We start from the raw sequence: 72,089 nt of genomic DNA on the forward strand, positions 1-72,089 counted from the left end.
GAAAAATAAATATCATCGACTCGCACATTTTTGATTGTTAAAAATTATGTAAGGTTAGGAGTTTTGTAATCATAGTTTATTTTTGTGCCGAATTCCTAGATAAGGTCGACAAGAATACTACTTTGGACAACAGTTTCACAATTAACAATATGTCTTTTGACAGCAAACTTAGTTGTCAGATGGACTAACTGGCCCACATTATATAGGCCATGTTTGTGCCTTTCCCAGTTTTCTAGAAGTGTCAAAATATTATATGAAAATAAAAATCTTTTTACCCCATTTTTTGTGGGAATATAAAATTTAGGAAAATATTACTTATATAACAAAAGCCAAAACTCCAAAAAATTCTAAATAATAATTATCAATTCTGCATTTTTCTATAACTTACCATGTCAAATTTAACTTCACAAACTGATTCCCATCTATGATTTGTATGTATGTATTTATAAATAAATATTTTAACATTGAGATGTTATTAAATTTTTTTGCAAGCATGTGAGTGCATTAGGTTATCTTCTTCATTTTGCCATGGCTCCTTCATTATTTGCGGAATGGTACCACGGCACCTTTTTGCAAGGAAATAAATATTCGTCCGCAAGAATATGTTCTTCAATTGTACATTTCATTTCAGTCCGGTATTCGTTTTTTACCATTTCACACGTTTAATATATTTGAATAAAAACCTGGATCAAAATAATTTTGTTTGAAAACCTATTTTCAAAGAAAGTAACGTCTAAAATTGGCATTTTAGCTTTCAAACACAAACAAAAAAAGTCAAAAAACCATATGATTGCCAATTGAATTACACCCTGAATTAAATAAACAAAATTGTGTGCTATTCACCGTGAATGGTCATGGGTTAGCAAATTTCTCAAAATGATTAAAATTTCAGGTAACTTTTAAACCAGTACATTGATCTTTAGGAATAGACCCATGGTAGAAGAATATAGTTAGATGCACCAAAGCTTTAGAACATTGATATGTGATATAGAATTTTAAAATGTTTTTCAAATATAAGTAGATTTTAATATTTTTTATGCGAGGAGGTTATTATAATAAGCTTGTTTCACCAATTTTTAAAAATTTGATTAATTTTTCGTTCAAAAATTTTAAGTCCAAAATTGTTTTGAGAGTTCATTGTCCCTGCGCTGTGTCGATGCGCAACACATCTTCATCCATTGAAACGAACAAGATGTATTTATTAGGCAGTATCACGTTTACATTACACTAGATTTGATAAATACAAGGTGAGATGAAAAAACTGCAACAAAGTCAAACGCCATAATTTTTAATTTTTTTTCTAATTTTATTGAATGAAAACAAAAAATGTCGGTAATAGCCCCAAATTTTAAAATAAGTTTAGATTTGTTCGAATTGGTAACCTTTAGCACGAACTATGACCTTCAAACGGCCAAATGTTGCTCTGCGGTATTTTGCTGACAAAATATCATGCGATTTTATATTTTGATCAACAACAGTTTGATCATCTAACGCAAGGCTTGTTAATCTGTCGGCAAAACCGACTGATACTTTTAACTTGTTTCTAAACATTTTTCAACTAAATATTTTTAAATCCAATATTAAAAGTTCCTAATGACACCAATAAGTAAAAAATCTAAATTCGACCGTCCGAAATGTTTGTACCCTCAACCATTTTGAAAGCAACACTTTTGAAAATACATCTATATATTTCAAAATCTAGAACTCGGGCGAAACATATTTATAATCGAGTGGTATATATTTTTATTAGAAAATTACAATACCAAATTAAAAAAAAAAACAAGTAAAAAAAACATTAAGTTCGGCCGGGCCAGACTCTTAATACCCTCCACCTTAGGGTAAAGGAAACATTAGAGCCCATTATGACCCACATATACCAATTTTTAGACATATTTATGTGAAAATGTGCCAAAAATCATCAAAATACCGAATCTCGGGAGGTACCGTTATATGGGGGCTATACCAAATCGTGGACCTATACATACAATGTTTCGCCACACGAACAAAGACCCATTATGACTTACAAATACCAATTTTCAGACAAATCCGTGGAGAAATGTGACATAAATCATGAAAATACCGAATATCGGGAGGTACCGTTATATGGGGGCTATACCAAATAGTGGACCCATACATGCAATGTTTCGCCACAGGAGCTGGAACCCACTATGACCAACAAATACCAATTTTTAGAAAAATCCGTGAGAAAATGTGGAAAAAATAATCAAAATGCCGAATATCGGGAGGTATCTTTATATGGGGGCTATACCAAAGCGTGGACCTATACATTGAATGTCTCGCCACACGAACTGAGATCGTTATGACCTACAAATACCAATTTTCAGACAAATCCGTGGAAAAATGTGGCATAAATCATGAAAATACCGAATATCGGAGGTACCGTTATATGGGGACTATACCAAAACGTGGACCGATATATCTCAGTTTCAATATAAACCATCCTAGACACAATACAAATTGCTCTGCTAAATTTTGGCGCTCTACGTCAAATAATGTGGGCTGTATCGTGATTTCAACAGGCAGACAGACGGACATCGTTAAATCTACTTAGAATTTTATGCTGATTATGAATATATATACTTTATGGGGTCTACGACGAATATTTAAGGATGTTACAAACCTTTCCAAGGTGGAGGGTATAAAAATTATTGAAAATGTAATAACGTATGCAACAGGATGTTTTATTTATTTGGCACTTTTCTACTAATATTTTTTTAATAGAAAAATTAATGAAACGTTGCTGATTTTCGCAATGTAGAGTTCCTAATGTGACTTCTTTCTTCATACCACAAAAAATTATATTGGGGTATTCTGTAAATTCTGAAATGATCAAAGTACCGGCAATACCAAAACTTTTATCTATATGGACAGTTCCTTGTAATGATGTTTCTTACATACTGCGAACACAAACTTCTTTTTTACAGCAAATTCGGTTAAAAACTCAAATAACCAAGCCAGAATTCAAAAACGGTCAAAAACTTTGCCCCTTTTCAATACCAGGAAGTAAAAAAGAAGCTCAGTGCGGCCGGGCCGAACTTTTAATACCCTCCAGCATTTTGAAGGAGCTTGACATTTTTCAAAAAAACCTAGAAAATTACTTTTGGAATGAAACTCCTTATACGGGGTCTATACGATGATGTGGTCCTTCATAAGTAATTTTTTGTTATAGTCTGTAGAGCTTATTTCGAACTTCAAATACGAAATTTGAAACACTTCCGGTGAATAATGCCGCTAAAATCATAAAAGTACCGAATATTGGGAGGTACCGTTACATGGGGGCTATATGTTGTAATACCCAATACCAACTTCAACTACGAAGTTTGAAACGATTCCGGTAAGAATGTAGTTAAAATCCTCAAAATACTGTATATTTGGAGGTACCGTTAAATGAAAAAATGGGCGGACACGGGCCATTTGCGACCTTAACTTGCCTACTGGCAAAATAAAAAACGGATATTTCGAGTAGTTAAAAACGGCATTATACACTTAATATAACTTGAACAATGGTTGAAGATATGAAAATGGCGAACATGTTATAGGTCCACATAGTTTTACCTATCGATATTGAATATTTCGAGGATTTCAGTCACAATTTTAAACGAAATAAAATGTATTTGGAGATTTCAGGTTCACAAGAAGTTAAAACTACTTTTGCAAAAAGATTTGAGTACAGCTTCACTATTTGGCCTAACGTTTAGCGGTCCCTTTCGATTTCCATTTTTTAAAGGTATGGGATTTTTTCTCCTACCAAATTTTCGGAGGATTCAAAGACCTAGTCGGCACCTTCTGATGCTGAAGTTTTTAGACATAAGAAAATAGTTTGGTCCATTGTCGTTAAAAGAAAATTCAGTCCACGTTTTGACTTAAGCCCAAAAAGGGGGGTCCGGTGGATTTTTGAAGTTTTAGGGATAGTAGTCGCGGAATTGAAAACTTTTTAGGCAGAAAATAAAATGCTTAATGTAGATCCAGTTTTTGACATAGTCCTTACATAATAGTAGCCCATATAAATATATTTTTTTAAGGTTCATTGGGTTGTTCCAAAGAATCAGGACGTTATACCCGTTATTTCGTTAAGACACATTTTTGACTTATTGAACGATATGATGGTATGGCATGTCCAAATGATTTGATTTCGAAAGATGTTGATTTGTCCATTTCAAATCATTAAAAATTGGATCCAGATATTGTTAAACACCAAAAACCCTCTGAATACATATTGTTAGTTATTTACACAAAGTGACAGCTGTTTGTACTTAAAAGTGAATAAGTATGTTTGTATGTATGTAATTTCGTAAAACATTTAAAATTTACTCACATCCAGACGTAAATTTGTACATCCTCCGAAAACATACGCAGACACGTGAATGCATTTTATAACGTAAAAATGTGTATTAACATCATGTATGTTTCACAAAACCACAAATAAACGTATGTGCGTATGTACATACGTACATATGTGCAAACATGTGTGTTACAAAACAGTAACCGAAAAAATGTTTAGATGTATGAGAGAGTTTTTAGTCTGGACCGCAAACAAAAAAAGGCTAAAAACAAAAATTAACTTTTTTGGTTTTAAAAAATATGTATGTACATACATACATACATACGTGTATGTAAGTAAACAAGTGCATGTATGAACGAAATTATAGCCAGCCAGATGTAGGTATACAGTAACTGTATGTATGGATGACTGTATGTATGCATGCATGTCTGTTGGTTTGTGCTTACTTTTGTAAATATGTATCCACTTTGTTTGGGGAGTATGGTGACGACACCAAATGAAATGACTGAGTGGCTACTACACTGCTGCTTGGTATATTTGTCAAAAAAAGACAACCTTGCACTTGGTCATTGTCATCGTAGACAAAATGTTTTTTTTTGTTTAGTCAAGTGTTTTGACATTTAAAAAATTGTAATTGTTTTGAAGAACATGAATTTTGAATGTATTTTGTTTGCCACTTCTCCAAAGGCCTGTTTGTTTTTTGGTATAGCTACCACCCAAATCTAAAATATTTCTAATATAAGTTTATTGACCTTCTCTCCCATTCATTATCTTATTAGCCTGTCTTATATTTCACTGATGACTAAGCTAATGAACGGAACTGGACTTAATTATAATTATTCAAATTTTAGACGAATAAATTGCATTACTCTCCTCTGGGTGGGAAGTGCACAAAGGCAATTATTTAATTAGTGTAATTATTGATATTACTGAAAGTGAGCTTCATATAACAAAGGGACTAAAACCGAAAATGAAACACATATGTTGAATAAACGGAATGGCGAAAAAGTAGGTGAATTTAAAATGACAACGTAAATGCTGTTTAAAGGATCCTGGGAAAAATTTAGTTGATTTTGAAGAGGCATGTTAACGAGAAACACACAGGATAGATAAATTGTGTGCATGAAAATTGGAAAAAGGAATTTCTCATTACTTTCTATATAACCGTCAAGATAAAATCTGCGCAAAAAACATATATATCAATGTCTATGGTGAAAAAATCGATTTAATAAAAAGCTCCCTACTAAAAACTCAAAAAAAAGCTTCCCTGCTATGGGAATGCGTCCTTATAGTGCATTAAGAAAACAAATATTTTTCTCCGCAACTCATTTCTGAGAAATTGTAATGTGACTGCTATATTTCCCTTTTCTATCTAACTAACAACAGCCTTCGGGCCCGCGATCCGTTTGCTCCCTGCGATTCGTTTTCTTCTGCGAGCTATTCGCTTCCTGGGATTTGATCGCTTCCCGCGTCTCGTTCGCTCTTTGCGATTCGTTCGTTTTCGTCAACTAACCCGCTATCCATAGAATTTATTTTCTTTTTTTTACTTAAGGTTTGTGGGTCCTTAAGCCGACCCTGGCAACGACTAAGCGTAACTCAGCCTCTGAAAAAATTCACGCCATAAAATAAGAAGACAAAGCATGCTGGTTTTCACAACGAGGATAGGGAATAACAATATCCTTTTTTGTTTTAAGGACTTTGGTTTTTTGTAAAATACTTAGATTTCAAAATACAGGATGAGATAAAAAAACTGCAACAAAGTCAAACGCCACAATTTGTACAGTTTTTTTTTTTAATTTTATCGAATGAATGCAAAAAATGTCGGAAATAGCATCACATTTTAGAATATGTTGAGATTTGTTCGAATTGGTCAGCTTTGGCACGAATTATGGCCTTCAACAAACGGCCAATGAAACCGTCACACGCTGCCTGAATGTAGCTCTGCCATATTTCGGTTCATTCCCGGCGAACGCTTGCTTGGGGTAATCAACACTTTGGTATTTTTTAGTGCCAACCCTGTTTTCCAAAAGATTGGTATCCAGAAATTTTGGTGGTGCTGGAAATGAAGCGAGGAACCTCATTTTGTAACCATTTTTGGGTGGCGCGTGCTGAGTGCGATGGTGCTGAGTCCTGTTACAATGTTCAAAGTATGCGGCCAAAATGTTTGCGTGCCCAAGGCTTTAATACACCCTCCAGAATGTTTTCGTGATAATATTCGGCATTTATTCTGATGCCACTGTCAATTAATACGAGCGTAGAGCGATCATCGGTTGTTATGGCGGCCCACGCCATCACAATGGCCGGCACTTGAGTTCTGGTGACCAACCGAAGGTGCACATTTTCAGCTGACCTCTTTGGCAAGTAAACACGATAATTTTGTTTGTTTACAAACTGCTGGACAACGAATGTTTTCTCATTGGAGAAAACCAAATTCGGCAGTTCACCACTTTCGGCCAAGCGAAGCAACTCTATAGCTCTTTTGAGACTATTTTCTTTCTGTTGCGGTATAAGTTCTTGCAATTTTTTGAATTTCAATGGCTTTACCCCGAGCTCAATTTTCAATATTGGAATGGAATATTGCGAATGGAATATTGCGATATGTTCAGCTCACGAGCCATTTTTCGGCCACTGCGACGCGGGTTTCGATCAAGTTGTTTCTTTACTTTTCAAAATTTTTCTGCTGATGTTGATGTTTTCTTCCGTCTACTTCCTTGACGTCGGGCTACGCTACCAGTATCACGGTAATGAGCGATGGTACGAGACACAAAAGATTTATTCACATTTAAATGCTGGCCACTTGTGTTTTTCCAGCCAAATATATAGAAATCACCCTATCAGGCTTGATCACGAATAACTTTTTTTCTGGAAAATTCTCACCAAAATGCTTTTGTACGCTTGTAAACAATATATTGAGCTGTCAGTGAAATAATTTTAATAGCTTTCAGACGAGTGGCTTAGAAATGACAGCAGTCTGAATTTGGTTGCAGTTTTTTTCATCTCACCCTGCATATGTTTCATCCGATTTGGTATTTAAATTCCTCACATCCGAAAAATACACTCCACAACAATAATACTTGTGAAGCACCGGCTGTCAAATACACCATGGAAATACCTCTGCCAAATTTTGTCAAGGCCGGTTCAGATTTGGATATAACTCCCAAATATATCTCCATTCGATTTCACTTTAATTTTTTTGTAAAATATCTAATATAAGCGCAAATAGGATGGATAAATTGGGACATATGACCGAATTCAGCTTGGAAGCGAGGAGGTCAAAGCTTTCTCAAAGTAACGAGATGCAAATACAAAAACATGTTCACAACATATTTAATATAAGCTCAAATAGCATGGATTTGACACATATGACCGAATTCAGCCTGGAATCGAGGAGGTCAAAGCTTTTTCAAATTCAGGAGATGCAAAGACTTCCGAAAATTTAGTGGAAATTATGTTAGAGTACGATTCAGAGTAGGATATACCTCCATATATTAGTTCGATTTCAAATTATAACTTTTTTAAAGCATTCCACACATTCCAAAACGATCATAGCTTGTATGACCAACTGCACATAAATTGCCAACACAAACGTGGTCGCATCTTACACTCCCATATTCTACAAATGTTTTTTTTTTTATTTTTTAATTTTGTTTTAAAATTTTATTTGAAATTGGGAATTTATTGGTGTTACCACAAGTAAAACAATTTCAAATGAGTTGAAATCAAAAAATTACAAAAACTTCTCGCAAATAAACGAAAGTTCTCAAAATTTTTACTTTTGTTTACCGAAGCGAAGTTTCGAACTCAACAAGTAATTTATTTGTTTTTTTTTTTTGTTTTTGGCCCACACAGCTGCCAAGTTTTTGAAAATATTTTTTCTATCCCCATCATCCCATTCATATTTTATTCCCCCCTTCTTTCCTCCCCTTTTCCCACCAGCCATGAAAAATAAAAAGAGTGCAATATTTTTTTTTTCAATAATTTTTAATACTTTTATTAATTTTTTTTGGTTTTTTTAATGCAGAATTCTTGTCTCTGGTTGTTGTATTTGTAAATATTATTTGTTTGTTGGTTTGTTTTGTATTTGTATAATTATAATTAATTAATAATAATAATAATGATAAAAATTAATTAAACATTATGCAGTTTGTTTGTTTTGACATGATGTTTTTTTGTTTCTTTATACACTATATAATCAAAAAATAACTATATTTTCATTGTAATAATTTTGTTTTGTAATAATAATTTCTAATAATAAATTGTGGAAAAAATAATGCTTAAGGGTTACATTATTTTGGAAAAAACGAAACGAAAGAAAAATAATGTCTTGAGAGAAGGGTTGAGTGTGGGTGGTGTTTGGAAAATAAACAAAACAAAATTAAAATTCTTTTTATACACAATTTTTTGTTATTGTTGTTAATGTTAGTATAGTTGGTTTGTTTTTTTTATTATACTTAATGTTTGATTATTTTTGTTTTGTTTTTTGTTACGTGTTATGATACAAATGGGGAAGGAGGTTGTTTTTGTTCTTTGTTTAATTTGTTTTTTTTTGGAAAAGTAAAGAAAAGAAAAGAGATTAAGTTTAATTTTTAAATCAAATTTATTTGAAGATTTCTTTTTTTAATATTTTTTTTGTTGTTTTTTTTTTTAATAAGGCAGCAACGTAAATTAACTAAAAAATCAATTATATAAATTTCTTTAGATTTTCTTTTTGTAACAATAAATTTAAGAAAAACAAAAGTGTTCAATTTAAAAGTGAAATTTTAAATTTTGTTTTATTTCAAATGAAAAAAAGCCAAAATATAAACAAAAACAAATTATAAAGCCAAACAGAAAAAAATTTGTTTATGTTGTGTTTAGTTTAAAGCATGTAAGTATGTGTATGTGTAAATGTTATGTACTTGTTGTTTTTGTTTTTTTTTTATTTTTTTTTTCATTTTAAGTTAATATAATGTAAATTTTATACTACTATTTTGTTGTTAATTCTTAGTTGTTGTGTTGCTATGTCAATCAATATATATTTATGTATATTTGTTTGTTTGTGTCCAAAGTTTGGGTCCCCTTTTGAACCACAATCGAACTTCCAAATTGGCACAGCTTTGTATTAGCCAAAGCTCTCTGTTTGGGGTTTTTGTTTTTTTGATTTCTTTTACCCCGGAGTCCAATTGTTGTTTATAATTGGACCATTAAGATTTGTTTTTTTTTTTTTTTAATTTTTGGGGGTTTTTTGTTATGAGTTTTGTATGCCTTAAAATTATTAACTTAAATTACTATCACAGCCATATTTTGAAAATAAACAATTTCTAAATTCTTAATAAATTACTACAAATGTTCCAAAAATTGTATTTTTTCTCTTTGTTGTTGTTGTCATTGTTTTATGTTTTTTTTTTGTTTTAATTATTGGTTTCCTTTCTTGTTGTTGTTTTTGTGTTGGTTTTCCATTCAAATATATATGTATGTTGATTTTGTTTTCCATTAAATTTGCAACAAAAAATTGTATGTTTGAGGCTTTTAATTGTTACATTTACTTGAATTTTACTCCAAATACTAATTGCACTTTTTTCAAACAAAAAAATGAAATAATTTTAAGGTTTTCTTGTTTATTTTTCTTATTTTGAAATACTGTTTTCTTTTTGTGTTTTTTGAGTAATGGGGGGGGGGGGGGGGGGGGGTTGTTGTCTACGTTTTTTGTTGGTATTTTCTTTGAGAAATTTTTGAAAAATGCATGGCATTGTAGAACCAGTTTTGGTTAGGGTTTGTTCTTTATTGGGGTTTATGTTCCAAATTGGGGGTTTTGAAATCATTTGAGTTGCTTTTTTTTAATATTTTCTGAGGGTTTTCAAATTCACTAGCCCATGACTATGTATGGTCCTAAATTTGACATTTTTCACATCCCCAATTCTTTGCATATATCTGAGGAATTCAAATTACCAGTCCAGTCCTAAATTTGGCAATTTGCATATGATTTTATATCCCAGAAAGGGATAAGATGTCAAATTTGGGGAAGGTAGAAAAAATTTTAAATTTTAAAAAATGACTCTTTATAATTTATGTGATTCTTATCCCAAAATCTTGGAACTTATTAACTGTTTTTTTTTTGTTAAGAAAATACAACTTTGTAAATACTGCAGCCTTTCCATGTCAAGCCAGTGACATTATGCTTAGCTGGGTTGGCAAATGCTTTTGAAGAAAAAGTGAAACCTTTGTCATATGATTTTTTGTTTTAAATATTATTTCTTCTAGTTGTTGAGTGTGTATGTGTGAGTGTTTGAAATTATGAACTATTGTAGATGTTGTTGTTATTGTGTGAATGTAGTTTTTAGAGGTGAGTTAAGGTGACTAGGAAACTGTTTTGTATAGTAGTTGTGTGTGTGATTTCCTTTTGTTTGTAGAAAGCTTTTGTTTTTTTTTTGTTGTTGTTTTTTGGTGGAACTTAAAGAAGAAAATCAGTGTCCTTATTACAGTTTCTTGAGAGTATTTTTTTTGCTTTTGTTGGTTTTACAGCGGGTTTCGGTTTAGAAAATTGTTTAATTTTCACAATTTTTAGTTTTCTGGTTTTTATAGTTTGTTTTCTTGTTGTTGTTGTGTTTTGACTATAAATTCTTTGATTATTAGTAAAAGTATTTTTGTTGTTGTTGTTGTTGTGGTTGTTAGCAAATCTTAATATTTAAAGCATATTCAATTAATATTTTTTTGTTTTTTTTTTTTTAAGTTTAGCTCTGTTTTTTGTTTTTTTTTTTTTTTAACTAAAATTAATAGCTTATACAAGTACGAATGTCTCTGTACATACATACAAAGTATATAATGCAGTATTTTTTTCATTTTTGTTTTTTTTTTTCTTTTTATATATAGAATAAAGTATTGGGTTTGTTTGTTTTTGCTATATATATATATATAAAAATGTCAAGCGTTTAAGTATATAAATTTTTAAGCTGATAATTTTTCACTACAAATCTTATTGGTAATCATCATAATAATATAGCTATATTTTTGTTGTTTAATAATTTTTTTCCCTTAATTAAATTTTAATTTTTAAGTTTTGTGTTGTTTTTTTTTTAATACAAACATAAAGAGAATGTACAATTGATTTTGGTGGTGGTGATGATGTTTTTTTTGGGGTATTAGGAATTTACCCATTTCATGGTTTTTACAACTTAATAACAACAAATAAAAAAAAAATAACTTAGAAATACCAAAATTTTCTTAGTTCTTTAATTTAGGCTAACCTCAATAAATTGGCCATTAAATTAACTACAATGTGGAGAAGGAGGAAGATTTTTCTTCATTAAAAAAGGAAAGGACAAGCTGCAATTTTGGCAAATTGTATTTGCCCTGCAAGCTGCTGGTGCTGCTGGATTGCTCTCTCTCTCTCTCTCTCTTAGCTTCAAATGAGTTAATTTCTTGCTTACTGGAACTTTCATGTCTCCAAGGAGGTAACCACCAAATTATGAAACACATTGGCCGATTCACTCATCATGGCCGCCTGGCCGCAACTGTCACTGCCCACACTGGGCGTGGGACTGGGCGAACCCAGACGCAGGGCATCCATAATATCATAGATATCCTTTTGATTCTGATTCATGTCAAATTCCAAATCCAAATCATTGCTGGTTTTCGGTCGTTTCGGCGAGAGGCTACCCACATTTACCATATCCAAGGGGCAATCATCGATGGCCGATATTAAACGTTGAGGTGGTATATAGAACTGTGTTAGGGCCTCGCGCACCAAACGATCACTTTCATCTTCGCTGCGTTGTCGTTTGCGCGATGACAAAGCCTTTTCCAATTGCTCGGCACCTTGGGTTATTTCGGGATCAATCATGGGCATGGGTGAATTGATGGCACTCAATTCACGATCCAATATTTCGAGATCTTTGTCAATGTTACTGGAGGATAGGCAACGTTTACGTGGCTGTGATTGGTGATGATTTGGATTTGCGGAATTATTGGCAGCGGCGGCTGAAGCATTTTGCGACGGTGTATAATGTGAGTTCAATGGATTGTTTTCCTGGAGATTCCCTATTGTTGTCGTATCAGCGGAATGATGAGAGGACGAGCTGTTCGATGAATGTTGTTGTTGTTGTTGGCTGCTATTGGCTAATGGCGATGTTGATGATGACGACGACGACGATGATGATGAGTTTCCTGATGTGGGTGTCAGCGACAGTGACAAGGCAAATGAGTTTTCATTCTTTTGCATGGAATTGTGTTGAGAGCTGTTTTCATTTTGCTGAATTTTATTGGATGGCTGATCAAGACTGCAACTGTTGTAGGGATTGAAAATGTTATCACGGGCCGATTCGGGTTTGTTTTCAGTTCTGCAAAAAAAAATGAAGAGACAAATGTGGATTAATACTAGGATCCAGTATAAATAAATGAGATATAAATTTGACAACAACAAAAATTCCTCACAAAACGCCATAAACCATGTTTTCAATGTTTAAGAATCATTTTTATGAAAAATGTTCTTAAATTAAGAAAAAATATGAACAAGGTTTTATTTATGAATTATAAAGAGAATAATTTCTTAGAAATAATTTTTTCAGGTTCGAATTTTAAATAAAATCTGTAAATATTTTGAAATCGAAATATTTGTCAGAATTGGTTCATAGAAATTATGAACAAATTCATTAAATTAAGAACATTTATTTTCAAAATGATCTATAAAGTTGGAAAATATTTTTTTAGCGAATAATTTGAAATTTTTATCAAATTAATAAAAATTTTGATTTTGAAATATATTTGAGAACCTGTGCATACAATTTATGAATAAATTCATGAGATTATGAATATAATTCCTAAATTTTTGTTTTATTTATTTTTTTTTTGAGTACTTAGGAATTGAAACTTTCCTGTCAAAATGCCTCAGTTTTTATGAATTATGTTTATGAACAAGTTACTTAAATGTAGAAAAAAAAATCTTAATATAATTATGAAAAAGTTTTTTTTTTAATTTAAAGAATATTTTTTACATCCAAAATGTTGGGAAATAATCATTGCAGTAAATTAATTTGAATTTCAATCAAAATAGTAAATATTTTGAATTCAATGCATTTGTGAATATATGTTCATAAAATTTATGAACAAATTCATACAATTTAGGAACTATTTTCTTAAATTTGGAATTTTTTGAATATTAAGAAATGAAACTATTCCTTTAAAAATTCCTTCAAAAAATTTCTCCCGGATTTGTGAAATAAATTTTATGAAAAATGTTCATTCAATTAAGAAATTTTTTCTTCCTCATATGAATTGGAAATGTAATACTTTGATAGAGCAAAAAAATGTTCTTAAATCCACAATATTTGGTCATAAATTCAATGAAATTTTTTCATTTGTAATACTTGTGAGCTTCTGTTGTTAAAATTTAGGTAAAAGTTCATTAATTGCAGGAACTTTTTATTAAAATTTACAGATCTTCAAGTTTTCTCCTGTAACTATTGCCATTACCTCTATTGTTTAAAGTTAGTTTTGTAAAAATAGGTCAAGTATATTTTCACAAAAAAAAAAAAAATATATATATTTCTCTTATCCATGGAATATTATTTAAAATTTTTTTTGTTATTTGAAATGCCATAAAGAAATGCTTTAAATTTCCAAGTTTTTTCCCCACTTTTCTTTTGCTATGTACTTGAGTGAGGAAAAAAAACGGATAAATGAAGACAGGTTAATAATGTGTAATGAATGAAAGAAAAAACGAAAAAAAGAGAAAAAAAACCTTCCACGCTCAACTGGTGGCAGGCAAAGGAGAAAAAATGGAAAAAACGATTGCAGACATTGAAGTAATCATGTTGTAACTAAAATATTAGCCTTGGTTGGCTGCTAAGAGCAGTAGCAGCAGTAAGAGTGTAATGCCTTTTTGAAAATCTAGGCTATTAGCCGCCAGTGGTCATTCAGGCAGCCCAAGTGTTAAAAAAACAAAACAGAAATAAACGAAATAACTCCTCATGATTACAGCTCTGGATAAATACCACATAATTTACAACAAATGTTAACCTAACTATAACGGTAATGATAATGACCATTCAGCTGTAAGACACTACTCTGGCTACTGGAAAGCCAAAACACTTGTCATTTTCATAAGAATGGAGCAACAAAACAGAGAAACAAGGAAGGTAATGGATGGAAATTTTAGGAGAGGGGGAGAGGGTTGGTTCCGAGGAGGAAGAAAATTGAAGTTCAAGATGGAAGAAAAAAACGTTGGTTGGTGAGAGAGAAGGTAATAAAAAAGAACGTTCGGTTGTTTTGCTAAGATAATTTTTTTAATTTTTGAAAATTTCTAAACTCCAACAATTTTGGGAAAATTGTAAATTTTAACAAAATAAAAAATTTTGTTTTTTAGACATCCAACCCAATGTATATAAGGTCCGTTGTGTGGCTAATTGACTTCCTTTGAAACTCAAATCGCAATTATGTCTTTTGACCGGCTGACCTTATATAGGCCATGATCAAACCATTGAAAATTTCTAATTTCACAAAAAAAAAAAACATTTCTTAGAAATGTCGGGATGGGAAATTGAATTTCCCTTTGTGGAAAATTTTGAATTTCGTTTGTTTTCGACCATATAAGGAAGATATTTTACGCTTTAGCAACCCCTCATCAATGACTAGGCTAGATGTTTATCATCGCTGTGACCCAATTGTGAGACCAATTAAACATCACAGGGCGTTAAACGCACATTCTTTTCTTTTCAAAAAAATAGAGAAATCAAGTAGTGTAAATTAATTTCAAAACACATTCCCATTAATTTTCGGGCGTTTACTCTTCTTTTACATTTATCTTTTGGGATGAGGGGGGGCATCATCAATTCGACGACAACGGCGAAGCTTGCCGGCCATCAGATATTATTAAACCGGAAATAATAACAGAAGAAAAAAACCGAAAGCAAAAACTACAAAAAATTGTCAGAATTTCCAAAACTTGTTGTTGCTTTGTGTTTGGGTGTGCGTGCGTGTGTGCGATGGCTCTTTAGCCTTACATTGGCTATTGGCTCCCAGACGCAAAAAGCAAAAACACAACCATTGCCGTTTATTGTGCCACAACGGCAGCAAACAAGTGCGTAGTGGAGTGGAGCTATACGTCTGCTGCTTGTTGTTTGTTGCTTCTGTTGTCTACTTTTTGTACTGTTGTTGTTATTGTTGTTGGCTGGAGATGAACGGTTGGTTTTTAATTTCTAAAAAAATTTCGTATTTCGCAGTTTTGTTGTTGGCTGGTTGGTTGGTTGAGAAAGCGAAAGTAATTGTTGTTGTATTTTGTTTATATTTTTTTTCTTGAGCACACGCACACTTTTAAATATTATTGGTGTTTTTTTCATAAACGTTATTTGTTTGTTTGGTAATGAAAACAGCAAAAGCAATAATAACAACAACACCAACAACTACCTCATACAGTAATATTTTGGCTTATCACTTGGAAGAAAAAAAAAAAAACAAAAACTCAAAAGACAGCAAAAGCTTTTTTTCCAATGGCAGCAAATTTTCACTTAAAGCCGCTGCCATATTACCTCTCTCTCTCTGTCTTATTAAACGACCGTTAGTCTGACCGTCATATATAACATGTTTTTTTAGTGGCGTTGTATTTCTTTGCCAATATTGAGTAGCCCCACCGATACACAAACACATGCATATGTCTGAATGAGTGCAGCTGTGAGTTGAATATGAAATTAAGCCTAGCATAAGTCTTTCTTTTTTCGTTGTTTTCTTTATAACCCAAAGTGCAAAAGATGTGATGTATTTATTACTGACAGGGAAAAGAAACGGTAGAATGTAGAAATGTTTTCCGAAATAAACAAAATAATTATAAAGAAAATCAGAAAAAAAGGATTTTTTAAAAATTAAAAAAAATATTTTTTTTTAATTTTTGAAAAAAATATATATATTTATTTTTCTAAAAAAAATAAAAATATATATATTAATTTTTCTAAAAAAAATAAAAACAAATTAGAAAATATTTGTTTTTAATTATTTAGACAAATTAATATTCATTCAGAAAAAATATATTTTTTAATTAAAAAAAAAAAAAAATATTCCGCTCCTTGCCTGAAGCCCTAATTGCACTATTTAGCCACTCATCCATTCATCCACCTAGCCAGCTAACCAACCATCCACAGTCCAGACCAGCTCCATCGAATATAATAAACAATCAAAATTCAATGTCGTTTATTGACTTGTATAACCAAATAAGACAATGACAATAGAGCGAGCAAAACAGCGTAAGGTAACAACAACAACAAGAAGCATACAAAACCGCAAACAAAAACAAATATTCAAAATAACAAAGTGATAAAAAAATTAACTTTTAATCATTGTTTAACGTTTTTGGTTGAGATAATTTAATAGGTTTTTGTTTGCGTTGTTTTTGTTGGGTTCGTTTGTACGTTCGTTAGCTTTTGAAGAAGACTTGCCTTATTTGGAGTAAGTAAGCATGTGAGTTGGTATGTGTGTGTCTGTGGTATTTTTCTGGTTGCTATTTTTTTTCCTACAACGCCAAACATCTGGTTATACTTTTTGGCTGATGTTGCTGCTGCTACTCATTCATATGGACAATTAAGTGAGAAGAGAGCGAAAAAATAAAAAAACATGTTGCTTGCTCTCACGGCTAGTTTTCTTTCACAAGTTTTGCTCCCAATTTAAACAAATTATGCTATTGTTGTGGATTTTTATTTAAACAATTTTGTTTTTTTTTTTGTGAATTTACTCCATATTGGGTAAACGCGTGCTAAATAGAACCTTGACTTGTTTAACAAAAAAAACTTGTGTGTTACCTTCTCCCACTTGATAAGGTTGTTGGCATATATTTTCGTTTTTGTTGTGTGTTTTTTGGGAAATAATAGCTAGGTATTTGACGTATGTAAGTATTTGTATCAAAACAACGAAATAAAGCCATAAAAAATTGTCAAGATATTCAGACAATCACACACATCTATACATTATATAACACCCCAGAATAATGGTTAATGAACTTAAAAGTACCTGATGCGTTATTTATAGGGAATCTGGGATGTCAATGAATGACTGCTGCATGTAAACAAACCTTAAAAAAGACGTTGGCCTTTTTTTGGGTTAATGGCCTGATAAGAATCTAGATTTTGGAGATTAAATGTAAAATATTTGAAAAAAAAATCAAGGGAATTAAACCTTATAAACATATCTTATCAAAAAATCTTCATTTAATACCTGGCCTTGCCATCCTACCCCAATTATTTATTATAAATAGGTCACTAATTTATTTTCCTCTCTACTCTACTTTCAGTTGTGAATTGTCAAAAAAAAAAAAAAAGCCCACACATCATCACTGACAGGTAAGACTAAATAAAAGCAACTGAAACTGCTAACAAGTCTATTAGTTGTCATAGTTCTTTGTTTGTTTTTTGTTAACCTCAAAATGACACACACATCGTTGCTGTTGTTTTGTTTCTATCTGAAAATTACAATTTTCATTTTCAATATTTTTTTTATTTGTTTTTCCTCTAATGTCGTTTTGTGTTTGTCTCACTATTATGACACCCAAAGCACACAAATCTAGTCAACCGCAAACTAAATCATCTACTACATACAGCCGCAACAACAACAACAAAAAGCTTTAAACGATTTTTTATTATTTCATGTTTTGCATCCACACTACCAGCCCCATAACAACAACAGCAAGCATCGCAACAACACCGCCACCACCACACCATTGAAAGGCTTACTCATGATGCTGTTGTTGTTTTTGTTTCACTCTCTACAAAAAATAAAACAAAACACAAAAAACTTGTGTGCTTCTTTCTTCAATAAGTCTATCTTTTGTCGCTACACGTTTTCCCCCCACAAAGCTCCCTCCCTTCCTCCCCCTTCTATGGTTTTTCTTTACTCGATGTGTTTTCCACAATTTATGGAAGAGACAACCAGCAACAACAGCGACAATAAGGAAATAGATTTTCAGATTCACTTTACGTTGTCGTAGTCATCACCATTGCCATACCACATTCATTTGTTGGCTGGGTTGTTCATTGCAAGCAAGGTTTTTACAAAGCCAATACTGCTGTGCCATGCCACCACACACACACACACACACACAACCAAGCCACCAGACAACAGGCATTCGAGCAAATTATTCCTTGGCTTACTGACAGCCCATAGACCAGATAAAAGTAAAGGAACGAGGGAAACAACAAAACATGAGGTGAGGACAAACAAAAAATGTAAGGGAATCTTAAACGTTTTTCCTTCGAACCTCGGTAGGATTTTTTATTTATTTATTTATTTCTAATTTTTTGTGGTGAATTTTCGCTTATATTTTTGAAAAAATTTTTAGTACCATATTTTTATTTAAATGTCAAATTAAGATTTATCAAAAAATTACATACCTATATTTTTTTATTATTAAAAATTTAATTACCAACTAATCTCCTGCTATGTTTATATTTTTATAAAACTTTGCTATTATTGTAATAAATCTCTACCCAGAAGTGATGTTTATGCATAAAATACACACACGCGCACGCAAATACACACACACACACAACAATGCCAAAGCATTTAAATATAATTTGAGGTCAATTATTAACATATTTTGTGTAAATGATGCCATCTCACACTCATTAAAAGTTTTTCCTTTTATTAGCTTACAAGATAAACCCCCACGATAACCCTATTTCTTGGAAATCAGAAAATAGGGGAGGGGGGAGAGGTCTACATTATTTCTTATAATTTTTCGCTTTTCTAGCAAATTTTGTGGAAGTCTAATATTAATAAAAAACATATCTTGCGGTAGTCAGTTTTTAGAAAAGGTATTTTAATACCTCGTGTAATATGTTTCCCTCTCTCTCTCTCTCTCTTTTTGGGTGTTTGTGTGTGGGGTGCAAAAATTAAAACAAAAAGAAAACAAATAGCCAAAAGCATTGGAGGCGGCACACACAAACAAGAAATCTCTGAGTATTATTTACAAACAAGTCAAGTGTTTAAATGAGAAGCAGACGAAGAAGAAGATGAAAGTCGTCTGTATGGCCGCCGATTTACAGTGCAACATATGCGAAACAAAACACGAGAGCCCCATTTATAAATCGTGAGTGAGAGAGCAACAAGAGACGGAGAGTATTTAAGATAGAGATTAAGAAATGATTAAATGTGTAGTTAGTTAGCCTCCCCCAGTCATCCCCACATTCTCCATGAATGTATGTTTTCACATTATGTCGTTGCTGTTGTTGTTGCAAGCTGCTCCATGTACTAAATGTGAGTGACTTAATGATGAGTTTTTGTTCATATTATTCATGTGTATGTTTGTATGTATGTAGGCAGTTGTTTGTGTGTGCATTGTTGTTAATATTTTAATAAATATTTGCGTGTATGTGCAAGAATTATTATGCGTTTGCTTATTAAACAAGAGCGTGTTTGTATTAACTTGTGTTTATTTATTTCACTACAAATACTGTTGACATTTTATGTTCTTAATACTTTGTTGTTGTTGCTGTTCTTGCTGCTGTTATTTACGTTTATTATTGGCAAACAAATACATGTGATTGTATTAGTTTCCTGTAAAACTGACCACCTGTGCACAATAATCCGCAATGAATAGGGGTTTTTTATGAAGGAGGGTAAAGAGGGAGGAGGGAGAAGGAAAAATTCCATAAAATTCTCAAATATTAATGAAACAGCTTTATCCTTTAAATTAAATGAATATTTTTCTTAAAAAAATATTTTTCTCTTGCCATTAAATGTCCAAAGAAATATAATATTTATTATGGATATTTATCACTTTTGCAATTACTTTATTAAAGCATACTTTATGGCGTTATATAGTTCACCTTGTGTGGTTGGTGACATTCACACACACACACACAAGTTAAATAGTCATCATCGTTCCTTTTCAAATATGCCGCCAACAAATGGCATTTAGCAGCAGTGGCGTGTGTGTGTTGTCTTACGGAAATGCGAGGGCGATGTGTGTCAGCCAGCCAGCAAGCTTGGGCGCGTGTTCTATGTGTGTGTGTGGGTGAGGAAATACATACGTAAACATTACGTTATTGTAAGTAGGATGTGTGTTTGAGTTTTCTTTTGGATTATATTTGTTGTTTCTTGTTTTTTTTTTTAATACAATATTTTTGTCCTGACCGCAAACGAGAGACAGTCAGACAGATATAAAAATGCCAAAGGGTATTTAAATGGCAAAATGTGGGATTTTTATGGTATTTTATGTAAAATCCCCCTCACGCCCACACGAAAAGAGTCCTGGAAATGACGTACATAACTATTTATGTAAAACGAGTGATAAGGAAATGATTAATTAAAATATCTAAAAATAATAAAATTTAAAGACAGTAATAGAGGAATATTAAATCCTGGCTCTTTGAGCATATCAAAATAATAACGGTATCTCAAAACATATAATTAGAAAAATATCAATAATTCCTTATCTCTTGAAATTATTATCAATATTATGTTGTGTTTATGTGACTTGGCAATTTTTCTTCTTCTTCAAATCCCCAATAGCCCTCGACATTAGAAAATAACTTTGTGTCTTTCAAAGCAAGACAGACAGACAATCATGATTGTCATAGCAACACCATCATTATGTTACCAATCAAGGTTGGTCGGTTGTCTTTGTGAACTTATATATATCGAAAGCATCATGAGCCTCGTTTTGTTATGGAACAAAGCAAAATAGGTTAGACAGAGTGTGAGAGGGAGTACGGGGGGAAGGGGAGTAGAGTAAAAACATAACTACTTTAAATAACAGCAAAACCTACATTCACAAAATCAACAGTCTAACTAACCCATACATTAGTTGGGATTCAACAGTCAAGCCGAATAAAAGCAACAATAAATAACATTGTGAGTACCCATGAGAAAGAGTAGAGCAGGCAGAGAGACCCCCATTGGGGGAATTCACAATAGTTATGTTGGGTTATTCAACAAGAGAGATGGTGAGTGAGAGAGCGCGTGCGAGTGAGTGAGAATGGGGAAACCACAAATAGTAGTAGTAGTAGTAGTCGTAGTAGTAATCACTATTAAAGTTGTCGTGCCAATTGTTGTCGTTTTTGTTGTTGTAGTGGTCGTTTGATGAGCAAAACTTATGCTCATCGTTTGTTTATGCTCGTTCGGCCATTACTCTCCCACAGACTATTTTATTCTGTTGGTATATTTTTCGGGGGTGTGGGGGAGATTGTGTGTGTGGTTTTGTTGTAGAATTTGGGGGCATTTTTTGTTATGTTAATGGTTGTTGTTGCTGTTATTGTTATTGCCTTAATAAAGTTCATTCGTGTTGTGTTTGGAGTGAAACCTGTGTTTTCTGTTTAATGGGGATTGCTTAGGCAAATATTTAAATGATTCTTAGTTTTGGTTTGGTGACAAAAGGGGAAGTACTTTGGAGAAAATCAGAAAAAGAAATAAATACAATAAATAAAAATATAAATAGTAATTAAAATTTAAAAAAATATATATGTATTTAAAGAAATTGAAATTAATCCATGAAGGCCTTAAAAGTAAATCCTTGTTAACACTTCCTGCCTAGTGGCGGGCGGTCAGTCCTTGGCTAAGTGTGCTGGCAGGCGATATTGGCACACAAAGTGTCAATAAATAAACAATACAGCTTAATACACACACTTGACAGCTTAATTGATTGATGGCCCAACTTGTGCCATAGCATTGTACAACAACAAGAAGAAGAAGCCCCCTCCCCCCAACCAAAACAAGAAGGGAGCCGAAGCTCTCCTCAATGACAACAAAGAGACAGAGAAAAAAATTGTAACACAAAGGCAAGCAAGAGTTGGCAAACACAAAATGTAATGTAAAAAACATGATTGGGAGCCAAAGACAGACTAGTGAAGTGAGAGCGAAAGAGAGCACAAAACCCCAAGAGAGAGCAAGAGTGTTAAACAAAGAGAATATGTATATTTTATAACTGACATAGGGGGGGAAGAGACAGAAACCAATAAGAAATTGTATTTTAAAACACCCACACCTTGGTCGGGTGTTTTTTTTTCTTCTTCTTTTGTATAAAGGGAAACTTTTAAGTGTTATAATAAATTTAAATAACATAAATGTTGTCTATTGTTTGTTGACATAATAATTACAATAAAATAGGTCAAGATTGAAAGTTATGGAATTTTAAAATTTTAGGTATTTATACGTGTTACATAAAGGTAAATGGATAATGTTTATTACACATATAAATTTTATGTGACATAAATTAGAGAAGTTTCAGGAATAAAATAGGACATTTCGGAGAAAGTAGAAAAAATAAAAATGTGAATTTGGATACCCTATTATGTAGGACTTTATTCGGGTACTTGATTTTTTTAATTTATTAGGTTTCGTCAAAATTCCTCCCATTTTTTTTTTAAATTTTAGTTTCATTTTTGTTTTTCTATGCATTCATCAACACTTCAAGCTATGTGTATGCGCCAACCAGCCTGAGAATATCTACAAAACTGTTTTCTATATTTAGCTTGCTGCTTGCTTGTTTTTGTCTTTCTTATTGAGTGATAATTTTATACAAAAACCCAACTATTGCTTAAAGCTTTTGATGATGATTGGTTTATTGCCTTTGTTATTTGATATGATTTGTTAGGTTTTTTTCGTGTAAACATGTTGTGCCTGTTGTTGTTGTTGTGGCGGCGGTGGCATTGACTGCTGTTGTTATGGCGGCAAGACTAACAACAGCAGCAGCACCAGCAGCGGAAGGCAGTCAGTTGCCTTCATTTTTTTTGTTGTGTTCACAGTTGTGATGTGCTTGCCATTGTTGCAAGTGGAACGTGATCATTTGAACGTTTGTTTAACTTTTAAGCTTAAGCGTGTGGTGCTATTAGTTTGTAAGCATGTGTGTATGTGTGTTTTTATAATTTAAATATTTTTTTTCTGGAAAAAGATACTGGTCATCTAGTGGAAATGATGACTCAGGATGTTAATTGGAAGAAAATTAGATAGATTTCGAATAGAATTTTTCATAACGGAAAAAAATTTTTGAAATATTTTTTTGGTCCCACGTTGGGCGCCACTTTCAAAATTTAAAAATATTTAAGAAAATAAATCTCGAATGGTAAATATTACTTTATTCATAGGATTTGTTAAATTTACGTTGGGCGCCACTTAAAAAATGGTACACATTTCTTCCGAATGGACGCCAAATTCAAGAAGAATGGGATTAAAGCATCAAAATTAAAAAAAAGAAATTAAGTTCTAATTTTATTTAATCTCCCTTTGTTAAACTTCCCTCGAACTAACTCTTACTTCAATTGGCTTCAACTCCCTTGCCTCCTTTCTCTCCTTAAACCACACACAAAGGGTTTTTATATACTTGATTCGAAAAAATTACCGTTGTTCTTCTTGTTCGTGTTCGGGTGAAAAAAGTACCCATGTCGAGGAGAAAAGCACCTCTTCTCTTAAGCCTTTCTGGTTGTTGTTGTGAGTTCATAAGTTTTACAAAACGGACCAACAACATAGAATGTGCAGAAATAGCTGGCTGTGTGTGTTTGTTCACCACCATTGTTTTGTTTTAAATGGCCTGTTGGCAGCGGCGAAGGCTTGGAGGTCTGTTTTGCGTGCCTTTGACCGTTTTTCTTCTTCATTCTTTTTTTTTGCCAAATGTGTCCGTTTTTCCTTCTGTTCGTTTGTCTGTCCGTCTGTGTTTTTTTTTTTTTTTTGGATATTATTGGCTGGCTGTGCTTTGTTGCTGAGGGACAACATGTGTGTGATATTGTTGTAACATTCATGGGACCATTCACTGCTCTCTTCCACCATCCATCCATCCACACACTTGTATGATAGTATTGTTATGGCTTGGCTGTTCGGTGGCTGTTGAATGAACTAACTGGTTGTGTGTTGAACACATCCAACAAAACACACAAGTTGGATTATGACTGAATGTTTGAGGGGGATGGCTTGTGTGTTCCAGCAGAAGGAAAGGGGGTATGGGGGCTCTTTTTATTTAAACTGTTGGCAAACATATTCATATGTCGACGACGATGATGATGATGATAATAATAATCATGTTTATATGTATGTACATATGCATGAATATCTGTGTGTGTGTGCAATTTTGGCATGAGCTTGGCCTGAATTTATAATCTTTTTACCCATCGTCATTATCATGCCCAAATTTCTCCTACACAATTGGAAGAACATAAAAATTTAATTGTGGAGATCTAGGATGTTGGGTTTGAAGGAATGTAGTGGAGGATGTTTCCGCATTAAATTTACTTAAAACCTGTGTAGTGAAAGACCTTGACACGGGGACCCCACGTTGGGCGCCATCAATAAAAAAATAGGTGTACTTGAATTTTAAATTAATTATAATTAATTAATCTTAATTTAAATACATTTTTTAATTTTGAATTTAGTTCTGAAAATTTTCACCTTTTTATAATTTTTCGAATGTCGAATTTTCTCTCCTCTCCTGTTATTGGTTCCTGATACCCATTCTGTTTGGAATAAAAAGCTTACGATTTAATTCGAATTGGTTTTCTCTTCTTGGAATGCCTGGCATTATCATTATACCCTACAACACTTTGTGTTGGGGGTATTATAAGTTTGATTGGGCCAAAAATTATGTAACACCACGAAATATTGATTTCCCACATAGGAAAGTATATATGGATCTTCCTAGCTCGCCGAGCTGAGTCGATCTAGCTATGTATGTCCGTCCGTCCGTCTGTCCGTCTGTCCGTCTGTCCATGTTAATTTGTAATCACTCTACAGGTCGCAATTATGACCCGATCGTCACGAAATTTAGAATGGAGGTGGGGATAAGGTCAGAATAGAACCCTATTACTTTTGGAGATGATCGCACAATATTTAGGGGTCGAAATGGACCAGAAACTGAAATATTTCTTGATTTTGCAGTTGCTCTACAGGTCGCAATTATGGACCAATCGACGCGGAAATTAGCATGGGGCTAAAGCTTTGGGCTGGGCAGAAGCCTTCCGATTTTGATGGTCATCGGGTAATATTTAGTGGGTGAAAAAGACTATAACATTTGTGTTAAATAAAAGTCAAATTTCCATTATACCGCGAATATTTTTAGTCCCGGCGAAGTCATAAATAGTTGAACAGGTCAATTCTGACCGTTACGTAGATGCCGATAGTAAATATATAGGATATATATAGCGAAATATATACAATGTGTATATACAAAGGAGAGGAATGTTAGATGGAATGCTTATATTTCAAGAATGGCTTGCCCGATTTTGACAAATTTTGTAAATTCAGAACGCCCTCTTGACATAAAAGTATAAAATCTAAAAAAATCGCATAAAAATAAGTCAAAAAATGATCTTAATACAGATTTTTTGTATTTTGTGACATTTTTTTATTTTTCATATTTTTTATCGCATGCGATTTTTTCAGTTTGACTTATAATATTAAGGTGTACATTTTGTAATATTTTTCCACCTTACAACACAGGTTTGGGATATTATATACATATTGCAATTATCGTCCGATCCTCATGAAAAGGGTAGGGTTAGGCTCAGAAGAACTTGGCATATTGTTTTTAAAGATGTCCGCAATATATTTAGGGGTTGAAATGGACTAACAACTAAAAATTTTCCTGATTTTGCAGCCGTTATAAAGGTCATAAGTAGAAACCAAAGGACACGAAATCTCGCATGAAGTTAGAATTTGGAACAGCAAGTAGAATGGACCACTACTTTTGTCTGAAAAATACCAACATTACGTACAGGCGATAGCCGAAATACACAAAATGTGAACTTCTGCCTTTTTTGCTGATTTCGTTGACGAATATAGCTAAATATCGTAGACAAGAAGATCGTATAGAAGAGTCTAAATTTGGAGATACAGAGGAGTCTCTTGCCTCTGGAGACGATCGCAAAATACGACGGATTGCGTAAATATTGGGCAAATGTCCCTGGTCAAAATGCTAAGGGTAATATCTGGGCAGTGCTCCGTCACATAATTTCAAAAGCGAAATCTTCCAAAATGGATTTGGACATAAGGGGGCTTCTAATCTATTGTAGTGTTGTAGGGTATCACATGGTCGGCCCCGCACGACTATAGCCTTTGCTTACTTGTTTTTCTGCTGCTATTATTGTTTGTTTGCATAGCAGAGCTTGTTAGCTTGCTGCCGACAGCCAGCCAGCTAGTCAACTAGGCAAGCAAGACAAATTTAAAATGAATTGAAGAAAAAAATTAACAATAATTAAATTATTCTTAATAATTCATGGCGCATATCGTTCATGTGTGCGTAAGTGTGTGTGTCTCCCTCTCTCTCTCTCGGGCGATAAACAAAGTAAAATAGCATGGATTTTTTAAATTGTGCTAATATTTGTATCGGTGTGTAGACGTCATTTTATGGCATTTAAAATAAATTATAGTGAAAAGTAGATGGGAGAAAAATTAACGCAAATTAATTAAAGTAATGGGTATATCACGTTTTTTTTTTCTAAGGGGTTTGTTTGGTTGTAAGGAACGCTGTTGGTAACAATAAGAAAAGGGGATAAAAGGAAATTGATGTTTTCAATATTTTTTTTTTCGAATTAAAAGAGAGTGGAGAGAGTCTTGCCAACTCTTTCATACTTAGCTTTGGGTTCTTCAAATATTACCATCATTTAAAAATTTTCATTTTTTCTGTTAACATTCTTTATTTTCATTGAAAATAATAAAAAAAATTAGAGTGTTTTTCAACTAAAAAGTTTAAGTTACATTTCTTTTTTTATGAAAATTCATTATTTTATAATTAATTTTCCTAATTGCTATGACTATATTTACAATTTCACATTCGGTTTGAAACTTTGAGGAAATTGAGAAAAATGAAAAACATTTTTAAAATATTTTTGGAAATGGAAAAGAGAAAAAATTTACAATTTTTGGAAAAATTACAGCCTAAACACTATTACTATAATTACAATTTCACATTTGAGACTTAAACATTTGCGAAAAATGAAAAAAAAAAACATTTTGAAAAAATATATTTTTTAAATGGAAAAAGATGTAAATATTAAAATTATTTTAAAACTGTAGTTATAATACTGTGCTACAGAAAACATTTTTAAAAAATTCCCCAGACTATTATTTTTTTTTTAATTTTTAAAATCTTATTTTTTATTTATTTTTTAACAATGTTCGGGAATTTTTTAATAAAGAATTATTTAAAATATAAAATGCTACGATTTTTAATTTTTTTTTGATTTCTTAAGGATTTTACTTTTTTTTAACTCCACGTTGGGCGCCACTATCAAATATGAAAATAGTTTAAGAAATAAATTAAGAATTACCAATTTTATTTCATTCTTATGATTTATGAGGAGAGTTTTTATATGATTTTAAGAATTTTACTTTTTTGAACTCCACGTTGGGCGCCACTATCAAAATATGAAAATATTTTAAGAAATAAATTAAAAATTAATACTGGCAATTTTTAATTTATTTCTTATCATTCATAAATCATTCATATGATTTATGAAGGACATTTTTAAATTTAAAATTTACAATTTTTTTTCAGATTTTCATATTTAATAAAAAAATGTATGTGGAATATTTCAAATTATTAAAATTTTCCGAAATGTGCAATTTCGTCATCAATTTTTTTATTTTATTTTTTTTTTTATATATTTCCGTAAAAATTCTTTTAAAAACCTTGAAAAATGTTGTTAGGGCCATAACCTCATTTTTTGTGAGGTTGCATAACATGTTTGAAAACTGAAGTTGTTATACGACACACATTTCAGACTTCTAGAACAATTTGAAGAAAAATTGATGCAGCGTCGCTCAAATTACCTCAATGGGCTCTCTGGGAATGGCTGTCGGATTTATAACCTCACTTTTTTATGACACATTTGAAAAGTTAATTATCTTTTTCAATATGGATACACATTCTTAATACACTTTTTTCAGCCTTAACCTCACTGTTTTAATCACTTTTTATTTTATTTGAATTTTCGGTAGCACAGTGTTATATTTTTTTAATTTAAATTTTTCAATAATATTGATTTTCAATTTTTTTAATTAAATTGATTTTTCATACAAAATCCTTAAATTTAAATATTTTTTTAATTTTTAACAATTTTTGTTATTCCGTATTTCTAATTTTTGAAAAATTATTTATTTTTTGGTTAACTGATTTGCAATTAATTAATTCCCTCACTTGAAGAAAACTTAAAAAAATCACAATGCTTGGTTGGCATAATTCATTCATTCATTTAATGTTGTTGTTGCTGTGGTCTTCCTCAACCAACCTTCAGTCAAATACAACACTGCTACAACAACAACAACGAAAATGATGAAATATCCAAAATGAAAAACGCCAACACTGGCTTTCAATTTATTTTATATTATTAGATAGGTAACTACAATTTTTTTCTCTGAGTGATTATGGCTTTGTTTGTGTTGTCTCGTCTTTGTCATTACCTAACCTCAAAAAAAAAAAAATTAAAAGCTATAAAATTTTGAACAACAAATACATTGAATTGCTTCTTCCTTGTTTTATTTGCTGTGTTTGTCTTCTTCTTCTTCTACTTATTTTTCATAATGTTGGTTTTGTTATCGCTTAAGCTATATATTTTTCACTATAGTAGCTAGGCTGGCCTGGTTGGTTTGCCTGCTGGCTTGAGGAAACCCAGTCTAGCAGTCGGTTTGTCTGTCTGTTTGTCAGCCAGCGAAAAATAAATCCACACAATTACACAAAACGCACAAAATTTTGTTGTAATGTATGCATGGTTGTATTTTTTGTTGTTGTTGCTCTTTCTGCTTCTTTAATCATTATGGCATTGGCAATCGTTTACACTTTATGCGGACGGACAGACAGACGGCTTGGCTGGCTGGCACAGCGACATATTGATATGTATGGCGTTTTGTGGATTGAGGAAAACTTGCAACCAGTTTTCCCATTTGCTTGCTTTGCTTTTTTGTTTAACTAAAATATCACGGTTTTGTTGTTGTTTTGTGTTTTTTTTTTCATTTTTTTGCACTTACCTTGGTAAGTTGGCCAAATAACGGGATTGCTTTTCACGTCTCAATTCATCGGTTAGACGACAATAGGTGTTATTAATGCACACACTGCGTCTCAGATTGGTTTCCGAATCCTTGATGCGTTCCAATTTGTGGGCGCATAGCTGGAGTATGCGTTTACGCTCCTCACGCTGACGCAATTTTGGCGATATCATAGGCACACGCGATCGATGATGATGATAGCCAATTGGTGGCGAGGTACGTGGTGGTCCAAACATATCGGAATCATCATCGCATTGATTGTTGGGCGTTATGCTGGGCAAGGTCATTTTGTTGGTGTTGTAGCTGCTGCTGCTACTGTTCTGCGGCGTTGTTTTGTGAGGTAAGTTGGGTTTTCTTTTAAGTTTCTCTTTTCCCCAATTCAAAACAACTCTTCCTCACCACTTGAGCGAGCAATGAGTGGCTTAACCAGTGAACAACAAATTGTAAGAAAAATCCGTTAGTTTGTTTTGTTTAACTGAATTAATTTTACTCTTGTTTGGGGTCGTTTGCTTATCACACACAGCAAAAAAAACACACCAAACACTGTCACACACACACACGTATGCCCCTTCTGCCTTTCCTCTGGCTCTTCTTTGTTCTAAGTGAGTTGGTAAGCTCTCTGTTGTGTGTTGTTACGGGTTTTCCAAGTGGCTACTCTTTGATATATGACCTCTCTCTTTTCCTTTCTCACTACAAACAGTTGGTTGACTCTCTTGATTTGTTGTGTTAATGTTTGATAAAGCAAACTGTTGTAAAGAAGTGTGTTGAGTTTGCGTTGCTTTTGTTGTTGTTGTAGGTTTTTTTCGCCACTACTCGAGTCGTCACCGCCGTGTATTTGGTTCTTTATGCTTGATTTTTAATTTGTAACGTCACTCCTCAGTTAAATGGGGGAAATACCTTGAGTTTGTTGTTCCTTTTAACGTTTTGCTGTTGTTGTTCTTGCTGCGGATGTTGGGTATCTTTGAGATAGAATTTTGGGGAATTTCTCGTGTTTTTGTTGTTGTTGTTAAGGGAAAATGCAATAATTTTGTTAACTGGTTTTTCCACTTCCACTTGATTTTTCCACAACAAAAAAATGTTTTTGTTTTTTTTTTTTTTTTGCAAAATCACATCAAAACAGAAACACAAATGTTTTTTTTCGTCACTCTCTTAATTCCTCAATTTAGTTTTGTGATAATAATTTCTTGTGGTTCTTGTTGTTGTTGTTTTTGTAAAGTGATTGTTGCTGCCTAATGCAAGGTAAACCACAATTTGAAAAACGCAATGCAAATATGAAGAAAACAAGAAAAAAAACACAGTGATGTTTTTGAGATTTTTTTATTGTTGTTTTTGTTATTTGTGTGTTTGGAAAAAATCACAGTTTAACTGAAAACTTTGTTTTTGTAGTTGGCAAATTTTTTTAAAGCCAGGATTTTTTTTGCATGAAATTTTCAACAAAATCTCTGAGATTTGAAATTAACGTTTTTTGTTGTTGTTGTTGCACAATTATGTTTTTGGTTGCATTAAATAACAAAAAAATTTAGAAAACTTTTTAAGTTTTTTTTTTCTTTTGTTTTGTAATTGAGATAAATTATCTGTTAATTATTAACAGTTTGTGTTGTTGCATATAAGGGGGGAGAGTAGTGGTTAAACGGAATTTTCAAAATAATCCAGGACTTTTGAAAATTCTTGAGAAGTTTGTTTGGATTTTTTCAAAAAAAAAATTAAAAACAATATTTTTTTTAATATTCATAAATAATTGCACTCATTTGCATAGTTTTCTTTTTAATTAATTTATTTAATTGTGTGAGTGGGTAAATTTTCTTTATAATTTGCTGGTGGCTGGTCTTCAGTTTATAATTGTATTTTTTTCTTCTGTCTTTTTTTATTTATTATTATTACGATGTTCCGCGTAGTATTTTTGGCACGTCCACACCGTTCTCACGTTCGCATTGAACTGAACCAGAGTATTGCCGTTTCAAAAGAAAATGTTCGGTTCGTTTGCTTGTGGCAAACCGACTGAATACACAACATACAACAGGCAGGCAGGCGGCTGGCTGTTACAGTCGATAACGACAACGGCACAACGGCCTGCACTCTTTGCCTGTTTTCTCCACAGGGCAAGACAGCAAAAGAAAAAATACAACAATCACACGCACACACAACAAACGGGAGCAATTCAATTGCTCTGTATAGCAGAGAGAGAAAAACCAACGGCACAAAACAATAACAAAATCCCCCAACCAACATAACACAATGTAAAAGAGCATTACAGAGTGAGGGAGAAAGAGAGCAAAGCTTACATGCTCCCGCAGCCTTCATTACATGCAGTGACTCACACACAGGCAAACAAACACAATGCTAAGGCAAGGCAAAACTAATGCAAAAATGCAATAACAATACTGAAATAGGGGGACTCTTCCTCTCTTCTCTCTCACCCCCAAAACCTTCATGAAAAAGAGGAAATTAAGAGCAAATCCCCAATATAAGAAAATTAAGAGCACACTTACTCTTAAAATGTTGCCAAAACTGGAAATCTCTTCAAATTATCTTTCAAAGAGAGTGAGAGAGCGTCACAGTGATGGAATCGAAAACAAGAGATTACCGAAGCATTTTTATTGTTTTCTTTACCGAAAAAAAGATTCAATGTTTGCCAATATCTCTCAGACACATCTCTGCCGCTCACATGGGGTGTAATCGCCGGAGTGTGAGCATGTGTGTGTGTGTGCGTGTCTCTGTTTGTATCAGCAAGAAGATGTTTATTTTTCTGTGTTATTAATCAACTCAAATATTTATAAATAATTCAAGCAAGCCAACGAGTGAGCAGTAGTAGCAGCAACAACAACAATTGAAACTAAGAAAAAATCGTTCATTGTTTTTGTTTTTTTGTTAAATGCTTTTGATTGCCATTCAAGCAAAAATAAACGAACAAAAAACACAGTGGAAGAGCGAAAAAAAGTGAAATTAAAATATTATCACAAAAGTTAATTACAAACAAAATTGTATTTATCATGAGTAGAATAATGTATAACAGGCTGACGCATAACTCGATACGGTCGGAGCGTCACCGCGCTCCCACCTTGATTTCGTTGGAGGGTTAATCAACTTTTCGGACAATGATTGGCAATGATTAATTCTGGACGTAGTTTTTTGTTGTCGTTGTTGTGTTTTTGTTTCTTGGTTTGCCGTTAATAAATCCAATGTAAAGTGCAAACAAAAGGACAGGTGGTGGACTGACTGAATGACTGACTTGGGGACAAGATTGAGATGCTCATAGCTAGTATGGCAGATTGAAATACGGAAATTGAGTGTAACAAAAAAAAAAAAAAAAAAAAACACCGCCACGTTTATTATTTGTGTGTTTATATACATATATACGTATGTATGTACATACAAACGTCAGCGTACCTACCTTGTGTGGATATTGAACACTGAAATTCTAAGAATAATATTTTTTACAATTTAAGGATGTTTATGTATGGCAAAAATATGCCGGATAGGTTTTTTTTATACCCTCCACCATACTATGGAGGGTATATTAACTTTGTCATTCCGTTTGTAACTCCTCGAAATACTCATATCAGACCCAACAAAGTATATATTTTTGATCAGCGTAAAATTCTAAGTCGATTGAGCGATGTCCGTCTGTCTGTCTGTCTGTATGTCTGTCTGTCTGTTGTAATCACGCTATCTTTCGAATGAATTGAGATAGAATGCTAAAATTTTGCACACATGTTTATTTTTCCAGTAGGCAGGTTAACCCATTAGTGGACGAAGTTCCCTGGGCACTACCTTTAAGCGATTTACACCAATTACAAATAAAAATGGTATAGTTAATTTGTTTTAAAAACAATTTATTCAAAAAAGCTTATGGTTTTGGAGTTATGGGCCGTCCCTTATAAGGGACGCTGCGCATTGGGTACACTTGGCTTATGATATTCCTTAAAGCAATTTTTAGGGTGGAGACCTTTGTCACACTTCTGACAAATAAAATTAGACTTTTTGCCATATAATCCACACCGTTTATCTGTTTTTGAATATTCAATAATGTGGTTTCTGCCATCATATCTTGTATCTGCAGTGACATTGCTATTGCGCAAACCTCTTGATGCTGGGGTACCATACGATTCCAGACATGATGTTGCAATATAACGGCGAAAATTTAGAAGAGTTGAACATGCCGGATCATTGGGATGTAACTTCTTCATTAACAGCCATGCATTCACTACTGACGCATCAGGCAAATATGCAAATATGGGCCAACACTATTTTTTTGCCTGATTCTAGAGCGGTATCGGCACCATCTATTGGTGGGGTCGCGTAAATTTCAATGTCGTGCAACTCATTATCGCCAATAGCATCCAATTCATTAAGTATTTCAGAAACTGTAAGTCTGCACATATAAGATTTATTACTCAATCAGTGGATTACAATTGTACTACGGGCGCAGTGTCCCTCTAAGGGGACGTTGCATTCATAGTCACTTTATGCACGTGTCACAACAATTTATTTTATTTTTTGGGCATAAACTAGTTTATTACACTTACTTACAAATAACAATACAAACACAATCATAAATATTCACAGAATCATAACTTTATTGAAATTTTACTTACCCAGCTCGAGATTTTTGTTTTTTCAGAAATTGGTTTTCCATATTTTGCACAAAATACAACACGCAACTCGCAAGAAATTAAACGAATGGGATAGAACATAATTCGTTGGAGTGTCAGTAATGGCATAGCCTACTTGTTTACAAAAAAAACGAGCATTGGAAAGTGCTACAGTGGAAAATGTGAGAGTCCCTTATAAGGGACACTGCCCACTAATGGGTTAAGTTCGTAAATGGGCCATGTAGGTCCACGTTATCATATAGCTCCCATATAACGGTACCTCCCGATATTCGGTATTTTGATGATTTTAGCGACATTATTCACGGGAATTGTTTCAAATTTGGTATTTGAAGTTCAAAATGGATACTACACCCTAAGACGGAAAATTGTCTGTGCAGGTCCACGTCTTCGTATAGCTCCCATATAACGGTACCTCCCGATATTCGGTATTTTGATGATTTTAGTGACATTATTCACGGGAATTGTTTCAAAATTGGTATTTGAAGTTCGTTATGGGAACTACAGTCTGTGACAGAAAATTGTTTGTGCGGGTCCAGGTCTTCGTATAGGCCCCATATATCAACACCTCCCTATATTCGGTATTTTGACGATTTTAGGTACAATACCCACCGAAATTGTTTGAGATGTGGTATTTGAAGTTCGTAATAGATGCTACAGCCTGTGACAGAAAATTGTATATGTTGGCCTAGGTCTTCGCACAGCTCCAATTTAAAGGCACCTCCTTATATACGATATTTTGATGATTTTAGCTACATTATCCACCGTTTATTTCAAGTTTCGAATTTGAATATGGTAATGGCTTATGACAAACAATGCCTATGTATGTCCACGTCGTATAGACCCCAATATAGCGACTATATTCGGTATTTTTAAAATTTTAACTGCTTTTTAACTTGTTAAAGAATATTAAGTCTAAATTTACCAACATTAATTTAATTAATCAGTTCTTAACCCCGTTTTGCAATGCAAGCAATTTTCAAGGGTTAACTCTAGATTAACAAAAACTCTCTGAATTTTTCTAAGAAAAAAAAAAAAAACAAGAGGCATGTATTTTTTCCTGGGTAATGTATCTATGTACCCAAATATTTGACCCAAAAGTACGGGTTAAAAATTCTGGTTAGACCCGAATCTAGTAAACTGATATAGGCAATATAGGCATAATTTGGAAACTTTTACGTTGTAAGGGATTTAGAAAACCTAGTCGGCTTAAGTTGTCAATTCCATTGCTATACCTCAAATAAATCTTCATAAAGAAAGTTAACCCTCTGGTGTTTTCCCATAACCGACCACGCCAACTAATTTCTTTTTTTATATTCAAATCATCATTTCAATGGGTTTAACAGAATCAAGTTTTGTGGGTTCAAAGACCCATACCTCCGGATCCTGGAAAGATAACAACACACACTGCATTATTTATGGATGTATTTTGTGGAGTTTTCGTTTTTTGGGTCGTTTTAATACAAGCTTTGAATATCTCGTTCCTCACATGTTCGAAAGGTATTTTCATGTTATTTTAAATTATAGTGTAAATCGGTATAGTAGACCCAAGCCTAATCAGGGATTTGGAACCGGGTATTCCGGTCAAATATCCAGGTACCCGGGTCTATCCCATAAGAAGAAAGAAAGAAAGTACTTTACCAGAATCAGGGTACACATACCTATTTCGGCTGCTAAAAGCCCAGGAGATCTCCTAGAAGAGTAGAAGATTTTCTCCTAAAAGAGCAATCGATTTTTTTTTGGAAGAAGGTCTGAAAAATATATGAAGATCACCCCTAAAAGGGCAGACTTTCCAGAGAAGATTTTTCCTAGAATATCAGAAGATCTTTTTTAGGAAAGACTGAAGATATATTCCTAAAAGAGCAGAAGAATTTCGCCAAGGAGAGAAAAATATCTTCTCCTAGAAAGGGAGAATAATCTCGCTTTAAGGAGCAGAGGATATTATTTTAGAGAAGCTGAAGATTTTCTCCCAGAAGAGAAGAATATTTTTTCCTAGAAGAGAAAAGCTACAAGAAAGCAGAAGATCTTATTCTAGATAAGAAACACTTCTCTCCTAAAAAAGTGGAAGATCTTCTTCGAGAGAAGCAGAAAATCTTCTAGAAGAGTAGAAGATCTTCTTATGGTAGACCAGTGGGGTTTCACACAGAAGATGAGATAGTCTCCTTATAGAAGTGCGGAAGGCCTTTTCTAAAAAAATAGCAAAATTTACTTTTCATAGAAGACTCATAACTACTCATAGAAGACTAGAAAGTATTCTTTTAGAAGAAGACCATGAGGCTTTTTTTAGAAGAGAACACAGATAGTGTCTACTCATAGAAGACCAGAAGTTTTTCTTATACAAGACCAGAGGGTATTCTCATAGAAGGCCAAAAAGTGTCATCGTAGAAGGCCAAAAGGTATCCTCATAGAAGACGCGAATGTTGCCTTAATGAAGACCAGGAGGTAGTCTCAAAAAAGTCCAGAAGGTGTTCTAATAGAAGAGTAGAAGGTGTTCTTATAGAAAAGGAAAAGTTCTTCTCATAGAATACCCGAAGGACTTCTTATAGAAGATCCGAAGGTCTTCTCATTGAAGACCCGAAGGTCGTCTCATAGGAGACGCGAAGATCTCCTCATTGAAGACGAGAAGGTCTTCTCATAGAAAACCCGAAGGCCTTCTCATAGGAGATGCAACGATCTTCTCGTAGAAGACGCGACGGCCTTATCATAGAAAAGCTTTTAGTAGAAGCCCGGGGGTCCTCTCATAGGAACCCAGATGGCCTTTCATAGAAGCCCTTTCAGAGACTCCTGTGACAGAAGCTCAGATAAGACCGGAAGGTCTTCTCGTAGCAGAAAAGAAACTCTCCTAGCAAAATACCAAAAGGGGTATCCTCGTGGAAGACCAGCTTCTCGTCCTTTAGAAGATAAAAAGATCGTCCCATAGAAGAGCCGAAAGTCTTCTCATAGAAAAGACGAATACATTTTCATTGAATGCCAGAGGTTCTTATCATTGAACCCCAGATGTTCTTCACGTAAAAGTTCAGAGTCATGTGACAGAAGCTCAGAGGGTCTACTCATAGAAGACCGGAATGTCTTCTCATAGCAGAGAAGAAGCTCTTTTCATGTCTTCTAATAAAAGACCCGAAGGTCTCATCGTGGAAGTCCAGATGGTCGACAAACAGAAGACAAGGAGATCTTCTTATAAAAGACAAGAAGGTCGTCACATAGAAGACCAGAAAGACGTCTCATAGAAGACCAGAGCGTAGACTAGTAGAGGACCAAAGAAAGATCGCCTTGTTGAAGCCCTTCTGGTCCCGAAGGTCCCCCATAGATAACCAGGGGATTGTCTCATAAAAGGATAGAAGATCCTCTCATAGAATTCTAGAAAGTTTTCTCATAGAAGACCTGACTATAAGATCAGAAATGTAGTAGACCAAAGGTCTTCTAATAGAATGTCAGAAATTATTTTCGTATAAGACCAAAAGGTCTCCTCGTAAAAGTCCAAGAGGTCTCCTTAAAAAAAAGTAAACAGAGATGATCTACTTACAGATGACCAGAAGATCTTCTCATCGAATAATATAATGTCCTTTAATTGAAGACTAGAAGAACCATGCTGCTATGCTGTATTTTTCTGCAAAGATACTTTCTCCGAAATGTAGATAACCAAATAGTTTTTGTGTAGATGGCTAAATAGTTTTTTTATAGAATACTTGACCACAAGGTTTTCCTAATAATTAACGGGTTTCCTTCTTAAGGAAGAGCACAAATTATTATCTCAGAATAACATGTTATATTACCATAACACATCGACTAAGTCCTCTATGCAGTCTGCTCATAGCAGACCTGTAAGCCGTCTCATAATAGACTAATATATTTATTGTTGTTATTGCCTTCTTATATAAACCTGCAAGCTCTCAATTTATAATCTACAACATATACTCTTAATCATATTGCACGTTTCAGAATATAAAATAGAATAAACTTAAAAATTGATATGCTACATTTTCGTCCCCTCATAGCCATCTTATACCTACCTAGACTTTCCATCAATCACAAGCAAACTCCTTTTCTTCTGAATCCAAACCACAGCTGTTTACCACCCTCCACAAATTCACCCATTCCAACTCTCTTAATCTCAATTCATCCCCATAGCAAATTGTAGAGTGTATCTATCGAAATCACCAACTAATTAATAAAAACGCTTTTTTGACCTCCTCCTCCCTCACTTTATCGGATTCGATTTTGTCAAACGCACAAGGCAATCGTACGGACAGACAATCAGCCAGCCTATTAAAAATCAGTTAAGTGTTCCAATTTCTTCTTCAAACACACCAAAAATTAAAATTCGATTTTGTCAATGATGTGTTTGTAGCCTCTGTGCTTTGTGTTTGCCGCCCGCTTGTAGTCTTCGTTTTTGGAACAAACTATGTAGCCACCCCTCTTGAAAAATATTTCAAAGCGACACTGAACGAATGCCATGAACTGCAAAGTCAAAATCAACTTTCTCACATTTTTAAGACGAAAATGTTTGTGTCTGACTGAGTGACTGACTGACTGTCGGGTTGGTTGGCTGGCAGCTCGGCTTGGGTTGAGTTCAGTTGGATGGTTTGTATGTCGATTGTAATTTGTTTTCTTCTTATTATAATTTTCAATTTCCTTGTATAGAATGTAATACGCTTAAATAGCAAGAGCAGCAATATCAAGAGCTGTAGTAGTTACTGCTGAATTTTTGTAGCAGACATATTTTTGTTGTTCATCTCATTTTGTTACTATGGTCATGTGAAAACACTGGGAGAAAAACATTTTGAACATATTTTAAGAAATTTAATTCTACAATATTCGATGCTTAAATTAGAGTTGGATTTGGTAGCATTACATATCTAGTGCAGTACAGGGTGACTTAAAACAACAGCAATCAACTTCAGACTGCTGTAATTTCTATGCCACTCGTCCGATAGCTGTTAAAATTATTCCAGTGACAGCTCATTATATTGTTTACACGCTTACAAAAGTATTTTGTTGAGAATTTTCGAGAATAAAAGTTATTGGTGATGGGATTCAAGCGTGATATTGTGATTTCTTTATATTTGGCTGTAAAACCAAAGTGGCCATCGTTAGGGCACTTCAGCATTTAAATGTGAATAAATCTTTTGTGACTTGTACCATCGCTCATTACCGTGATACTGGTAGCGTAGCCCGACATCAAGGAAGTGGACGGAAGAAAACAGCAACATCAGCAGAAATGGTTCGAAAAGTAAAGAAGCGACTTGATCGAAATCCGTGTTGCAGTGGCCGAAAAATGGCTCGTAATCTGAAGATATTGCAATATTCCATTCGGCAAATATTGAAAAATTAACTAGCGGTAAAGCCATTGAAATTCCAAAAAGTGCAAGAATTTACACCACAACAGAAAGAAAATAGACTCAAAAGAGCTCAAGAGTTGCTTCGCTTGGCCGAAAGTGGTGAACTGCCCAATTTGGTTTTCTCCGATGAGAAAACATTCGCTGTTTGTAAACCAACAAAATGATCGTGTTTACCCTCCAAAGAGGTCAGCTGAAAATGTGCACCTTCGGTTGGCCACCAGAACCCAAGGTGTAGTAATCCGCCGTGGCATCAGAATGAATGCCGAATGTTATGGCGAAAATGTTTTGAAGGGCGTATTAAAGCCTTGGGCATCCAAACATTTTGGCCGCAGACCTTGGACATTCCAACAGGACTCAGCACCATCGCACTTAGCACGCGCCACGCAAAAATGCTTACAAAATGAGGTTCTTAAGCAATATATTCATAAAAATTCACGTTTATTGCGTTTAAGGCTCATCAACGCCGAACTTTGAATACCCTCCACCATTTAGAACGAATTTGACAATTAAAAAAAAAATCAAAAAACAAAATGAGGTTCCTCGCTTCATTTCCAGCGCACAAAGACCACCAAAATCTCCGGATACTAATCCGTTGGTGTCTGGAATATTTTGAAAAGCAGGGTTAGCACTAAAATATACCAAAGTGTCGATCACCTCAAGCAAGTGCTTCGCCAGGAATGGGCCAAAATACCGCAGAGCAACATTCAGACAGCGTGTGACGGTTTCATGGGGAATTTGAAGGCCATAAATCGTGCCAAAGGTGACCAATTCGAACAAATCTAAACTTATTATAAAATTGGATGCTATTTCCGACATTTTTTGCTTTCCGTCAATAAAATTTAAAAAATTTAAAAATTATGGCATTTGACTTTGTTGCGGTTTTTTATCTTACACTGTGTGATGAGAACAATATAATGCCTATGATGCCTCAAAATTTGTAGTCAAACTGTTTACTGTTAACTGGATAGGAAATTTGATGACAAATATTTTTGTTAACCTTTTCCCTTGGATTATGAAGCCACAAAAACTGGGATTTCCCAGGTAAAATCTTATAGGTAAAATAATGCTCAGATAACCTACCCAAAAAAATGTTACGTGCAAATAGTTGGTGGCTCTATTCTAAGCTGAAGATTTAGTACATTGATCATAAACTATCTCCGATTTTTATTAGTTTATTGCTAAGGGTGTCATAAAACCGAATTGGCAACAAAAAGTCATCTTTAAGTAAAAAGGGTATTTTTTAAAACAAACACTTAACAGGTGAAGAATATAAATCCATCCAATGATGCTTTACGACTCTGAAAAATATTTGACAGATCTTCGATCTGGCCGAATTTATTATGGTCTCTTTCATTGGCAGATTTCTATTGCCAAAATAGTAAGCTTTAGAACGCTAAGTACGGTCTTTTAAAAATACTGAATATGATTGGAAGACAATTTTCTACTCATTACGGATTCAAATTACAAATCGCAGTTTCTGAAGTAATCAATATATACGTTTCAAAATCTCAACATACATTGAGCATTCTACCTATTGAGATTTCAAAAAAAATATATCGAGAATGTATGGAAGATTGCTCATCAAAATGTTCACCTTTTGTTGGGAGTGTACCCGCAGGAGTGGGCCGTACTCACCTCAGATCTATGATTGAGAGAAACATTTAGATACACGAATTTTGAAAAGAATCGCTGATTAGCTGCGTAAGATATGAGAGATATAAGTAATTAAAATTGTGAACAATTATGGGAAAGATATCAGAAGCTCTAGGCCGATATCTACCATCTTCTTGTGTAACTAAAAATATTGGGATGTGTGAAGGAGGCACCGGAAAGAGTGGTCCGTCCTATCCGTCCTTCATACCAGATCTTGCGGTATATCGTGAAATATTGACATGTGCGAAGTTTTAAGACAATCGGAATCTTATTTCACATTTTATTAAAGTTATATTTTTTTCCAAGTCTTGACCGTTTGTGGGGGGAGGCACCAGAAGGAGTGGGCCGATATATGTGAAATTTGAAGACGATCGAACTCTTATTATACATTTTGTTTTTTTGTTATAAAAATTTAAAATGTTGACCCTTTGCGAAGGTAGTACCATAAGCAGTGAATTAATATTGCCCATTTCTGAACTCGATCTAAGTTTGATAAAAAATTCACGATGTACTAAGTTTAAACCAAATTAGGTGAACCAGACAGACGGACGAACACCCCTAGATTGACCCCAAATGCCCCGAAAAGGATTTTGTCCAAAGAGACCTAGGGTCTAAAACTGCTATTTCAATGAGGCTGAGTGTATAAAAACTGACCAAAATGGGTTTTGACCTAAAAATCTTTTTTCTGCGTTTCAAGATTCTAGATTATTATATAACATGGTGGGTCCATGGAGGTGTTACAGACTTTTTGGGTTATCAAACGTATAATACCCCAATACATAGTATTTCTTCTGAAGGACTATTAAATATATATCAAAAATATTCGTAAAAATTCGCATTAACTGCTTTTGGAAGTTTATCAAAAATAAAACATCGTTAACACCCTTTGGGGTTTAAATGCTTTTATCAGTCGTTCATTACTGCTCCTTTCAGGTCTACCGAAAGAATTTCCAAAAATTATTCTTAAACCAGTAAAGAAAGTCCTTAAGTCGGGCGGGGCCGACTTTATGATACCCTACACCACTTTGCTAATTTAGTAGAGCTGCGCATAACAATTAAAAGTTTTTATGGGAGAATACAATCATACACGCTATGATTATAATTATAATTTAAAGTTCAAAGGACTAAATATGCCGAAGCATTGGTATCTTTTAAATTCGGACTTGTATTGCCCATTTGGTGCACAATTTATTTGAAATCGGATAAAAATATATATGGGAGCTATATCCAAATCGGAACCGATATCGATAAAATTTGGCAACGATATTTCTGAGCTGTATTTGATATATTTCCCTGAATATCGTTGTTACGGAGTGCATATTACGGCTGTGGGTAATAACAAATACAACAAATCGGATGAACAATATATATGGGAGCTATAGCTATATCTGAACCGATCTTCACCAAATTTAGCATACCAGCTTCTAGACTCAATTCGGTCGTAAGTACCATAATTCAATCCCATTTGGGCAAATATTAAATGTTTGGTGCACAATAAAAGGTAAATCGGACGAAGTTATACATTGGAGCGATATCCAAATCTGACTCGATCAAGATAAAATTTAGCAAAGATCTTTCTGAGCTGTATTTGATATATTTCCCAAATATTTTTTGTAACAGAGTGCATATTACGGCTGCGGAGGACAAAAATAACAAATCGGATGAAAAATATATTTACTGGAGCTATAGCTATATCTGAACCGATTTCGATCAAACTGGGCAAGTTAGTTTTAAGGCCTAATTTGGTCGTATGTGCAAAATTCCATACTATTAGGTCTGATATTACACGTTTGCTGCACAAAAAGGCATATCGGACGAAGATATACAAAGGAGCTACCTTTATCTCCAATTTCAATAGGGTTCGTCCTTGGGTCAAAAAAATTATTTGTGCAAAATTGCATCTGAATCGGGCAATAAATGCGAACTGTACTTTGTTTACAAAAATACATGGACAGACGGACGGACGGTCGGACATGCATAAATCGACTCAGAATGTGATTCTATGCAGATCATCAAAAGGAACTATGGGTCTATCTCGTTTCCTTTTGCCTGTTACAAACAAATGCACAAAGGCATAATACCCTGACCACCTTGTGCTTTAGATTATAAAAAGGCGTATATGATTTCGTTTAAAACTTTGAGCATCTGAATATTTCAATCAGTCTTAGGTTAGGTGGTTTAACATCCATTTGGGTATACAAACGAGTGGTAATATAACTGATTGACTGACTGAGAATCAACGCCCAGACGAAACGGCTGAGGCTTCATTCTTGAAATTTTGCACGCGGGTCAGTCTTGGTGCGTAGGCGTGTGAAAAGTGTGAGTTTTTAAAAATTCTTACACAACAGGAAGGAAAAGTACTAAAATGTACTAAACATTTAACGCTTTGCTTTGGACATATGCAACGAGCTTAACATTTGGAATGAAAGTCACTGATGGCGTGTAGGATAGATGTACCAAAATAATTTTTGGAAATTCGATTGATTTACGGAAATTTCTAAAGTGGTACTGGACTTCTAAAATGGTACCATTTGGTATTATGTGAACATATAGAACTAAAAACTTAAAACTTTGGTACTGGGTGAAGGGATATGGCTGGAATTCTCATATTTGGTATTGAGGTCTCTATTGGTATCTGGAATTGATGTATAGAGGCGGTTTTTAAAATGTATACTATAATGGTACGAAAAGTACTAAGTTTGGTATTAGGTGAAGGAACAGAGCTGAAATCCTGAAATTTGATGCAGATGTCACTATTGGTGTCCATAGTTAAGATTTCGAGGTGGGTTTGGAAATGTGTGCCATGATTATACGAAAAGTACCAAATAGTGCTAACTTTGGTATTGGAAGAAGGAATAGAGCTGAAATACTGAAATAGGACATTGAGGTCACTTTTGGCTTCTAGGGAGACGTTGAAATCGTTTTAGATAAAAAAAATTTAATGTGGGTCCATTGTGCAATGGTTTTACTAATACTCCTCCTAATACTCCTCGGTAAACTTAGAAATGAAAGATTTTAAATAATTTTTGGTGTAAAAGGTAACATTTTTCTATTATTCTTTCCGAGAAAGGAAAAACATAAATAATATATAAAACTGACGTTTTGACTAAAAAATACTGTCAAAATTTGAACAAATTATGCGTTTTGAGTACTAAAATGGCATAGCATGAACTATTGGAAGGAATCTAAAATTTAAGGTGGACTTATCGCTGAAGAAGTAGCGGACACTTTCTAATTTTTTATATTTCTTTTTTTTTCATAAATAATTTTAATTTTCTAAACAAATCCTTAAATTTAAAAATAAGGTCTTTCAAGAAATTAATTATATTTGAAAAAAATTATAAGTGTATGATTTCTTCAAGTGTAATATCTATGCACAAATGCACGCACAGACATATGTATATACATATGCCTTTCATTGAAAATTTTTATAACAACAAAAAACCCTTTATACAGATTTGCGGACGGACAGACGATCGACCGGCATAAAAACATACCGAGATACTCTTGCAATCATGAACATAAAATAATAGTATGGTTGGGTATTCCAACATACCTACATGCCAACAATAAAAACTGAAAAACTCATACGCACACACACACATGCGCTCTTACCACATACCTACACAACTACAAGTGTATGTACGAGTGTGAATGAACGAGTGATATTTTACCAGAATATCGCCTGTGTAGTGCGTAGATGTGTTTATCATCTCTGGCATTTTTTGGGGGGAATACGTGCAAACAAACATGTCCTAGCATAGCTATTGACATTTGTAAGTATGTATGAAGTTGAGTGTGCGAGTGTGTTCGTATGTCATCATCATATCCAGCCAGCCATCCAGCAATAGATATTCATAACACATTTATTCGTTTATTTCTATTCCTGTCCTTTGATTGTAATAACCATGTGTTCATGTGTGTAAATGAGTGTCATTGTGTAAGTGTGTGTGTGTTCATTTTCTGTTTGAATCTCTCAGCCATCAAATAGGGTGGCTGGCTGGGTGGGAGGGTGTTTGTGTGTGTGTGTGGCGAAGGACTTTACATTGCTTTGAGCTTTCGGGTTGTTTCATTTTCATAAACTGTGACATTTTGTTAACAAATTTGCAGTGATACAATTTTATATGTTCACACACACATACACATGCAGACATACACATACACATACAGGCATATACATGTGTGTGTACATATGTATTTCATTTTGTGTTATTAGTCTCTTTATCTATTTGCAAATGTTTAGTATTTTGTTTTAAATAGATTTTTGTTGCCATATTTTTTTTTTTTTTGTTGCTGTGGGTGTTAAAATTCATAAATAATCATGAAAACTGGTTGAGGGCTTATAAATATTTCGCAAATGATTTAAATTGGTTTTTAATTGAATGGGTTTTGCGTTGTAAAACCAAAAAACAAAATAAAACAACAACTTATTGATAGGTTGGCATGATTTTAGTTAAATGTTGAGCTATGTCAAATTTGAAAAGAATGCTGTTATTTTCAATTTGTCAAACTACTTAATTAGAAACGAAAGCAATTAGAGAATTTCGATGCGGAATTCGGAACAGTAGTACAAAATGTCACATATTATTAAATACCAACAAAGTGTTGGTTAGGTAAAAAAGAGGAAAAGCAGCGACATACAAGGGGTGAAATCACAAAAAGGGAGATACTTGGAAAAATGAAATCGTTTTACGTTACATGATTATAGAACACAAAATCTAACTTTACTGCCAAAAATGTCAAAGTAATATGTTTATAGTTTTCTAACAATTTTTTGAAAGAAGAAGTAGTTTTTATTTTTCTTTTTTCAAAAAGTAATAATCTTAAAATAGAATCTCCAACCAAAGTTACCACAATTTTAGAATTTTTTTGAAAAAAAAAAATGTTGCGGAAATAGGTTTTTAACTAATTTAAAATATTTTCTGATCAAACATCCACTTTCACTTCCTTTGAAGGACCATAAAAAATATTTAAAAAAAAAAAACACATGTTTTCCGGCTATGAAGTTCAATCAAAAATATTCATAAAATAACCATGTTTTCAGGCTATGAAGGTCAATCAAAAATATAACTAAAATCTACTTTTATTGCCCTTGAAGACTCTTTAAAGTATTACTAAAAATCCACGTTTTCTGACATTGAAGACACTTTAAAATATTTTTAAGCCCTTAAAAAATATTCCCAAAATATTCAATGCTTTTGCCTTAGAACCCATAAAAATATTTATACCCTACAACACTATGTGTTGGGGGTATTATAAGTTTGATTGGGCCAGAATTTATGTAACACCTCGAAATATTGATTTCCCATATAGGAAAGTATATATGGATCTTCCTAGCTCGCCGAGCTGAGTCGATCTAGCTATGTATGTCCGTCCGTCCGTCTGTCCATGTTAATTTGTAATCACTCTACAGGTCGCAATTATGGCCCGATCTTCACGAAATTTAGAATGTAGGTGGGGCTTGGACCAGAATAGAACCCTATTGCTTTTGGAGATGATCGCCAAATGTTTAGGGGTTGAAATGGACCAAATACTGAAAAAATGCCGGATTTTGCAGTAGCTATACAGGTCGCAATTATAGACCAATCGAAATTTCGCATATAAATAGAGTTTAGGGCGGGGAAGAAGCCTACTAATTTGGGTGGTCATCGGATAATATTTAGCGGGTAAAATAGACCATATCTTTTATGTTGAAAAAAATCAAAATTTTTCATTATTCCGTGAATATTTTAAATCCCGGCGAAATCACAAAGCCATCACAAGGTTACTTCTGACCTTTACATTGATGTTATTATCCAACAAATCGGATATATAGCAAAATATGTGCGATATATATGTCTATCAAAGGAGATATGCTTGAAAGATCTCTTATATGTCGAGAACGGCTGAACTGATTTCGACAGTTCTCATTAATTCAGAATGGCTTCTTGACAGGAAAGAAAAAACGTCTAAAAAATCGCATAAAAATATCTCTCTAAAGATGAAAATATTGATTTTGTAAAATTTTCTCATATTTTTTCAATTTTGTAATATTTTTGGCATATTTTCATTTTGAATTAAACATTTGGCAATATTTCTACAGCTAACAAAACTAAGTAGTTAGGATATCAGGATATCATATACAGATCGCATTTATGGGCCGATCCTTACGAAATTTTGCATGGGGGTAATATGAGGGTCAGAATAGATGCCTACTTTTTTTGGAGATGATCGTTATATATTTAGGGGTTGAAATGGACCAAAAAACTGCAAAATTGTCAGCAGGTCGTGATTATCGCCCGATCCTCATGCACATTTGAATGGGAGTTACCGCACATTGCAAAAGCCAAGCATTTTCGGATGACCATCCAAAAATATTCAATGTGTGAAATAGCTTGCCAACTTTTGTAGACAAAATACGAAAATATCCATTCCAGTGACTTTTTGAAGAATTCGCAAATACAGGAAAGACGCACTTCTGACTATTTCGTTAAGGCTGATTTCGTTGAAGAATGTAGTCAAATGTCTGTATCTCATATAGATGCGTTTTAGTCAAAAACCAATAATAAATGTTAATTTTTTGCCACTTCTGAGAGATTATAGGTCTTTGGGAAATATTGGTTACAGATCTAGGAAGACCATTTAAGTGCAAAATCTACCAATAAATTGGAAATGAGCAAATTAGTTTAAGTTGCTTTTATTCGAAAATTAGAGAACGAAACCTGTTGGTTTTCTTTTGTCACAATATCTTGTGGAATTCTTTCGAGTATCTCGCCTATATAAACTGTATCTTTTATTATAGTGTTGTAGGGTATTCAACGGTCGGCCCGCTCGACTGTAGCCTTTGCTTACTTGTTTTAAAATACCAATGTATACACTTGAAAGATCCATCGAATATACGTTTTTGCTGTCTTTTTATGTCTATCGAAAATATACTTCCAACTTCCACAATTATTGCTTCTGAAGGTCTTTTAAAAATAACAAAAACTCCTCAACTTTGTAGATGAGGTACCATAAGGGGTTGGCAAAAATTGTTGGAGTTGTGAAATTTGAAGAGAATTTTATACCGAGATCTATGAGCGTTTTGTTTTTTTGTGCCAAATCTGAATGGAATCACATGTTAATTTTTCGTTTAATGAGGAGGTACTTAAAGAAGTGGACCGACATATTCCATCTTCACACCAGACCTTGGATTAATAAAAATATTGTGATGAGTGTAATTTGAAGACAAACGGACTCATACATCACATTTTATAAGAGTTATAATTATTCAAAAATGTTACCCTGTGTGGGGGAGGTTCTTTATGGAGTGGACCGATATTGTCCACTTTTTTACCTGTTGTAGTATTGATGGAAATATCATCAGAATATCGAAAATTAGGACATGTAATTCATGCCTGAAAAAGTGATCACAAATAATAGCTAAAAATGCGGAAAACTCAATATTTAAGGAGTTATGGCCATTTTAATGTATTCTATAATTCATGCCTGAAAAAGTGACATAGTGCAATATGAATTACTATACAAAGTTTCTATTGTTAGAACGTCGACTCAAGTTTTGGTTACCCAAAATAGAATTCCAGGACTAAAAATCTCAGAACGCCTTGGGGAAACGGACAACAGTGCTGCCATATGGCCTGAAAGTGTATATATCATTTGATACGGCCAAAACGTACCCCAACGAAATAAAGGTTTTAGACACTTGGTCTCTTTGGACCAAAACCATTTCAGGACATTTAGAGTTGATCGAGCGATGTCCGTCCTTGCGTCCTTCCATCTGTCTGGCTGGTGCGAGGAGAGTATCTGATTTGGTCCAAACTTGGTGCATCCTAACTTAGATCGATTCGGACATCGGTCCACTCCTTTTAATACCTCCACCACAAAAGATCAAAATTTTCAAAAAAAAAAAAAAATAATAATAATAATAATAATAAATAAATAAAATGTTTCCATCAGTGCTACGTCAGGTACAAAATGGACAATATCGGTCCACTCCATAAAGTACCTCTCTCACAAAAGGTAGAAATTTTTAAACAATGTTATACAGCACAGAAAGAGAAAGGATAATGCTCAACTTTGCAAATCCTAAAATTTGCATCACTGCTAGGTTAGTGGCGAAAATGGACAATATCGGTCCACTCCGTCAAGTACCTCCCCCACAAAGGGTCATCATTTTGAATAATTATAACTCTTATAAAATGATTTCGATTGTCTCGAAATTACACAGATCACAATATTTTACAATATTTAACCCAAGAAACCTCTCCCACAAAGAGTCAAAATTGTGAATATCCATGAAGCTCATAAAACCCGAAATTAACATCCGATTCCATTCAGACTTGGCACATCTCACTATTTCTATCACAGGATCTAACACAGGAATAAAAACGTTAGAGATCGGACTATTCTTTCTGGCTCCTCCCCCACAAAGTATCAAAGTTTTGAACTACCAAAACGATTACAAAATTCATGATAAGTATTCGGTTATCTTCATATTTCACACATTCCATTATTTCTGCCAACAGAAGATCTACTGTGAAAATGGGATGTATCAGTTCACTCACATTTTGAATTTCCATTAAAGCCAAATTAAATCCAATTCTTGATAGACCTCAATATTTACATTAACACAAGATCTGTTAGAAATTTGGTAGAGATCGGACCATTTCTTCTGGTACCTCCCCACAATGCGCTCAAAATTTGAAAAACAAAACGGTTAAAGAAAGTGAAAAAAGCATCCAACTCTCTTCAAATTTCACAAATTCAAACATTTTTGCTAACATAAGATCTGTTGAGAAGATGATGGTACCTCACCCACAAAGGGTCACAATTTTCAATACTTTTATCTTTAATTTATTTAAATATATCTCTCAACCAGAAATCTGATATGAATATGGAATTTATGATTTCGCATAAAATTGGATATAAATGTTCGGTTTTCTTGTAATTTTGCCCATACCAATATTTTTATCTGTATTAGACGAAGTATGGAAATGAAATTTTAACATTTTCTAAAAACTATCATATACCTCATATAAAGTAAAGGACGTAGCCAATATAGTCAAAACCTGGCACGTCGCAAAATTTATACCATATTTATTTAGTTCCGATACCAAATGGACAATATTGGCACATTCCATCGGAACCTACTTCATATAGGGTCAACAATTTGAATAATCATTACAGAAGTCAAAATATATTTAAATAATCGAATATTGGCTGACGGTATACATTTGTCGGCTTAACCGATTGATACTTTATGGGTGTGAAGATAAATTGGAAAGTTAAATTGGATGTTAACAGACACAGTTACTTAACAGAGCTCTGTTAAGGACTTAACAGAGCTTTGTTAAAGACTGAGTAAAAAAGAAAATTTTGAAAAATATAATTATTTGTTAATTATTATATTAAAATTTATTACTTCGGTAATAAAAATAGCTTGAATACAGATAAAATAAATAATATGCAGCACCAACTATAGAACAAACCGTTTCAGACACCCGAATTGGCTCATATCTTTATTATGATGTAAAAAAACGGAATGGACCACTGTGCAAAGCCTATAAAACCTGCGCGGATCAAACTAGGCTTAAATGAAAGGTCTTTCCGAGCACTTTCAGCCCATATATAGGTTATAGTCCAAAACCGTTTCAGAGACCCAAATTGGACCCATCCTTAATAAAAATTAGGACCTAACAGATTGAACCACTGTGCAAAGCCTATAAAACCTGCGCGGATCAAACTAGGCTTAAATGAAAGGTCTCTCCGAGCACTTTCAGCCCATATATAGGTTATAGTCCAAAACCGTTTCAGAGACCCAAATTGGACCCATCCTTAATAATAATAAGGTCCTAACAGATTGAACCACTGTGCAAAGCCTATAAAACCTGCGCGGATCAAACTAGGCTTAAATGAAAGGTCTCTCCGAGCACTTTCAGCCCATATATAGGTTATAGTCCAAAACCGTTTCAGAGACCCAAATTGGACCCATCCTTAATAATAATAAGGTCCTAACAGATTGAACCACTGTGCAAAGCCTATAAAACCTGCGCGGATCAAACTAGGCTTAAATGAAAGGTCTCTCCGAGCACTTTCAGCCCATATATAGGTTATAGTCCAAAACCGTTTCAGAGACCCAAATTGGACCCATCCTTAATAATAATAAGGTCCTAACAGATTGAACCACTGTGCAAAGCCTATAAAACCTGCGCGGATCAAACTAGGCTTAAATAAAAGGTCTCTCCGAGCACTTTCAGCCCATATATAGGTTATAGTCCAAAACCGTTTCAGAGACCCAAATTGGACCCATCCTTATTAATAATAAGGTCCTAACAGATTGAACCACTGTGCAAAGCCTATAAAACCTGCGCGGATCAAACTAGGCTTAAATAAAAGGTCTCTCCGAGCACTTTCAGTCCATATATAGGTTATAGTCCAAAACCGTTTCAGAGACCCAAATTGGACCCATCCTTAATAATAATAAGGTCCTAACAGATTGAACCACTGTGCAAAGCCTATAAAACCTGCGCGGATCAAACTAGGCTTAAATGAAAGGTCTCTCCGAGCACTTTCAGCCCATATATAGGTTATAGTCCAAAACCGTTTCAGAGACCCAAATTGGACCCATCCAGATAATAAGAAGGTCCTAACAGATTGAACCACTGTGCAAAGCCTATAAAACCTGCGCGGATCAAACTAGGCTTAAATGAAAGGTCTCTCCGAGCACTTTCAGCCCATATATAGGTTATAGTCCAAAACCGTTTCAGAGACCCAAATTGGACCCATCCAGATAATAAGAAGGTCCTAACAGATTGAACCACTGTGCAAAGCCTATAAAACCTGCGCGGATCAAACTAGGCTTAAATGAAAGGTCTCTCCGAGCACTTTCAGCCCATATATAGGTTATAGTCCAAAACCGTTTCAGAGACCCAAATTGGACCCATCCAGATAATAAGAAGGTCCTAACAGATTGAACCACTGTGCAAAGCCTATAAAACCTGCGCGGATCAGACTAGGCTTAAATGAAAGGTCTCTCCGAGCACTTTCAGTCCATATATAGGTTATAGTCCAAAACCGTTTCAGAGACCCAAATTGGACCCATCCTTAATAATAATAAGGTCCTAACAGATTGAACCACTGTGCAAAGCCTATAAAACCTGCGCGGATCAAACTAGGCTTAAATGAAAGGTCTCTCCGAGCACTTTCAGCCCATATATAGGTTATAGTCCAAAACCGTTTCAGAGACCCAAATTGGACCCATCCTTATTAATAATAAGGTCCTTACAGATTGAACCACTGTGCAAAGCCTATAAAACCTGCGCGGATCAAACTAGGCTTAAATAAAAGGTCTCTCCGAGCACTTTCAGTCCATATATAGGTTATAGTCCAAAACCGTTTCAGAGACCCAAATTGGACCCATCCTTAATAATAATAAGGTCCTAACAGATTGAACCACTGTGCAAAGCCTATAAAACCTGCGCGGATCAAACTAGGCTTAAATGAAAGGTCTCTCCGAGCACTTTCAGCCCATATATAGGTTATAGTCCAAAACCGTTTCAGAGACCCAAATTGGACCCATCTTTAATAATAATAAGGTCCTAACAGATTGAACCACTGTGCAAAGCCTATAAAACCTGCGCGGATCATACTAGGCTTAAATGAAAGGTCTCTCCGAACACTTTCAGCCCATATATAGGTTATAGTCCAAAACCGTTTCAGAGACCCAAATTGGACCCATCCTTAATAATAATAAGGTCCTAACAGATTGAACCACTGTGCAAAGCCTATAAAATCTGCGCGGATCAAACTAGGCTTAAATGAAAGGTCTCTCCGAGCACTTTCAGCCCATATATAGGTTATAGTCCAAAACCGTTTCAGAGACCCAAATTGGACCCATCCTTAATAATAATAAGGTCCTAACAGATTGAACCACTGTGCAAAGCCTATAAAACCTGCGCGGATCAAACTAGGCTTAAATGAAAGGTCTCTTCGAGCACTTTCAGCCCATATATAGGTTATAGTCCAAAACCGTTTCAGGGACCCAAATTGGACCCATCCTTAATAATAATAAGGTCCTAACAGATTGAACCACTGTGCAAAGCCTAAAAAACCTGCGCGGATCAAACTAGGCTTAAATGAAAGGTCTCTCCGAGCACTTTCAGCCCATATATAGGTTATAGTCCAAAACCGTTTCAGAGACCCAAATTGGACCCATCCTTAATAATAATAAGGTCCTAACAGATTGAACCACTGTGCAAAGCCTATAAAACCTGCGCGGATCAAACTAGGCTTAAATGAAAGGTCTCTCCGAGCACTTTCAGCCCATATATAGGTTATAGTCCAAAACCGTTTCAGAGACCCAAATTGGACCCATCCTTAATAATAATAAGGTCCTAACAGATTGAACCACTGTGCAAAGCCTATAAAACCTGCGCGGATCAAACTAGGCTTAAATGAAAGGTCTCTCCGAGCACTTTCAGCCCATATATAGGTTATAGTCCAAAACCGTTTCAGAGACCCAAATTGGACCCATCCTTAATAATAATAAGGTCCTAACAGATTGAACCACTGTGCAAAGCCTATAAAACCTGCGCGGATCAAACTAGGCTTAAATGAAAGGTCTCTCCGAGCACTTTCAGCCCATATATAGGTTATAGTCCAAAACCGTTTCAGAGACCCAAATTGGACCCATCCTTAATAATAATAAGGTCCTAACAGATTGAACCACTGTGCAAAGCCTATAAAACCTGCGCGGATGAAACTAGGCTTAAATGAAAGGTCTCTCCGAGCACTTTCAGCCCATATATAGGTTATAGTCCAAAACCGTTTCAGAGACCCAAATTGGACCCATCCTTAATAATAATAAGGTCCTAACAGATTGAACCACTGTGCAAAGCCTATAAAACCTGCGCGGATCAAACTAGGCTTAAATGAAAGGTCTCTCCGAGCACTTTCAGCCCATATATAGGTTATAGTCCAAAACCGTTTCAGAGACCCAAATTGGACCCATCCTTAATAATAATAAGGTCCTAACAGATTGAACCACTGTGCAAAGCCTATAAAACCTGCGCGGATCAAGCTAGGCTTAAATGAAAGGTCTCTCCGAGCACTTTCAGCCCATATATAGGTTATAGTCCAAAACCGTTTCAGAGACCCAAATTGGACCCATCCTTAATAATAATAAGGTCCTAACAGATTGAACCACTGTGCAAAGCCTATAAAACCTGCGCGGATCAAACTAGGCTTAAATGAAAGGTCTCTCCGAGCACTTTCAGCCCATATATAGGTTATAGTCCAAAACCGTTTCAGAGACCCAAATTGGACCCATCTTTAATAATAATAAGGTCCTAACAGATTGAACCACTGTGCAAAGCCTATAAAACCTGCGCGGATCATACTAGGTTTAAATGAAAGGTCTCTCCGAACACTTTCAGCCCATATATAGGTTATAGTCCAAAACCGTTTCAGAGACCCAAATTGGACCCATCCTTAATAATAATAAGGTCCTAACAGATTGAACCACTGTGCAAAGTCTATAAAACCTGCGCGGATCAAACTAGGCTTAAATGAAAGGTCTCTCCGAGCACTTTCAGCCCATATATAGGTTATAGTCCAAAACCGTTTCAGAGACCCAAATTGGACCCATCCTTAATAATAATAAGGTCCTAACAGATTGAACCACTGTGCAAAGCCTAAAAAACCTGCGCGGATCAAACTAGGCTTAAATGAAAGGTCTCTCCGAGCACTTTCAGCCCATATATAGGTTATAGTCCAAAACCGTTTCAGAGACCCAAATTGGACCCATCCTTAATAATAATAAGGTCCTAACAGATTGAACCACTGTGCAAAGCCTATAAAACCTGCGCGGATCAAACTAGGCTTAAATGAAAGGTCTCTCCGAGCACTTTCAGCCCATATATAGGTTATAGTCCAAAACCGTTTCAGAGACCCAAATTGGACCCATCCTTAATAATAATAAGGTCCTAACAGATTGAACCACTGTGCAAAGCCTATAAAACCTGCGCGGATCGAACTAGGCTTAAATGAAAGGTCTCTCCGAGCACTTTCAGCCCATATATAGGTTATAGTCCAAAACCGTTTCAGAGACCCAAATTGGACCCATCCTTAATAATAATAAGGTCCTAACAGATTGAACCACTGTGCAAAGCCTATAAAACCTGCGCGGATCAAACTAGGCTTAAATGAAAGGTCTCTCCGAGCACTTTCAGCCCATATATAGGTTATAGTCCAAAACCGTTTCAGAGACCCAAATTGGACCCATCCTTAATAATAATAAGGTCCTAACAGATTGAACCACTGTGCAAAGCCTATAAAACCTGCGCGGATCAAACTAGGCTTAAATGAAAGGTCTCTCCGAGCACTTTCAGCCCATATATAGATTATAGTCCAAAACCGTTTCAGAGACCCAAATTGGACCCATCCTTAATAATAATAAGGTCCTAACAGATTGAACCACTGTGCAAAGCCTATAAAACCTGCGCGGATCGAACTAGGCTTAAATGAAAGGTCTCTCCGAGCACTTTCAGCCCATATATAGGTTATAGTCCAAAACCGTTTCAGAGACCCAAGTTGGACCCATCCTTAATAATAATAAGGTCCTAACAGATTGAACCACTGTGCAAAGCCTATAAAACCTGCGCGGATCAAACTAGGCTTAAATGAAAGGTCTCTCCGAGCACTTTCAGCCCATATATAGGTTATAGTCCAAAACCGTTTCAGAGACCCAAATTGGACCCATCCTTAATAATAATAAGGTCCTAACAGATTGAACCACTGTGCAAAGCCTATAAAACCTGCGCGGATCAAACTAGGCTTAAATGAAAGGTCTCTCCGAGTACTTTCAGCCCATATATAGGTTATAGTCCAAAACCGTTTCAGAGACCCAAATTGGACCCATCCTTAATAATAATAAGGTCCTAACAGATTGAACCACTGTGCAAAGCCTATAAAACCTGCGCGGATCGAACTAGGCTTAAATGAAAGGTCTCTCCGAGAACTTTCAGCCCATATATAGGTTATAGTCCAAAACCGTTTCAGAGACCCAAATTGGACCCATCCTTAATAATAATAAGGTCCTAACAGATTGAACCACTGTGCAAAGCCTATAAAACCTGCGCGGATCAAACTAGGCTTAAATGAAAGGTCTCTCCGAGCACTTTCAGCCCATATATAGGTTATAGTCCAAAACCGTTTCAGAGACCCAAATTGGACCCATCCTTAATAATAATAAGGTCCAAACAGATTGAACCACTGTGCAAAGCCTATAAAACCTGCGCGGATCAAACTAGGCTTAAATGAAAGGTCTCTCCGAGCACTTTCAGCCCATATATAGGTTATAGTCCAAAACCGTTTCAGAGACCCAAATTGGACCCATCCTTAATAATAATAAGGTCCTAACAGATTGAACCACTGTGCAAAGCCTATAAAACCTGCGCGGATCAAACTAGGCTTAAATGAAAGGTCTCTCCGAGCACTTTCAGCCCATATATAGGTTATAGTCCAAAACCGTTTCAGAGACCCAAATTGGACCCATCCTTAATAATAATAAGGTCCTAACAGATTGAACCACAGTGCAAAGCCTATAAAACCTGCGCGGATCAAACTAGGCTTAAATGAAAGGTCTCTCCGAGCACTTTCAGCCCATATATAGGTTATAGTCCAAAACCGTTTCAGAGACCCAAATTGGACCCATCCTTAATAATAATAAGGTCCTAACAGATTGAACCACTGTGCAAAGCCTATAAAACCTGCGCGGATCAAACTAGGCTTAAATGAAAGGTCTCTCCGAGCACTTTCAGCCCATATATAGGTTATAGTCCAAAACCGTTTCAGAGACCCAAATTGGACCCATCCTTAATAATAATAAGGTCCTAACAGATTGAACCACTGTGCAAAGCCTATAAAACCTGCGCGGATCAAACTAGGCTTAAATGAAAGGTCTCTCCGAGCACTTTCAGCCCATATATAGATTATAGTCCAAAACCGTTTCAGAGACCCAAATTGGACCCATCCTTAATAATAATAAGGTCCTAACAGATTGAACCACTGTGCAAAGCCTATAAAACCTGCGCAGATCGAACTAGGCTTAAATGAAAGGTCTCTCCGAGCACTTTCAGCCCATATATAGGTTATAGTCCAAAACCGTTTCAGAGACCCAAATTGGACCCATCCTTAATAATAATAAGGTCCTAACAGATTGAACCACTGTGCAAAGCCTATAAAACCTGCGCGGATCAAACTAGGCTTAAATGAAAGGTCTCTCCGAGCACTTTCAGCCCATATATAGGTTATAGTCCAAAACCGTTTCAGAGACCCAAATTGGACCCATTCTTAATAATAATAAGGTCCTAACAGATTGAACCACTGTGCAAAGCCTATAAAACCTGCGCGGATGAAACTAGGCTTAAATGAAAGGTCTCTCCGAGCACTTTCAGCCCATATATAGGTTATAGTCCAAAACCGTTTCAGAGACCCAAATTGGACCCATCCTTAATAATAATAAGGTCCTAACAGATTGAACCACTGTGCAAAGCCTATAAAACCTGCGCGGATCAAACTAGGCTTAAATGAAAGGTCTCTCCGAGCACTTTCAGCCCATATATAGGTTATAGTCCAAAACCGTTTCAGAGACCCAAATTGGACCCATCCTTAATAATAATAAGGTCCTAACAGATTGAACCACTGTGCAAAGCCTATAAAACCTGCGCGGATCAAACTAGGCTTAAATGAAAGGTCTCTCCGAGCACTTTCAGCCCATATATAGGTTATAGTCCAAAACCGTTTCAGAGACCCAAATTGGACCCATCCTTAATAATAATAAGGTCCTAACAGATTGAACCACTGTGCAAAGCCTATAAAACCTGCGCGGATCAAACTAGGCTTAAATGAAAGGTCTCTCCGAGAACTTTTAGCCCATATATGTAGGTTATAGTCCAAAACCGTTTCAGAGACCCAAATTGGACCCATCCTTAATAATAATAAGGTCCTAACAGATTGAACCACTGTGCAAAGCCTATAAAACCTGCGCGGATCAAACTAGGCTTAAATGAAAGGTCTCTCCGAGCACTTTCAGCCCATATATAGGTTATAGTCCAAAACCGTTTCAGAGACCCAAATTGGACCCATCCTTAATAATAATAAGGTCCTAGCAGATTGAACCACTGTGCAAAGCCTATAAAACCTGCGCGGATCGACCTTAAAAAATTCCATGGGACATACACATGCATGCTTCACCAATATTTTTCTTCAACATTTCCTCTTTTATGTTTTATCGCTAAAGTTTTTATTTTATTTTTAATTTCTTTAAATGTTTTACGTCTAAAAAAGTAATAAAACAAAATTCCCGTACCGGGATTCGAACCTACGACCCAACAGATTTCTGCGGAGCCACTCAACCGACTCGGCCACTGCACCAGTGTGCATGCGTTGGCTTAAAGTTATTAACAGTGCCGAACAGTATGAGATCATTTTTGCTGTTGTCAACGTTGATAATCAAAATAAAATTGGTAACGGACATTTTATTGATTAAAGAACCTCTCATGCAGTGGGTTGCATATTAGCGTAGGTAGGAGGTAGATTATTTTTACTATACTTATTTATACTAATAAATGTACGTTAATTTTTTTATTTGTATATATTCAAAAATTTTTATTTATATTTATTTTTTCCATTATAGTTATATATTTTTATTTTAATAATTCCGTATTTATATTTATTATTATATATATCTTTATTCCAAAAAATATTTTATTTATTATATTTTATTATAAATATGTTAAAATGTTGTATTAAAACTAATTCCTTTTTATACTTATTTATATTGTTGTTAAATAGAAACATTTTTTTATTTTGAAATACCCACATCACGATATTTCACACATTCACATCAGTTCATATTTTTTATTCAATTGCATTTATGTGAAGTAACCTATCTGAAAAGCAAAATTCCAAAGAATGTGAACCGTTACATTTCGCACGTACCATTGTTGTTGTTTGTCTTAATGTACGTTTTTTTTTCTGACGAATAACTCTTGTTTATGTTTTCACAAAAAATACTACACAACTTAAGTTCACCATCGTCGTGATCTTGTGGTAGCTTAAGTGGTAAAGTTGTTTAGTTTCATGCCTTGCGTCGCGAGTTCGAATACCGCGGAAGGCGTGTTTTTCTATTTTTAAAAAATATGTTTTTTTTTGCATTTAATTTTATTAAGAATTTTTTACAGAATAAATGTAATTTATGTAAGTATCTGTTATTAAAGTTTATATGTTGGAGCCATAAGTAATTGATTTTAAATTCAAAATTTCAGGAAGACTTCAAATATTTATATATATAATAAACAACCACCAAATTATACAAGCAGCAATCGAACACCAAGAGTGGACAAATAATTTTTAAAAATTGTAAACATATTTAAGGCAATCATTAAGTCTAATATTCTGTAAGGCCATATTATACATTTATACATATCTATTATAAATTGGCTTACAGCTATATTGATCATTTTACAATTTGTAGGTGTTCTACATTATATTAATGTAATTTTTGATGTAGAAAAACATTTTTGGGGTAAAAAGTATAAAACTTTCCTTCGACAGGATTTGAACCCAGGCCGAATGTTTCGTACGCCAGCGCGCTAACTGCTGAGCCACTCGACATACATCGCAAGTTGCGACTATGGCAAAAACGAATAATGAAAATCTCACTAAGCATTGGTGTGCAAAACTGTCCAAAAATTGCGTTTGGCGGAACTTGTTAAATGCGTATTCTCTTCTCTCTCTCTTCGTCAGCGACTTCTTCATTTCATTGTTTCTAAGTGAATTCTACGACGGTTTTTGTACGCCTACTGAGATACAAACACTGTCTCTCTTCTTCCATCTCGCTCTCTCGAGCACACTTTACAATTTGCGATGACAACAATTGCATAATCTCATTTTCCCCCGAAAACAAGAATGTAGTGTCCCGTAACTTATTAATAACACAAAAACATTTGGAATAGAGGAATGAAACACATCGGAAAGTGAATAACATAGGGAAAACATTAAAGGGCGCCTAATAGTATAAAAGCAACGTAGGACTGTGCTACCCACACAAATGCCTTTTTCTGATTGATTGTTGTTCTTCGGGTAAAGTGTGCTCGAGAGAGCGAGATGGAAGAAGAGAGACAGTGTTTGTATCTCAGTAGGCGTACAAAAACCGTCGTAGAATTCACTTAGAAACAATGAAATGAAGAAGTCGCTGACGAAGAGAGAGAGAAGAGAATACGCATTTAACAAGTGCCGCCAAACGCAATTTTTGGACAGTTTTGCACATCAATGCTTAGTGAGATTTTCATTATTCGTTTTTGCCATAGTCGCAACTTGCGATGTATGTCGAGTGGCTCAGCAGTTAGCGCGCTGGCGTACGAAACATTCGGCCTGGGTTCAAATCCTGTCGAAGGAAAGTTTTATACTTTTTACCCCAAAAATGTTTTTCTACATCAAAAATTACATTAATATAATGTAGAACACCTACAAATTGTAAAATGATCAATATAGCTGTAAGCCAATTTATAATAGATATGTATAAATGTATAATATGGCCTTACAGAATATTAGACTTAATGATTGCCTTAAATATGTTTACAATTTTTAAAAATTATTTGTCCACTCTTGGTGTTCGATTGCTGCTTGTATAATTTGGTGGTTGTTTATTATATATATAAATATTTGAAGTCTTCCTGAAATTTTGAATTTAAAATCAATTACTTATGGCTCCAACATATAAACTTTAATAACAGATACTTACATAAATTACATTTATTCTGTAAAAAATTCTTAATAAAATTAAATGCAAAAAAAAACATATTTTTTAAAAATAGAAAAACACGCCTTCCGCGGTATTCGAACTCGCGACGCAAGGCATGAAACTAAACAACTTTACCACTTAAGCTACCACAAGATCACGACGATGGTGAACTTAAGTTGTGTAGTATTTTTTGTGAAAACATAAACAAGAGTTATTCGTCAGAAAAAAAAACGTACATTAAGACAAACAACAACAATGGTACGTGCGAAATGTAACGGTTCACATTCTTTGGAATTTTGCTTTTCAGATAGGTTACTTCACATAAATGCAATTGAATAAAAAATATGAACTGATGTGAATGTGTGAAATATCGTGATGTGGGTATTTCAAAATAAAAAAATGTTTCTATTTAACAACAATATAAATAAGTATAAAAAGGAATTAGTTTTAATACAACATTTTAACATATTTATAATAAAATATAATAAATAAAATATTTTTTGGAATAAAGATATATATAATAATAAATATAAATACGGAATTATTAAAATAAAAATATATAACTATAATGGAAAAAATAAATATAAATAAAAATTTTTGAATATATACAAATAAAAAAATTAACGTACATTTATTAGTATAAATAAGTATAGTAAAAATAATCTACCTCCTACCTACGCTAATATGCAACCCACTGCATGAGAGGTTCTTTAATCAATAAAATGTCCGTTACCAATTTTATTTTGATTATCAACGTTGACAACAGCAAAAATGATCTCATACTGTTCGGCACTGTTAATAACTTTAAGCCAACGCATGCACACTGGTGCAGTGGCCGAGTCGGTTGAGTGGCTCCGCAGAAATCTGTTGGGTCGTAGGTTCGAATCCCGGTACGGGAATTTTGTTTTATTACTTTTTTAGACGTAAAACATTTAAAGAAATTAAAAATAAAATAAAAACTTTAGCGATAAAACATAAAAGAGGAAATGTTGAAGAAAAATATTGGTGAAGCATGCATGTGTATGTCCCATGGAATTTTTTAAGGTCGATCCGCGCAGGTTTTATAGGCTTTGCACAGTGGTTCAATCTGCTAGGACCTTATTATTATTAAGGATGGGTCCAATTTGGGTCTCTGAAACGGTTTTGGACTATAACCTATATATGGGCTGAAAGTGCTCGGAGAGACCTTTCATTTAAGCCTAGTTTGATCCGCGCAGGTTTTATAGGCTTTGCACAGTGGTTCAATCTGTTAGGACCTTATTATTATTAAGGATGGGTCCAATTTGGGTCTCTGAAACGGTTTTGGACTATAACCTATATATGGGCTGAAAGTGCTCGGAGAGACCTTTCATTTAAGCCTAGTTTGATCCGCGCAGGTTTTATAGGCTTTGCACAGTGGTTCAATCTGTTAGGACCTTATTATTATTAAGGATGGGTCCAATTTGGGTCTCTGAAACGGTTTTGGACTATAACCTATATATGGGCTGAAAGTGCTCGGAGAGACCTTTCATTTAAGCCTAGTTTCATCCGCGCAGGTTTTATAGGCTTTGCACAGTGGTTCAATCTGTTAGGACCTTATTATTATTAAGAATGGGTCCAATTTGGGTCTCTGAAACGGTTTTGGACTATAACCTATATATGGGCTGAAAGTGCTCGGAGAGACCTTTCATTTAAGCCTAGTTTGATCCGCGCAGGTTTTATAGGCTTTGCACAGTGGTTCAATCTGTTAGGACCTTATTATTATTAAGGATGGGTCCAATTTGGGTCTCTGAAACGGTTTTGGACTATAACCTATATATGGGCTGAAAGTGCTCGGAGAGACCTTTCATTTAAGCCTAGTTTGATCCGCGCAGGTTTTATAGGCTTTGCACAGTGGTTCAATCTGTTAGGACCTTATTATTATTAAGGATGGGTCCAATTTGGGTCTCTGAAACGGTTTTGGACTATAACCTATATATGGACTGAAAGTGCTCGGAGAGACCTTTTATTTAAGCCTAGTTTGATCCGCGCAGGTTTTATAGGCTTTGCACAGTGGTTCAATCTGTAAGGACCTTATTATTAATAAGGATGGGTCCAATTTGGGTCTCTGAAACGGTTTTGGACTATAACCTATATATGGGCTGAAAGTGCTCGGAGAGACCTTTCATTTAAGCCTAGTTTGATCCGCGCAGGTTTTATAGGCTTTGCACAGTGGTTCAATCTGTTAGGACCTTCTTATTATCTGGATGGGTCCAATTTGGGTCTCTGAAACGGTTTTGGACTATAACCTATATATGGGCTGAAAGTGCTCGGAGAGACCTTTCATTTAAGCCTAGTTTGATCCGCGCAGGTTTTATAGGCTTTGCACAGTGGTTCAATCTGTTAGGACCTTATTATTATTAAGGATGGGTCCAATTTGGGTCTCTGAAACGGTTTTGGACTATAACCTATATATGGACTGAAAGTGCTCGGAGAGACCTTTTATTTAAGCCTAGTTTGATCCGCGCAGGTTTTATAGGCTTTGCACAGTGGTTCAATCTGTTAGGACCTTATTATTAATAAGGATGGGTCCAATTTGGGTCTCTGAAACGGTTTTGGACTATAACCTATATATGGGCTGAAAGTGCTCGGAGAGACCTTTTATTTAAGCCTAGTTTGATCCGCGCAGGTTTTATAGGCTTTGCACAGTGGTTCAATCTGTTAGGACCTTATTATTATTAAGGATGGGTCCAATTTGGGTCTCTGAAACGGTTTTGGACTATAACCTATATATGGGCTGAAAGTGCTCGGAGAGACCTTTCATTTAAGCCTAGTTTGATCCGCGCAGGTTTTATAGGCTTTGCACAGTGGTTCAATCTGTTAGGACCTTATTATTATTAAGGATGGGTCCAATTTGGGTCTCTGAAACGGTTTTGGACTATAACCTATATATGGGCTGAAAGTGCTCGGAGAGACCTTTCATTTAAGCCTAGTTTGATCCGCGCAGGTTTTATAGGCTTTGCACAGTGGTTCAATCTGTTAGGACCTTATTATTATTAAGGATGGGTCCAATTTGGGTCTCTGAAACGGTTTTGGACTATAACCTATATATGGGCTGAAAGTGCTCGGAGAGACCTTTCATTTAAGCCTAGTTTGATCCGCGCAGGTTTTATAGGCTTTGCACAGTGGTTCAATCTGTTAGGTCCTAATTTTTATTAAGGATGGGTCCAATTTGGGTCTCTGAAACGGTTTTGGACTATAACCTATATATGGGCTGAAAGTGCTCGGAAAGACCTTTCATTTAAGCCTAGTTTGATCCGCGCAGGTTTTATAGGCTTTGCACAGTGGTCCATTCCGTTTTTTTACATCATAATAAAGATATGAGCCAATTCGGGTGTCTGAAACGGTTTGTTCTATAGTTGGTGCTGCATATTATTTATTTTATCTGTATTCAAGCTATTTTTATTACCGAAGTAATAAATTTTAATATAATAATTAACAAATAATTATATTTTTCAAAATTTTCTTTTTTACTCAGTCTTTAACAAAGCTCTGTTAAGTCCTTAACAGAGCTCTGTTAAGTAACTGTGTCTGTTAACATCCAATTTAACTTTCCAATTTATCTTCACACCCATTGATACTTTCTAACTTGTCAAGTTTTATTTTATTTCAAAAATAATCTGCCTCAGAGAACCCCATATATCAAATTAAAGTTGATTTGGTTGGAAATTAGGGTCAGAAATCTGCATAAAACTGAAAATCGAAAGATGTCATTATATCGGGTCTCTGTCTAAAAGTGAATTGGTATATTACTGCTTCTCGTAACTAAAATCCATGGATCAATATAAATAGCTTTTCACAATTGTAAAGTTTTAAAAAAAAAAAAAATGGTCTAGGCAGGGTATAATAAAGACTGTACATCAATGAGTGGAAATGACACATCGTTCAAAAATCTAAACCCTAATAATAATAATTAATAATTTTTTAACTTTTAAATCCAAAAGTCGAAGAGCTTTATGAATATTTCTATATTCCTATACTTTACAACCATTTCTTATGGTGACAAACCCCTATCGAACGTAATATTGAAAATACCAAATTATACCCCTTTATCAACAGACAGATGTGCCAATTTTCGATGATTAATATCCCAGTTTCATTTGCATTTCAGCAAAAAAAAAAAAGAAAGAAAGACCTTGCAAACAACTTATCACTTGTTTTGTTTTGGCCAACGTTTATTTAGAAAACAACAACTTTCTCTTTGCAGTTTGGATTGTCCGCTTTCAAATGGCAACTGTCTGCTCATTACTTCCATTTCGTTTCATTTCAACAAAAAAATGTTTAAGAATTTTCTTAAAATTCTTTCCCGTTTCTTTTGCGATTTCAATTGACACGTGTTGTCGAAGTTACCTCCTTGAAGAGCGCGTGTTTTAACGTAAAATTATTATTTCTTCACTTTTAATCAAATTGAAAGTAACAAAACGATGCTAAGCACTGGCCATCAGCATCATCTGCTGCTTCGCAAATGAAACGAAACCTTGTTTTATTGACTCTGCCTTTTTGTTGTTTGCTTGTTTCTTTGCTGGTATTTTTCGTTTGTTGTTTTTGGTTACCTAAAAATCCATAAAAACCGATATAATTTCGTTATGGCCAGCACTCATAAATTCGTAACGATTATATCAAGTACCCCCTTGGCTTCGAGCGTCGAACAACAACGGCAATCCTTTGACAATCACTCGATTTACCTCTGGTTATATTGTTCGGGTCGATGTTGTTAGCAATGTGACGTTGTTGTTATTATTGCCATTGTTGTTGTAGTTGTCGTTGCTCTTCTCACTCTTTGACTCTTTTATGGCCATTTATTGGCTTTGGCCCGTACCGAAGCCGCAGACAGACAGATAAACGGCAAAAATAATGCTACAGTCCAGTCCGGTCAAAAGAGAAGAATTCCCTTGGACCATTTCAGTTCTTAGTTTAAATTTGTTGGTCTTGTTCTCGCTGTTGTTGTTGTGCTTTTCGTTTAATTTGGGTTTGCTTTATGACCGACCAACTAGTGGTGGTAGTAGTAGCTGGGTTGGCTATAGCATGGCCGGTGGGGCTGGCTGAGGGGAAATCCCATTACTCGTATTCTGTAATACCTGACATAACTGTTGTTTGCTTTACCTGCTGGTGTAGTTGAGTTGTTGGTCGCACTGCCACTGCTTGCGGATGTTATTGTTGTTGTAATTGTTATTATTTTCGCTAGCAGAGCAGAGCAGTAGTGGTAGTTGGTTGGTTGTTTGTTTGTTTGGTTGATTTTGGCGGTGTTATGTTCACTCGTTTGTTATTTGTGACATTATACAGTGGTTACACGTGATAAATGCCTGATAATTAATTGTAGCGAATCGGTTTGACAGAACTGGGCAGGTTGAAATCAGGTATAAGTCATGCAATACAAAGTATATTCTTTGCAAAAAAATCAGAAACAAGTAAGATTGGAGTAATTTCCACAATATTGAACTTTTTATACCCTCCAACAGGGGAAATTATTTAAAGAACAAGTAAAAAGGGCTTTAAGTTCGGGTCGAACCGAACTTTTTGTACCATCCACCACTATGTGAGAGATAAACAAAAACGTTAAAAAATTCAAACGCCTTACCTTTTACCTTTTTTTACATTTTATTGAATGAAAGCAAAAAGTGTCGGAAATAGCATCACATTTTAGAATAAGTTTAGATTTGTTCCAATTGGTCACCTTTGGCATGAATTATGGTATTCAAACGGGCAATGAAACCGTCACACCCTGCCCGAATGTTGCTCTGCGGTATTTTGGGCCATTCCCGGCGAAGCGCTTGCCTAAGGTGATCGACACTGTGGTATTTTTTAGTGAAAACCTTGATCTTCAAAATACTCCAGACACAATAGTCCAACGGATTGGTATCCGGAGATTTTGATGGCCATTGTGCGCTGGAAATGAAGCGAGGAACCTCATTTTGTAACCATTCCTGGGTGGCGTGTGCTTAGTCCTCTTGGAATGTCAAAGATCTGCGGCCAAAATGTTTGCGTGACCAAGGCTTTAATACACTCTCCAGAATATTTTCGCGATGATATTCGGCATTTATTCTGATGCCACGTCGATTAATAAGAGCGTAGAGCGATCATCGGCTGTTATGGCGGACCACACCATCACCATGGCCGGCGCTTGAGTTCTGGCGGCCAACCGAAGGTGCACATATTCAGCTGACCTCTTTGGCAAGTAAACACGATCATTATGTTTGTTTACAAACTGCTGGACAACGAATGTTTTCTCATAGGAGAAAACCAAATTCGGCAGTTCACCACTTTCGGCAAAGCGAAGCAACTCTTTAGCTCTTTAGAGTCTCTTTTCTTTCCGTTGCGATGTAAGTTTTTCATTTTTCAATTTTTGCCGAATGGAATATTGCGATATGTTCAGCTTACGAGCCATTTTTCGGCCACTGCGACACGGATTTCGATCAAGTCGCTTCTTTTCTTCAGTTTTCGAACCATATCTGCTGATGTTGTTGTTTTCTTCCGTCCACTTCCTGGACGTCGGCCTACGCTACCAGTATCACGGTAACGAGCGATGGTACGAGACACAAAAGATTTATTCACATTTAAATGCTGGAGTGCTCCAACGATAGCCGCTTGTGGTTTTACAGCCAATTGAATTTTTTTCATCTCACCCTGTATATGTGACAAACAAATGCACAATGACATAATACCCTGTACCACAGCGTAACGTAGGGTATAAAAATCCACTAATATCGCCACTTAAGGTCCTTCTAATAATTGTATAAAAATCCACGACAATTGACAGTGAAGGACTTTTACAAATTATTATAAAAAATCCTATAAAAATTACCTGAAAAAATCACAATTATAGCTACTGAAGTTCCTTTAAATATTATGTTAAAAAATTCAAAATGATGGTCTCTTAAGGTCCATCAAAAATTATCCCTCAAAATCTGGGATTATCAAGGTCCTAAAAATGTTGTCTTTGAATTATTCAATAATTATTTCTCTAAAGGTCCTTAAAAATTTATAAAAATTTCAATATTATTTCCATTGAAGGACCTTAACAATTATCTTAAAAATCGAATCAATAAAATAATCAATTCGAAAATTATCTTAAAAATCTTTTCTTAATACATTCATACATTAAAAATCCATAATTATTGTCCGGGGAGGTCCTTTATAAACTATCTTTATTAGTTCAGAGCTATATGCTCTGAATATCTTCCAAAAATTATTTTAAAAATTCATAACTATTGGCACTGAAGATACCATATAATTTATGTTCAAAAATCCACATATATGATCCATCAAGAATCCTACCAAAATCTATGAAAACTCACATTGAAGGTCCTTTATAAATTGTCTAAAAAAATTGAAAAAATGTGATCTCTTAACGTCTCTCCAGCAATTGTCTTAAAAGTCAATGGATATATCCTCTAAAGGATGTGTAAATATTTTGTTAAAAATTCACAATATGGTCTCTGAAGGTTCTTCCAAAAATTATAGCAAAGATATCCCCTGAACGATTCAAAATAAAAATATTCGTAAAAATGCGCCTTCAGAGCTATGGTAATCCTTCAAAAAATATTCCTTAAAAACTGAGTGTTAGAGCTTTTATAAACAATACTCTAGAAAAAAAGTTCCCAAAAATACACATTTAGAGCTTCGATATTCAATCATACCCTCCACTTAAAATCTTAAAAATACCGAATGCTCATACGACGACGTGGGCCTGCATAGGCAACTTTGGTCATAAATTATTGCAATATTTAAATGCGAAACTTGAAGAAAAATCTGTTTATAGTGTAGCTAAAATCGTCAAAATACCGAATATGGGGGGGGGGGGTACCGTTATATGGGGGCTATACGAAGACGTGGACCTACACAGACAATTTTCTGGCATGGGCTGAAGTATCCATTAAGAACTTCACATACGAAATTTGAAACAATCCCTGTAAATAACGTCGCTAAAATCATTAAAATACCGAATATCGGGGGGTACCGTTATATGGGGGCTACAGGAAGACGTGGACCTGCACAGATAATTTTCTGTCTTAGGCTGTAGCATCTATTACAAACTTCAAATGCCAAATTTGAAATAATTCCGGTGAATAATGTCGCTAAAATCACCAAAATACCGAATATCGGGAGGTACCGTTATATGAGGGCTATATGATAACTTGGACCTACATGGCCCATTTACGAACTTAACCTGCCTACTGGGAAAAAATACATGTGTGCAAAATTTTAGCCTTCTATCTCAATTTGTTCGAAAGATAGCGTGATTACAACAGACAGACGGACAGACAGACAGACAGACAGACAGACAGACAGACAGACAGACACACAGACAGACAGACGGACATGGCTAAATCGTCTTAGAATTTTACGCTGATCAAGAATATATATACTTTGTTGGGTCTGACATGAATATTTCGAGGAGTTACAAACGGAATGACAAAATTAATATACCCTCCATAGTATGGTGGAGGGTATAAAAATGCCGAATACTGGGAGTTATTTTGGGGTTTATTCGAAGAGGTGGACCTGTATACACAATTTTCTGTCACAGGCTGTATTACCCATTAGGAACGTCAAATACGAAATTTGAAAAAATCCGGCGAATATGTCGGTGCAATCAGCAAAATACCGAATATAGCGAGGTATATGGAGGCTATGAGAAGAACTGGACCTGCATACACAATTTTTTTAAAATTACGATTATTATCTTTATAGCCATTCAGAAAATATCATATTTTAAGAATTCAATAATTATTGTCCCAGAGATCGTTGTTGCCATCTTGAGGGACATTGAAAAATATTTCCTAAAATCTAGGAATTTAATTCTAAAGCTTTCGAAGAATATATATAAAAGTTCCCGAACTGTCCTGAGGGTTCTTATTTCCATGTTTATTGTCGAAAGAGTCCCTCAAATAAAATATTTAAAAAAAATACTTTCACTGCGCTGAGAGTCCTTCCTTCTTAAAAATAATAGTTCTAAGAGTCCTTCAAAATATTACTCAAGAATTTACGTTATTTCAGGAGATAATTATTACAAATATTCTAAAAAAACTCTCGATTATAGCATCTTGAAAATTATGATTAAATATCCCTAATTTCAGCTTTGATAATCCTTAAAACATTTACATAGAATATCTCCTATGTTCTCCTATCCACGACTATTGGCTTCAAAGTCCCATCAATAATATAATTAAATGCGATGTATATGTCCCTCATATTCTCAAATGTCAACGATTATAACTTTGATTGTCTATCTGCGATTGAGGCTGCCCGATAATTCTCTTCAAAAAATTACCACCCACTTTGCAAAAAAAAATCATAGATTCAATTCACTGTATCTGAGACGAAGACTGCACTGCACTCTCCAATTGTTTTGCCATATTTCTGAGTCGTGGTGGTAGAAAACCTCCAGATTGTTGTTGTTGGTTGTTTTCTTTCTGTGTTCGTTTTCATCGTTTATCGTTTGTGTATATTTCTCGTAGTTACCCGCAGTTTCAACATACTACTTCCACAATCGACTAACAAAAACAAAACGCAAAAACAACGAAACGAAAACAACAACAACGACGACTATGATATTCAGATAGACAGACTACGGCTGAGGGTACAATATAAACGAACGAACGAACAGACCGACAGACAGACAAACGGACACATATAAAAACATATGTTCGTCGATAGGTATGATTTTTTTCGTTTTTTTTTTGTTTCTTTATTTTATTTTCATGTCTGCATAAACATGAGAAACCTGTATTATACAATTTGTTGACCTTAGAAGGTCAGATTAGTGGTTTATAAAAATTCAAACGGAAAATGATTTTTGTTTGATTTTTTTTTAAACTTAGACTTACAAAAGACCAACAGCAACAACAACAAGAACAATGCTGGCTTGAACGTAAAATATTTAAATACTTTGTTTCTAAGAGTATCGAGGCATAATTGGAATAAAATTGAATTGTTGAAACACTAGTTTTGAGATGAAAAATTTGCCGTGGAGTGCATATCAATTTGTAATTACACCACAGGTTGAAGTAAGTGGGTCCAATTGTCACGCCATTTTAAATGGGAATGGTCTGCTGGGTAAAGAAAACGTATAAAATTATATATATTTTGAAACTATGCTGGTGGCGCCCAACGTAAAAACATGACCCTATAAGAAAAAATGATTCAAAAAATATATTGTAGGGATGTTCTGAGGGTCAATTCTAAGAGAACTATAAACTTATATTAAAAAGTACAGATTTTTGAAAATTCGAACTAAAAAGTACTAAGATGTACCAAATTCTTTGTCATGATTTTTTTATATTTGGAATATGGATCAACGTTGTGCAACGGTGAGATACGGAATTTTTAAAATAGGTACGAAAAGTAATAAGATGTACTTAATTATTTAGTATTGGTACCGGGAGAGGGCATGAAATTTGTTTTAGAATAATAAATCTTGACCCTCACATTTCTATCGTAAGCTGTACATACAGGGAGAGGTCAAAAAACTGCAACCAACTTCAGAATGCTGTTATTTATAAGCTACTCGTCCGACAGCTATTAAAATTATTCTAGTGACAGCTCATTATATTGTTTACAAGCCTATAAAAGCATTTTGGTGAGAATTTTCCAGAAAAAAAGTTATTCGTGATGGAATACACGCGAGATAGTGTGATATTTTATACCCTCCACCATACTATGGAGGATATATTAACTTTGCCATTCCGTTTGTAACTCCTCGAAATACTCATGTCAGACCCAACAAAGTATACATATTCTTGATCAGTGTAAAATTCTAAGTCGATTTAGAGTTGTCCGTCTGTCTGTCTGTCCGTCTGTCTGTTGTAATCAAGCTATCTTTTCTCATATAGCCCTCATATAACGGTATCTCCCGATATTCGGTATTTTCATGATTTTAGCGACATGTTTCACCGGAATTGTTTCAAATTTTGTCTTTGAAGTTCGAAATGGATACTACAGCCTAGGACAGAAATTTGTCTGTGCAGGTCCACGTCTTCGTATAGCCCCCATATAACGGTACCTCCCGATATTCGGTATTTTGATGATTTTAGCGACATTATTCACCGGAATTGTGAATTTGAAGTTCGTATTGGATACTACAGCTTATGACAGAAAATTGTCTGTGCTGGTTCAAGTCTTCGTATAGCCCCCATATAACGGCACCTCCCGATATTCGGTATTTTGATGATTTTAGCGAAATTATACACCGGATTAGTTTCAAATTACGTATTTAGACTTCGTAATGGGAACTGCAGTCTGTGGTACAAAATTCTTTATGCAGGTACAGGTTGTTATAGATTTTTTTTTCTGTCCTGCTTTTAACGAAAACCAAAATTGGTTATCCACCTATTTCAACTACTTTAAGTATCTATAAAATACTTTTTCCAGCGGATTACATTATTTTCCAATACTATATTTTAAAAATTGAATCTTAAAGATTATTTAACGGGATAAACAGGTAGTTCTAGCAGTTGTCTTCA

At 34.7% G+C, this 72,089-nt stretch overlaps 1 protein-coding gene across 1 annotated transcript; it reads right to left on the bottom strand.

Moving 5' to 3' along the window:
• Window positions 1-8,265: 8,265 nt before the first annotated feature.
• Window positions 8,266-31,228, bottom strand: LOC101901570 (putative uncharacterized protein DDB_G0277255). Its single transcript, XM_005179554.3, has 2 exons — window positions 29,207-31,228; window positions 8,266-12,618 (listed from the first exon to the last, which is right to left on the bottom strand). Exons 1-2 carry the CDS (start codon window positions 29,509-29,511, stop codon window positions 11,718-11,720), a joined length of 1,206 nt encoding a protein of 401 aa, XP_005179611.1. The 5' UTR covers window positions 29,512-31,228; the 3' UTR covers window positions 8,266-11,717.
• Between the last annotated feature and the right edge of the window lie 40,861 nt (window positions 31,229-72,089).

This window comes from Musca domestica, unplaced genomic scaffold (assembly GCF_030504385.1).
Source record: "Musca domestica strain aabys unplaced genomic scaffold, Musca_domestica.polishedcontigs.V.1.1 18, whole genome shotgun sequence".
NCBI classification, from domain to species: domain Eukaryota; kingdom Metazoa; phylum Arthropoda; class Insecta; order Diptera; family Muscidae; genus Musca; species Musca domestica.

Coding starts and splice junctions, on each gene's coding strand:
- LOC101901570 (XM_005179554.3), bottom strand. CDS start 29,511: ATGACCTTGCCCAGCATAACGCCCAACAATCAATGCGATGATGATTCC. Junction 12,619..29,206: donor TATTTGGCCAACTTACCAAG/GTAAGTGCAAAA, acceptor TTTTTTTTGCAG/AACTGAAAACAAACCCGAAT.